This window comes from Pseudophryne corroboree, chromosome 5 (genome assembly GCF_028390025.1).
Source record: "Pseudophryne corroboree isolate aPseCor3 chromosome 5, aPseCor3.hap2, whole genome shotgun sequence".
In the NCBI taxonomy this organism is placed as follows: Eukaryota; Metazoa; Chordata; class Amphibia; order Anura; family Myobatrachidae; genus Pseudophryne; species Pseudophryne corroboree.
This window is the reverse complement of record NC_086448.1, coordinates 607,277,040-607,349,128: the sequence shown is the minus strand read 5'-3', so window position 1 is coordinate 607,349,128 and position 72,089 is coordinate 607,277,040. Positions and strand designations below refer to the sequence as shown.

The 72,089-nt window shown below is 47.0% G+C and overlaps 2 pseudogenes; both read right to left on the bottom strand.

The window, feature by feature from the left end:
* Window positions 1-33,901: 33,901 nt before the first annotated feature.
* LOC134929259 (spindlin-Z-like) lies at window positions 33,902-34,674 on the bottom strand (annotated as a pseudogene).
* Window positions 34,675-41,956: 7,282 nt separating this feature from the next.
* Window positions 41,957-42,729, bottom strand: LOC134929257 (spindlin-Z-like; annotated as a pseudogene).
* Between the last annotated feature and the right edge of the window lie 29,360 nt (window positions 42,730-72,089).

The following is a 72,089-nucleotide window of genomic DNA, read 5'->3' as shown; positions in this document are numbered from 1 at the left end:
CACCTGTGGACCTTTTAAAATGTGTTAGTGAGTAATTAATACACCTGTGCACTTGCTGGGTAACCTGCAAAACATGCACTGTGTGGGGTCCTGAGGACCGAATTTGAGAACCACTGCCTTAAGGAATAGGTGTTGTCCTTTCATAATTAACCAGCTGCTGGAGAAGTGTTTAAGGGAGTGCACGGTTAGAACAAAAACACTTTTGCCAGTCCAGTACCAGTTACCAGCAGTTTGGACCAGCACATGCCACATATCCACCACCAACAACCTCATCATTAACCCCCCCACTAATGATCGGAGTTAGTCGTTCCAAATATTTTTTGGGGGCGCAAACTAACCAAGCACTTCAGCCACAAAAGTGTCAGTCCCTGTTGCTAAAGGGCTTGGTTTGTTAAACAGTGCATGTCCTTTTTAATATATAACATAAGAGTGAGTGGGAGGGCCTAAGAACAATTTCATCTTGCACCACTTTTCTTTTCGTAATGGGCTGTACTTGGGGCAGGGGTGGGGGCACTGCGGATGGTCTTTTTTTATAGATTAACTTTTTATTGGGCATTGTTCTAATATAGTACTAATTTGCAATACATGTTTAATCAGAAATTAATATAATGTTAATACAATAGCCAAGGATTCCTGACAAGGGTTGAAGAGCAATGTTAATAGCCAAGGATTCATGACAAGAGTTGCAGAACAACATTAATAGCCAAGCATTTCTAACAAGGGTTGAAGAGAAGCCTAGAAAATGAATGGTTGCAGCAATGCTGCAAACTCCAAATCAGCCTATCCCTATATTAAATATTAGGAATAAGAACACATTTAAATTAACCAATCAATCCTTTACCTGCCTTTCACTACAAACAGTATGTTCTCCACCTCGGTGTTGAAGGGGCACAGTCCAGACAATGCAGGTGTGTCCAGATCATTTGTAGGGCGAACCGCAGTGGCTGTATTACATCTCACGTATCCGCTGCAACTTAAAACATGGTTGGTTGCAGACGGCCTTAGCAGCTAGGCCGCATAGGCAGAGGGCAAAATTAAACATTCGAGGGCATCGCCGTTGTGTGATGCACTTGCAAGTGAGGCGGCCTTGCCCTGTGTTGGGCGTCCCCCTGCATGTCAGTGTAATGGGATGTACAGTAGATGTGCGATTTTTCGCACATCTATGACCCATGCTGAATTAGGCCCCTTACGAATAGTCTCAAACCATAATAAAAGACAAAACAAAAGGAGCCTGGCACTTATAGACAGCAATCAACCCTATATACCGCAGCTGTTCACCAAGGGAAATACCCAGATAGTGATACAGACACAAACATACAAGTGGAACAGCACTTTTTTTAAAATCTGTTTTTATTGAAATTTTATCAATAGAAAAAAAATTAGTCACAGAAAGACAATCTGTGCCAAAATACAAGACTGCAAGGTCAAAGAATACAATATTCCTGCACAGTACAGTAGAATATTTGTATGAAACAATAAATCCATGCAGAGTTATCAGTCAAAAAACATAAACTGAAGTCGAGAAAAGATGAACCAGTCACCCCTTTCTCAATAATCAAATATAAATTAGAAAAATAACAAAATGCACACAGAAGAAAGACAGGACAAAGAAGTGGAAGACACAAGAGGAGAGAGGTAGGGGGGAAATCACAAAAACAATCAAACAATCATCTACAACAGTTAGGAACATGATGAGATCTATCTGAGAAGGAACCATTCAGTCTTCTCAAAAACTTTGAATATTTGAGATTGAGTGAATATCGGAAGTGAGTTAATATATAGTTCCCAAGGCTTAAAAAATTTTATTACACCAGTTTCAATATCCGTCAAAGCAGTTTTGCAGTGATAATATAAAATTTGCAGCAGTTTCCTATGGACTTCCAACAATGAGGGTTTAGATTTGGAAATCCAATATGTGAGGAGCACCTTTCTGGACACAGTGACCAGAATAGTCAAGAACGGTATAATATCATTTTTACATGTACCCAGGTCCCAATGAGAGAAATTTACACAAAGACACGCCAAAGGATCAGGGGAGACATGGGTATGTAGGAGGGTATTAATAAATTCTAGGACTTTGTACCAAAATTTCCGAATGTGTCCTCATTCCAAAAAATTGTGGTAAAAAGTTGTGGAACAATAATGGCATTTAGGGCATTCACCTGTGATTGAGGGGTTGTAACGGGCATGCTGAATTTGGGGGACATATGCCCTCTGTAGAGTACGGAGATGTACTTCCTGCAGATAGGCTGAGGATAAAATTTTCATAGTGGAGTAGTAATGTTTACTGAAGACTGAGGGGTCTGCGAGGGTGGGAATATCTCTGCCATTGCAACAACAATTTGCACCATCTAGAATCTGAGGGAAGTTTAGTAAGGAGAGTATAAATTAATCTGGTGCGAAATGGCATGCGCTCACATAGCAAAATCACTGATTGCAAAGGGTCAGAGACCCCGGATGTGGTGGAGGTTAAAGAAAGGGGAAATTAACTGTGGAGAGGTAATTATGAACTTCTAAGTACATATAAAAATGTTCTGTGAAATATCATATTTATCTCTAAGATCAGAGAATTGGAGAATCTTCCCTCCAGGGTCAAAAACCTTGGACGAGTGAGACAAGCCTTTGTGTCTCCAAATTTTGAAGTTGGAATTGGCAAGAGAGGGGAGGAACGCAGGATTACCCCAGAGAGAAATGCGTAATGTAAACATGTGGTTTATGTAAAGTTTCTTATTCAGCTTAAGCGAAGAATAATAAATGTCATGAAATAATGGGGAATGCAAAATATGTGGAGGGATACTTTTTGGGTGGGAGTGCAAGAGTGTTGGGAGAGAAAGGGTAAAATAACGCGCTATCTAAAGCAGGGTCCGTGTAGGAGTGTCCATCAGTCAGTCAATCACCAGCACAATGAAAGAGAACCGATAGGGAATACAAGGAAAAATCAGGCAAACCGATTCCACCAGCAGTGCATGGTGCAGCTAATTTATCAAAAGCAATAAGAGGTTTCTTCCCCTTCCAAAGAAATTTGGTTAAGATTTTATGAAAATAAAGTAGATCTTTTCTAGAGAGAGCAATGGGTAACATCTGCATAAGGTAATACAACCACGGAAATATAACACTTTGTAGTACAGCCACATGACCCAAAATTGAGAGGGGCAACAACTTCCAAGATTCCAATGAAGCAGTGAGTTTGGCCAACATAGGGGTAAAATTAATGTCATAGAGAGTGGAGAGGTCCGACGGGATTTGAGTCCCAAGTTAGTAAGTTAATTGGACACTATCTTAAAAGGACATGCAGAGGTTATACGGGGTTCCCAAGGGCAGGTGTGAGGATCCCAAGGGCAATTATTTAGATTTGGAGATGTCGACACAATAACCTGCCATAGCTCCAAACGAGGAGATCAAGCGTGGGATCTCCGAGATAGAGGCATCAGGGTCAGATATGAAGAGAAGCATATCATCAGCAAACAAGGCCACCTTGAGTTCAACGTTACCAATTCGAATCCCATTAAACCCTGTGGATGCATGCAATGCTATCACAGGGGCTCTAGGGCTATGGCAAATAATAGTGTGGATAGTGGGCAACCCTGCTGGGTCCCCTTACCAATAGTAAAAGGAGCAGACAGGAAGCTATTACAGGATACCTGAGTTTGTGGATTGAAATACAATAACCTAATCAAGTCAATAAAAACAGTTGGAAATTCAAAATGAGTGGGGGATCGAAACAAATGGGACCATTCAACCAGGTCAAATGCTTTCTCAGCATCAAGAGAAAGAACAAAAGCTGCCTGTTGTGAAGTAGAGGAGGCATGAACAGCAGAAAGGACACGTCGGACATTGACCTCGGAGTGTCTACCCCAGATGAAGCCAGTCTGATCTGGGTGTATAATATCACACGGTCAGCTAGTATTTTGGTCAACAATTTATAGTCTAGGTTCAGTAGGGAAATGGGACGATAGGAACCCGGGAGGGAGAGGTCTCTGCCTGGCTTCGGGAGAACCTTGATAATTGCCGTATTGAAATGTAAAGGGAGGGTCCCAGATGAAAGCAAAAAATTATGAGCATTCATCAGGGAAGTCTCAATTTTGGGTAAAACCAACTTATAAAAATCATCAGTATATACATCCGGTCCCGGGGCCTTATCACGCTTAAAATGTTTTAACAGTACGAATTTCCTCCAAAGTAATTGGGGCCGTAAGGGGGTGGGAAAGATCTGGGGAGAGAGTATGATTAGTTAAGGTGTCCCAAGAGCTTGGAGAGTGAGATGAAGTGAGAAGATCATGTGGGGGATGGGTCGGAACAGCGGAAGTATAAAGGTCCAAATAAAAAGAAAGCATGACTTCAGAAATTTCAGCGTTAGTCTGAGTTAGTACGCCTGTAGAGGTCCTTAATGGTTGTGTAGTCATGGGAGGGTGAGAACCCTTGAGTAAGTTGGACAACAGTTTGCCAGTTTTGTTACCGATTTTATGAAATCGATAACTGACATTGAACATATACTTATCCCCATAGTCTGTAAAAATTCATCAAAATGTGTTTTCGCCATAAGGTAATCATGCTTAGTCTGATCATCAGGATTAGACTTGAACTGCTGAAAGGAGGGCGTCAGGGCAGATTTAAACTCCAGATAACGGGCTGCATATTTTTGGGGGAATAGAGAATGAGAAACAAATATATAGTCAATTCTAGACATGGTATGATGAGCTGAAGATAGACAGGTGTATTCCCTGTCACTGGAGTGGAGAGCCCTCCCCACATCAATTAATAAAAGTTTGTCAGCTAATAAGGGTATACCAAGTTTGGGAAGGGACACACCTCTAGGGGGTGTAGAATATTTATCTAAGAGTAGAGAGGATACTAAATTGAAGTCTCCACACATGATAATAGAGGATGAGAGATGCGGGCTTAGCAAGGCTATTAACGATTGCAGGAAATGTCTAGTGTATGTAGTCAGGGCATAAACATTACATAATACCAAAGCATGGCCAGAAACCGTAAGGGATATTAAAACAGCTCGACCTGTCGGGTCGGAGTGGACAGTTAAATTCTCATAGGGAATGTGGCGTTTAATTAAGATTACTACACCCCTGGAATTGGAATTATAGGAACTAGAACCTAAAACAGACCAATTGAGGGTATTCAATTTAGCTATTTCCTCAGGGATTAAATGGGATTCCTGAAGAAATGCTACATCAACATTCTGCTTGATGATATAAATAAGTATCTTCCTATGCTTTGCTGGTGAATTAAACCCATGCACATTCCACGAGCCAATAGTTAGCTTAGGCATTTCTCAGCAATAAGGGAGACAGGCATAGTGTAGATGAAGATGTCATATACAGTAAGAGCAAAATACTTTGATATGGAGAAAGGGGAAAGTAAAGACCAGGAGGAAAAAGGGGGGGGGGGAGACAAACAAAGAACACATAGCATCAAGTGAGTAACAAGAGTCCAGTACATCAATGGCTGGTATAGTGTAAAATTAACAAGATAATAGGACTCAAGACTTCCCAAAAATAGGTAAAGCGCCTCCAACCACACAACTACAGTAACGCACAAAACCAGTAGTGGAGTGTGAAGGAGGAGCTCTGCCCATTCCCACCCGAACCTAGAACAAAGTTCAGATATAACATTACCCTGTATCAAATGATAGGATGGGGAAACCTTAGCACATAAGAAAACGGCATCTGATAAAGAATTGAGTGAACAATGCCTAAAGTCACAATGACAATAAAACAAAATGGAGACCCCACAACTAAACCATATATGTGTTAGCAGTTGCAGCAGCAGGTATAGGAGAACACGGGGCTGTAGATAATAACAGTAACTTTAAAGAGAAAACCACAATGCACCATTGTACAGTATTCGAGCATGCAGAAAAAGGCAAAAAAAATGAACACAGAGCCTAGATGGGGAGAGGCAGGTGAACACTAGTGACAGTCGGCAGACCAAAAGGAAAACCTTCAGGTAGCAGAGGAAGCTGTAGGGTTGCTGATGTTGGAGTCCGAGAGCTTAGGAAGATCTCTCAGATAAGCCAGGGCGTCCGCAGGAGATAGAAAGTCTTTAAAGGAGGTGCCATCATACACACATAAACGGGTTGGGTATAACAAGCCAAACTTGCGGCCCTCTACAACTAGTTGGGAGCAAACCGGTGAAAAAGGCTTTCCGGGCCCTGGTTAATTCCAATCCAAACAGCGTAACCCTCAGGTGAGTTTTGTAGGGGGTAGTGGCAGGGCCTACCCGATGTACCCTCTCAATCACCAAATTGCAACATTCTTGTTCAATCCCCAATAGGTTAGTCAGTGTGTTACGGACAAAATGGGCAAGCGCAGGTCCTTTGACTGATTCAAGAAGCTGCACCAACCTGATATTGTTTCTGCGCTATCTATTCTCGTTGTCCTCGAGTTTGTATAATATATGGTAGTTGTCAGAAGTCACTGTTTTCACAGACTGATGCAGCCCTTCAATATCATGCATGGCAGCTCCCAACTAATGTTCATTGCAAGATACTATCTGTTGCAGGTGTTGCAGATGCTGTGTAATGTCTTTATAGGAGACTGGAGCATCAGGTGAGTGCTCCGGGGAAGGCAGGGCTTCAGCAGCTGCCTTTTTAGGAGCTGGGGAGGCAGGGTCAGGCCCTACCTCCGGCGCCATTGTCACCGCCATGGCATTTCTCCTGGCGCTGCGGCTGTGCGCCAGATGCGGCAGCGGGTGTGACAAAGCAATCCATGCTGGTCATGGGAGCGGGAGGCAGTGGTGCAGGGTAATTGGAAGCCAGGCAGGTCCTTGAAAAGGTGATTGTCAGGAGGGTCGTGGCGGAGCTCTGGGACCAGTTACCTCATGCCATCAACCCAGAACCGGAAGTCGGAACAGCACTATTTAAAGAGTTTTTTAGTTTTAATACTCTCAAATTAAAATATAACAATATAAAGTTCATAACATACCATGCGGCATGATCACAAAATACATACATATAAAAGTCACAATCAATAAATTTATTTAAAAAATTATGATAAAAAGTCCATACACCTATTAAGTGTGGTGATTCATATCACAATTGCCCTATTCAGGTTGCAGGGTTCTCAATCAATATTGTCATCTGTATTACTGATCTAACGTAATCACTTTGCAATGCTATGGTGTTTATGGCTCCTCAGATCAGACTTTTCTCAAAAAAGCAGTATAGAGCAAAAAGAGTATCCAGATTCCTAGCCAGGAAAGAAAAAAGAAACCATACTGAAGGAGTTCACCTCCAATATTTTCAACTCACATACAGGGATCATTTGCTGCATCTCTCGGCTCCTGGGGCTTCACCTTTCAATGGTTGCCTTGTCTGGAGTATTGACCATTGAGTGTCCCTTCTGTGTAACATACAGTGATCTACTGGTAGGGTTGATATGAACCAGTAACTTATGCATTTCTGCACCTTTGGGTAAACTCATCGCCTTCCTCAGAGGTCATAGGTTGTTATCCCTAGCCAGAAATCTTTATACCCGCATTACGTAGTACGCACATGCGCAGTCTTCCTGCGCTCCAAGCCTCCTTCTGGATTGCGTCTTTTGAACATGCGTGGATGACAGTTTTTCGATCTTCATTAAACCGAAACTTGGAAAATGCAAATGTGCACTGATGCTCTATGTGTTCCATTCATATCATGAGCGTGTCACTGACTTCACTTGTCCGGAAATGGTATATTTTTCAGCATCTTCAGCTTCTTTGTTTTATTTAGATATGGACATATCGCCTGTTTAACTCTTTGTATTCCACTCGTACCATAAGTGTATCACAGGTTCCACTTATCCGAAGATATTATAGTTTACACTATTCATCTTCAATATCTTTACTTTCAAACCATAATATATAATATACAATATGAATTTGAAATTCACTTTGGTCAAAATGAAAGGAAGATAGAATATATTGACATTCAATTATAAACAATTGAAAATTAATGCTTTTACAGTCTTCAAAAAGACTTATACTGCTATATCCTATACAATATTACTTGTCCTCCGGGACAATCAGAGTCGAGCAGCCGGCAGCGCTGTACTGACACCGGGGGATAGCGCGACCTTCAGAATCGCTGCACCCCGTAATCAGAGTATTTGGGTATTCCTAGGGCACAGCTGCTCCCACTTATCCCCCTGGTATTATTGCAGCATTAATCTGCCTCCATCTTGAAATCCGGTGATTGAAAATATGCCGTTTTCCTGGATGTATTATAGTTTTAAACAACTTAATGTAAAATAAACATTTTCAATGTGGAGGACAATAGGTACCTCCATAAGTTGTTTCTGGTTAAACACCCCTCCTGGTACATGGGTCTGACATCATATGCTGTCACTATCAAAACTAAGGTGCAAGCTACCGGAAGTGTACAGGCTCCCGGAAGTGTCTTCCTAGAAGTGATGTACATAGTTCAACATTAGGATATTCTATATACAGCCCAATATTTAGAAGATAAAATGCTGGAATAAGGTAAGATAAGGGTCACAATTGATTTGTAGCCCATAGAGAAATTTCTTATAATTATTCTAAAAGATTCAGTATGCTATCCTGGCTGACGGGATACCAGCGGTTAGAATACTGACACCAGCATCCCGATAGTGTAAATCCCAACAGGGGGAGGTAAGACTGTTTCCCCCTCCCCCCCCCCTACAACCTAACCCTACTTTTCCACAGACTCACCCTAACCCTCCCCTTTGGTGCCTAAACCTAACCCCCCCCCCCCCCCCGTGTTGCTCCTAACCAACCCTCACGCAGCCTAATCATTTGGTTGGCTGAAATGACCATCAGGCATGGAATGTTTCTGCTATACTGAACCAGATGCTGTAATAAATTTCAGTATACTTTAACTACTGAGTGCTAAGAATTTCCTCATCCTGATGGATTTTGTATGTACTGTATGCTTTACATTAATGCTGTTTTGACCTGACACTGGATTTCCTAAATGTTACAGTGCTGCTTAAAATTCACTATACTGTGTATGTTTGTGTGTGTGTGTGTGTATATGTGTGTATATATATATATATACATGAGAGACTGCGGCACTCCAAGTGACGTTGCAGAAAAAAATCCTTTAGTGGTTGAAATGCATCATGTAAAACATGCATTTGTGGCTCACAGAGTAGGAGATAGGAGATACAGTAGACTCTGTGAGCCACAAACACACGGCTGGTCTGCATACTGGGATTTTCAGTCATTTGCGATTTGATTTGAGCCTAGACAGTCAACCCTCTTGCTACTCCCTAATTCCAATGTTATGAAATTGTGGTGGCCCAGAGCAATCACTGCTTAATTACTGAGCACAGCTTGTTTTAATTAGTTGAGGATCATTGACCCTCTCTTATATTTTGGTACAAACTTCTATTGGTCCTTTGGGTGGTAATATTCACCAGCTGCATTAAAGGAACAAATAGAAGTATTGCTGTCATTGTAGGCTTACAAAGCCATAGTCATAGTCATTTTTGAGTGAAACCTATGGATTTTATCACCTCTTAGAAGCCACTTACCCCTGAAGAAGTCCATCTGGACGAAACGCGTAGGATTTACCAATATTCTTTTACCACCCAATTGCTCAGATATCCACCCTAAAGCTCACGTCTTTTAGGTGAGAGTGGCATCACTCTGTCAACTGCTCTTTTGTAATTGATGTAACTAATACTGTTACATTTTATATCTATGTGAATCTGTTGCATATTCAGAGAAATTCTGATTTGTTGATCATCTCTGAAAATGTAAATTAAATTGTTTACTAATCAATTGTCTCAAATGTTTTGGATGACTTATTCTGCATATAGTGCATATAGTAGACACGGACTACTCAGCCTCCCCACCTCATCCTGGTAAGTTAACCAAAACTGTTTATCTTAGGAATACCATTCACACTTGAATAAGGTTTTTTTTCCTCTGCAGCTGCTGTACATCAGCGTAGAGCTCCACAGAAAAGGCAGCAGCAAGAGACAGACACAGAGAATTCAAGTGTCTTTTAAAAAACCATACACACAAATTACACACATTAGAGTCATTACATGGTTCTGTGCCCATATGTATGGAAAGTAGATACCCACTTACCCTTCTTAAAAATACAATGGTGGCATATTAAGGTCTGCAACCACAACATTAATCATGGTGGACACAACCACATCTGGATTTAAAAGAATATGTCCTACCTTAAATTGATAAGTGAAGTAATGTTTTTGTTAAAAAAGGGCCCCTGAAAAGAAATTTCACAATCCATGTATACATTGTAAAGTTAATGTAATTCAGTCAGCTAGCATGTGTTTGTTTGTTTTTAAGCACGTACATTGGTAGGTATTTCAGATTAGTGTATGTGTTTTTTAGTCCCCATTACAAGTGTATTCAAGTCATCTTTTTGATTCCTTTGCAGGACCTTCTCATGTGCTCCTGGCACCACTACTCCCCCCTTCACTAGCTGCTCTGGGCCTGACACTTCCAGGGCTCATGGCTTACTCAACAGGGGAAGATGAGGAGGATAAGACCACCATCATCCTCACTCCCATGAAATATACGCCCCATGTGCCACCGCCACAGCAGCCGCAATCACCACAGCCCAACATTCACAATGTAGAGGAGATCACCATCTCCCTCCACTAATTGTGTGAACACTATATGGCATATATGGAGCACCAGACCAGCTAGCTGGACTACATTGGGTGACAAATTCGGCGGATGAATAGAACTGCAGCTGTGGCACAGGGCACCCGCACCCAGATGGCATTGCAGATCAATAATCGCCTGCAGGAATTGACCGAGGCCACGCAGGAATGGATGAAAGTGGCCCGAGATCAACTGCAGGCAACCTGGGAGTACACGCAGGCCATCCGGGAGCAAACCCAGATGTTTGCGGCCCTGCAGAGAGAGCTGTCTCTTCCTAATAGAGAATAAATGATGTATTTTTACTAGTAAATACACAATTTGTTAGGGGTAACATTCCATCATTTGCTCACACCAAGAGCTACTTAGTAGTAGGCACCAGCTCTAACCTCTGACAGGTGTGTTCTCCTACCTTCCCAAGACAGACAGACACACACACACACACACACACACACACACACACACACACACACAATTTCCCCTCTCTGTCTCTCTCAACTGTCTCCTTCCTCTGCTGCTCCCCCTGCTTGGCTTTATTTTTCAGCCTCTGTCCCCTTTGCTCTCGTTCACTCCTCTCTTTATTTATCTCTGTCCCTCTTCCACATCTCTCTTTCATCTCTGTCCCCCTCAATCCTCTCTCATTGGGGAGAGGTAATTCTAGACACAACTGCACTGGACCCCAAGACTTGGCGCTACACTCTTGGCCCACAAGATCCTCAAACATTACACCCTGCAACATTTATTTGTGGGGATATGTCAAAGGCCATGTTTTTGTGATACCATTAAGCGACTAATCTGAATGACCTCAAAAAAACAAAACCACGGCAGCGGTGGCTTCAGTAGAAGATACTCTGAGAGGTATTTAGGATGACTTCAACTATTGTCTTGATGTCCGTAGAGCAGGTGCAGGACACATAGAGCATTTATAAAATGTGCTGAAAAATTTGATAACTCATTAAACTGTTTATAACTTTTTGGATAATTGTAACATGTTGCCATCGTGAAATACAGTATTTTGCTATGAAATGGGTCCATCTTTTTGACATACTCTACCTTAATAATTTACATGGTACAAAATACAACCTTTGATACTAGGGATACATTTAAATGATATGTCAATATAGTCAGTCAACTGCTGCACCTCAAACACAAAACACATACAATCAATTGTGGTACAAACCAGAGCCGGATTAAGGGGGGGGGGCTCCGGGGGTAAGTACCCCGGGCCCCCCAATTTGAAAGGGCCCCCCACCGCCAGCCACAGATCGGATCTCTGTTACAGATCCGATCCGCAGCGCTGAGCTCCCCACAGCTGCTGGCGTCACAGAGCTCAGCTGTCCAATGGTACGTTCAGCTCGCTCTCAGGCTCAGCGGGCATCATCCACACAGCCCTGATGATGCCCGACATGATTGGCTAGGTCGATTGCATTGGCCACGCCCCCTCCGCCCGCGGACCCCGGAAGCAGCATCTGACACAGCGGGAAACAGGCACCCGCTCCCTACGGAACCCTTCGTTCTGCCAGCTCCTGCGTCCTCCGCTCCACCTGCAAGCAGCCTCAGACTGGGGCTATCCTCACCTGTGAATCTTCTGGCATAGCGTCAGACTGTCCTCCCTCCCACCTGACTGCGGACTTTCTCTTCCCGCCTCTATGCTGGGACTGGGAAAACAGATGCGGAGCGCCCAATGAGAGACCTGTGTCATTGTAAGTACTTACTTGACCCTGGGGGGGGGGACGACTTGCTGTCACTTGTACCCCATGTACTTGCTCTCACTTGTACCCCATGCACCTCACTTTATCAGCCTGGCCTGGACATTCTGTCCCTGACCCCAAGTATCTCCAAGTTCTCATAATAGCACCCCAGTGGCACCTTTGGAGTACCCCCAGGACATGGGGTCTGCACTTTATTTCTACACCATTCTTCCCTTGTCAAAGCTCTGAAATGCTATCTTCAAAAGAAATGTCTCCCGAGTGCCACAGTTTATTTCCTAGGAGTGTGTGTGTATGTGCGTATATATATATATATATATATATATATATATATATACAGTGTGTGCATATAAAGTTGTAAAAAAACTGTCACTGAATTCCCCACTGATAGTAATATTATGTTTTTCATTTTAGACCTGAGGGCCCCCCTGCCTTAAGTACCCCAGGCCCCCCGAAGTCTTAATCCAGCTCTGGTACAAACTATGGTTTGTAGTTGGTGTATTCTGTCCTTTTATTGTATTTTCTACTCTGAATAACCTAGTTATCACAAGGATGGCTCACTACACATGAGAAGGCTCAAACTTCAAGCTGCAGGCTAATGTTTTGTGGGTTTCCTGACAAAGTGTGGAAATGTCTGGTTTCAGTGTGAAGTACAGGACATTGACACGTTTGGCAGAAGCGTATTCTTTAAATTAAATCTCCGTGAACACCTTTCACAACAGAAATTTTGTTGGCTCTTTGTAAGAGATTACCTGTGTAAAATTAACTGGTTATAATCTGCATTTTGTGAATGAAATAAATGGTGTAACTGAGAATGTTTAAACAGATTGCTGAAACTACTTCCGCAAAATAGATATTATTTCCTTGATCCAATTTAATGCTCTGGTTTAGTTTTTTTTATAAGAAGCTGTATGATATTTAAAGCAAATAGGTGGCCTTAGACAAGAGTGGGAAGAAAGAGTGGGAACTAAAGTCTTTTGATTGTTTACAGAGAAAAGAAAAGCCTGAGAAACAATACAAGACAGATGCAACTAGTATAGCAAATCATCCAAACTATTCATTTTTATCCAACAGTAATATTATAATTAGGGATGTGCGGCGGACACTTTTCGTGTTTTGTTTTGGATTTGGATCTGGATCTCCGCTCGTGTTTTGGATCTGGATTGGTTTTGCCAAAACCACCTGTGACAGGACGGTACCGTACGGAAGCACTCGCCGCTTGCCGCGTCCCGTTGACTGCGCACAGAATGGAAGGTCAAGCCGCACGAGGCCTGACCACATAGGGGATTCCCGCTTACCGTCAGTAACCGCCTGTTACTGACTCCACCCACTGCGCTGTGGGCGGGTTCTCGCTGCCACCACCAAACTCCTAACCTGCCGTGGCGTTTGGAACCACGGTTCTGCTCTGTATGTGCCGACGCACTGCTTTACCACACCTGTGCGGTGTCGACGAATCCCCACTAGCCACTTGCTAGGCCTCTACCGGTAGCTGGCGGAAGGCGGAGCTTGGAGACGTCAGGTGCTTCCCTGGACAGCCGGAGAACGGGGCTAGGTTTGGCCTAACCCTGTTGGTCACAAGATGAAGCAGTCTTCTTGAGGCAAAGGTGTTTATTGCTCAAAAACCTTTAAAAAGGCTCCTCCCTATTGCTAGGGGCAACAGCATACAATTAAGATGTTTCAGCAGAAGAAGATGTTACAATACACAATCCTATGGGCCAACTGCCCTTCTTTTATCCCTCTCCAAGACCCCTTACCACAGGGGGTAAGCCCGCCCTGTGGTGTACAACCAATCAATGTTTACCCATGAGCTGTGCATGCTCTGGTCTCATGCACACCTAACATTGTCCCCAATGGACAGTGGGGAGTGGCCGGTCTCCTTTGTCTCTCCCATCTGGGAGAGCAGGCTACTCCCACGGTGCCGTTCAGTCTGGCTGGGGGGAAGTTTTCCCTCCTAAACTGACTTCCAGAAACCTGCCCGGGACCCCTCTCACTGCCTGCAGCCTGGATTTGGGCTCCAGAGCTGGGCAGCCTGACTCCCCGGTCCAGGTCTCTGGTTCACTACGGCTGATCTCCATGGAGCTCCAAGAAACCCCTCAGCTTGTTCTATAGCTAAGCTGCTTCTCTTTCTCCCTGTCCCCATTGGAACTGTGAGGCTGGATGGGAAAGCATTCCGTTTTTAGGGAAAAGGTCTGGGAGAATCCATCAGCCTGCACAGCTATGGATTCCCCCCTCCTGGGACACACAATCAAGTAAGTGCATTTTATCTTTAAATACATTACATTTTTAAATCACACTGTACATTTCTCTTTAAATATACACTGAGCCTGTGCCCTGCACAGACTCTACATATTCAGGCACTGCAGTGCCTTCCCTAGCCCTGCAGCCTGGCTGCTAGGGCTCTCCCTCTCAGTGCTGGAGGCATGGGGCTGGCTTCCCCCATCCTTCAGCCTGCCTTCCTGCCTCTGGGGTTCCAGGGAGCTGGCTCTCCCTGTCCCCCCAGGGTGGCACTACTTTGGTGGCCTCGCCGCACGCAGCGGCGCACCCCCCTGTACCTAAGCCCGGCGGCCCGGGACTCTTGTCCCGGCCGCCGTGACTCTGGCTTTGTTGTGGTGCTGGGGCGCCGGGAGCGTAGCTCCCGGACCCCAGCGCTCATCATCTTGCTTGGCCGCCTAATGTGCCCACGCCGCTAGGGAGCCGGCTAGCCCGGTCCCCCATGAGCGGCGCCTGTCTGTTAGCCTCGCTGCAGCGTCCGGCGGGGAGCCGGGCTGCAGCGCACCCCCCTCGCCGACTAGCAGCCCGGGACGTCCGTCCCGGCTGCTGCGGCTGGCCACCCGTGCTGGGCTGAGGCGCTGGGAGCAGAGCTCCCGGCCCCTCAGCGGCGGCTCTCACATAGAGCACTGCAGCGGGAGCCGAGCTCCCAGCCGCAGCGCTCACCCTTCTCCCCGGCGCGCACACTCCAGTGCGCCCGGGGCTACACTGACCGCTGCCGGGAGCGGAGCTCCCGGACTCCGGCGGTCAGCGGCAGCCTCCTCTCCCCCGGCGCGCACACTCTGCTGAGCGCGCCGGGGGCTGTCCTCCCTGCCGTGGTCTCCGGAGGGGTCCGGGACCACGGCACAGTTAAAAATACAGTTTTATGCATTTAATACAGCCCGGCGCCTAGCGCCCATTACTTTTTAAATATGGCGCCAAGCGCCCATTGTCCTGTAGAATGGCGCCGGGCACTAGGGGTTAACCCCTTCAGTGCCGCCGGCGGCCATTCTCCTCGTGGCTGGGGCTCTCCGGCCACACTCCTCCCCCCCATTCAAGCGGGTCAACCAGGGACCCATGTCCCAACGATTTGGGTCCTGGTCCCGCAGTCCGTTGGGGTGAAGGGGACGCTACCTGGGGGGTGTAGGCTCTGGCCTAGACAGTTCATCCATAGTGTAGTGGGCCTCTCTTCGTGGGTGCACAATGTTCAAATAGTCCACCTGAAGTCCAAGTTCAAGGCTCCACCACAAAAGTCTGTCCAATTTCCCCAAGGTAAGTTGCAGCCACCTAACCGGTAGGTGGTAAGTCACCACGGTGGGGGGCTGGTTACAAACAAGTGCCACCCACGGTGTCCCAACTGGGGCATACCCCACCTCCCACAATAGCAGTTTCCTGCTCAAACAGGCCACAGGGTGCTCCTGCCCATATGGCTCTTTCTGGCTCGGTACTGCTCCCAGTCCGTGCAGTGGCGCAATAGTTCGTAACACACAGTCCTGGTCAAGAATGTGCGCCATCAGCACTGGAGCGGGTACCCGAGCCTCCTTCAATGACTGGAATGCCAACTCGCAAGCGGGTGCAAAGTCCACTGACTTGGGAATGCCCTTCCTAGCCATCTCTGTCAAGGGGTTCACTACAGGACTAAAGTCAATGACAACATGTCCGTAGGGCCTTACAGGTTCTAAGGTCAGTACCGGTCTGGGTGATGTGGGTCGGGGACAGCCTCTGGTTGCCTCCACCCCCTCTGGGTTGGGCCTACCCCTGTCTCCTCCCACATGGTGCCCCAGGCACTGCACCTCCGTCATACCTATCTGGCAACTGTCTGCCCTAACTGTCAGACCTGCCCTCCAATCCTCCTCTGTCGACCTATGACTCGGGAAACCTACCCTGTCATCTAGGCCTACTCCTTCCTCCTCGTCCGCTACCTGTGCCACAGTGATGGCGGCCAGACCACCAGCCTCTGGATCCTGTGTGGCATCCACTACAGGGAGGCTGTGTGTCTTCCCCGATCTACGGTGCACAGGTAGGGGACCTGCTATGTCCACAGCAACTTGCTGCAAGGGTTCTCCTATGGGCAGAGGCCCAGAGACAACACAACCGCTGGAGTGCCCCGGCTGCCAACGCATGGCACCAGCCTTACAGTTGGTCTGGGCGTCATCCGACATTCCAGACCAGGGTAAGCTCTGTGTCAGGCACTTCAGGGTACGGTCTATCTCCGGGTTGCTGTCCAAAGGGGTTTCGCTGGCAACCGACACCGGTTGCGCAGGAACGTTCCCTGAGGGGACCAGTTGGACACATTCCCTATCTGGTCTATCCCCTCCCACTTTCCTGGCTACCCTGTACCTTAACCCTTCCCGCCCGGCCAAACTTCCTGCCCCAACCCTGTCAAGGCCGCTGCCAGAGTGGCGCCTCATGTCTTTCGGGGATGGGTCAGAGAGTTGAGCCTCCCTAAACTCCTGCCTGTGGCCCTCAATCTCTCCTAAATTGGGACACTCTACAGGGGGATCTAGGTGGGGACTACTAGGGTCAGTCTGGTAGGGGTCAGTCATGGAAAAGTCAATGTGGTTTCTCATACTCACCGCCGGAGTTGGCAAACCACTTGGGTCAGGAACATCATTGGGCACCCCCACAGGATCAAACGAGCTGGAACCGACATCCTCTGCGTTGCTAGGGGACGTGGGCATACCAGAGGCAAAAGGCATGCGGGGTCGATGTGCTGATCTAGCCGCTGTAATCTTTTCCTCTGGGCTGGTTGATGCTGTGGTTGGCTGTGCTGGCAGTTGTCTAGCAGCTGTAGTCTTTTCCTCTGGGCTGGGCGGTGCTGGAGTAGCTGATGTCAATGGTGGTTTTGGAACTTGACTCCGGGGAATGGCGCCAACAAACATAGTGACGATCCCACCACCCAGATCATTTCCTAGGACCACATCAGTTGGGAGACCATCCATGACGGCAACTTCTCGCAACTCGGGTCCAGCTCCCCAGTCCAGGTAGACTCTTGCCATGGGAACCGCTTTTTCTGTTCCTTCTGCCAGGGTGATCGTGGCAGTGCGACCCTGCAATACTGCAGCAGGATCTATAAGGTGGGGGCTCACCACAGTGATTGAGGCCCCAGAGTCTCTTAGGCCTTCCCCCTGCAGGGGTCCCACGTGGACCGGCTGCAGGTGCCTCCACATGTTGTGTAGGGGCTGTTTGGCCATGCAGGTGACTCTCTCCGCAGAGTGCACCTGTCTCTCGCCACACTCCATCGGACTGACTGGAGGGGGAACAGTCTCTGTAGGCTCATCTCCTCTCGTCAAACAAGCGATCCGGGCTCCAGCACTCGGATTTGGGGCACGAGTCTGGGGTGCTTGGGATGCAGGACAGTTCATCCTCAGATGTCCGATTTTCCCACAGCCGTAGCACTTCTTCTCCAGTCGTGGCACCGATGATCTCTGATCAGTTGCAGGGACGCTGCGGTGCGGTTGCTGGCCAAGAGCACCCGGGTTGGAAGATGCTTGTCTTTGGGGGTGATGAGTTGAAGAGGGGGGTCCCCCTGGTGGTACAGTCTTTTGGAGCTGGCTGCTCGCTGGGCGCTTCTGGCCCCGTGGCCGAATTGCCACATATTTGTCGGCTAATTGGGCAGCCATTTTTAAGCTGGGTGGCTCCCGATCTAGCACCCACTCCTTCTCTTCTTGGGCGCACCTGCGGTAGAACTGCTCCCTGCAGATCAGGTCGATCAGTGCGTCCCATGTAGTGGCTTCCGAATCCTTCACCCACTTCACCACGTACTGCCGCAGCTGGGTGGCGAACTGCTCATGGGTGCTGCTAGGATTCTTAGGCAAGTCTCTGAATTTCTTCCTGTAAGACTCGGGAGTGATGAAGAATCGCTGGAGGAGGGCCTTCTCGACTTCGTCGTAGTTCCCACAGTCCTCCGTCGCCACTCCTCGATAGGCCTCCAAGGCCTCTCCATGCAGAGTGGGCACAAGGTGTCTCACCCACTCTGACTTGGGTAGATCGTGTAGTTTACAAGTCCTTTCAAAAACTTGCAAATGTCCATCAATGTCCCCATCACTGTCTGCAAACTTGGCAAACTGAACTCGTCCTGATCTGTGCACAACAGCTGACAACGGCTCCCGGGGTACCACGGCCTGTGGTGCCCGCTCCGCATGCCACATCCGAATGACAAGCATGCGTTCTTGCTCCGTTGCCCTTTCCCCCAATTCCGCTAGCCGATCTGCTAGGGTATCCGGGTCGCCCCCCCTGGGACGTTGGGATCCTGGCCCTGCTAGGGATTGCTGGGAAACATGGCTGTTGTGAGAGAGGGCGGGGCTTGTGGATCTCACCGGTCCTGTGCGAAGGTCCACTGTTGGGTCGTCCTCTGCGATGCTGACGCCATCAGTGTTTTCCACCTCTACCCGATGAGACTCCTCCCAGCTCCTGAGCGCCGCCTTCATGACGCTTCTGGACGCGTTGGAAGGGATATCCACACCCTTCTCCTGGCATACGATCTCCAGATCATCCTTGGACATTCCGCTGAATTCCGCCATCTTGTGCGTCCTCCTGCGCTGCAGTTACTCCTCTCCTGAGTAACTCGGCTTCTCCAATCGGGTGATGAAAAGCCGCCTGGGAATATCCCACCACTATGCCACCAATTTCTGTGACAGGACGGTACCGTACGGAAGCACTCGCCGCTTGCCGCGTCCCGTTGACTGCGCACAGAATGGAAGGTCAAGCCGCACGAGGCCTGACCACATAGGGGATTCCCGCTTACCGTCAGTAACCGCCTGTTACTGACTCCACCCACTGCGCTGTGGGCGGGTTCTCGCTGCCACCACCAAACTCCTAACCTGCCGTGGCGTTTGGAACCACGGTTCTGCTCTGTATGTGCCGACGCACTGCTTTACCACACCTGTGCGGTGTCGACGAATCCCCACTAGCCACTTGCTAGGCCTCTACCGGTAGCTGGCGGAAGGCGGAGCTTGGAGACGTCAGGTGCTTCCCTGGACAGCCGGAGAACGGGGCTAGGTTTGGCCTAACCCTGTTGGTCACAAGATGAAGCAGTCTTCTTGAGGCAAAGGTGTTTATTGCTCAAAAACCTTTAAAAAGGCTCCTCCCTATTGCTAGGGGCAACAGCATACAATTAAGATGTTTCAGCAGAAGAAGATGTTACAATACACAATCCTATGGGCCAACTGCCCTTCTTTTATCCCTCTCCAAGACCCCTTACCACAGGGGGTAAGCCCGCCCTGTGGTGTACAACCAATCAATGTTTACCCATGAGCTGTGCATGCTCTGGTCTCATGCACACCTAACATTGTCCCCAATGGACAGTGGGGAGTGGCCGGTCTCCTTTGTCTCTCCCATCTGGGAGAGCAGGCTACTCCCACGGTGCCGTTCAGTCTGGCTGGGGGGAAGTTTTCCCTCCTAAACTGACTTCCAGAAACCTGCCCGGGACCCCTCTCACTGCCTGCAGCCTGGATTTGGGCTCCAGAGCTGGGCAGCCTGACTCCCCGGTCCAGGTCTCTGGTTCACTACGGCTGATCTCCATGGAGCTCCAAGAAACCCCTCAGCTTGTTCTATAGCTAAGCTGCTTCTCTTTCTCCCTGTCCCCATTGGAACTGTGAGGCTGGATGGGAAAGCATTCCGTTTTTAGGGAAAAGGTCTGGGAGAATCCATCAGCCTGCACAGCTATGGATTCCCCCCTCCTGGGACACACAATCAAGTAAGTGCATTTTATCTTTAAATACATTACATTTTTAAATCACACTGTACATTTCTCTTTAAATATACACTGAGCCTGTGCCCTGCACAGACTCTACATATTCAGGCACTGCGGTGCCTTCCCTAGCCCTGCAGCCTGGCTGCTAGGGCTCTCCCTCTCAGTGCTGGAGGCATGGGGCTGGCTTCCCCCATCCTTCAGCCTGCCTTCCTGCCTCTGGGGTTCCAGGGAGCTGGCTCTCCCTGTCCCCCCAGGGTGGCACTACTTTGGTGGCCTCGCCGCACGCAGCGGCGCACCCCCCTGTACCTAAGCCCGGCGGCCCGGGACTCTTGTCCCGGCCGCCGTGACTCTGGCTTTGTTGTGGTGCTGGGGCGCCGGGAGCGTAGCTCCCGGACCCCAGCGCTCATCATCTTGCTTGGCCGCCTAATGTGCCCACGCCGCTAGGGAGCCGGCTAGCCCGGTCCCCCATGAGCGGCGCCTGTCTGTTAGCCTCGCTGCAGCGTCCGGCGGGGAGCCGGGCTGCAGCGCACCCCCCTCGCCGACTAGCAGCCCGGGACGTCCGTCCCGGCTGCTGCGGCTGGCCACCCGTGCTGGGCTGAGGCGCTGGGAGCAGAGCTCCCGGCCCCCAGCGGCGGCTCTCACATAGAGCACTGCAGCGGGAGCCGAGCTCCCAGCCGCAGCGCTCACCCTTCTCCCCGGCGCGCACACTCCAGTGCGCCCGGGGCTACACTGACCGCTGCCGGGAGCGGAGCTCCCGGACTCCGGCGGTCAGCGGCTGCCTCCTCTCCCCCGGCGCGCACACTCTGCTGAGCGCGCCGGGGGCTGTCCTCCCTGCCGTGGTCTCCGGAGGGGTCCGGGACCACGGCACAGTTAAAAATACAGTTTTATGCATTTAATACAGCCCGGCGCCTAGCGCCCATTACTTTTTAAATATGGCGCCAAGCGCCCATTGTCCTGTAGAATGGCGCCGGGCACTAGGGGTTAACCCCTTCAGTGCCGCCGGCGGCCATTCTCCTCGTGGCTGGGGCTCTCCGGCCACACTCCCTTTCTGGTTTTGCTTTTGGTTTTGGATCTGGATGTATTTTGGGAAAAAAACATAAAAACAGCTAAAATCACAGAATATGGGGATAATTTTGATCCTACGGTATTATTAACCTCAATAACATTAATTTCCACTCATTTCCAGTCTATTCTAAACACCTCACAATATTGTTTTTAGGCCAAAAGGTTGCACCAAGGTCGCTGGATGACTAAGCTAAGTGACACAAGTGTGCGGCACAAACACCTGGCCCATCTAGGAGTGGCACTGCAGTGTCAGGCAGGATGGCAATTTTAAAAACTAGGCCACAAAGAGTACATAATGCAAAGAAAAAAAAGAGGTGCAAGATGGAATTGTCCTTGGGCCCCTCCCACCCACCCTTATGTTGTATAAACAGGACATGCACACTTTAACAAACCAATCATTTCAGCGACAGGGTCTGCCACACGACTGTGGCTGAACTGATTGGTTTGTTTGGGCCCCACAAAAAAAGAAGCAATTAATCCCCCCCACCTAAAAAGAAGCAATCAATCTCTCCTTGCACAAACTGGCTCTACAGAGGCAAGATGTCGTCCTCATCCTCCGATTCCTAACATAGTAACATAGTAACATAGTATCTGAGGTTGAAAAAAGACAATTGTCCATCGAGTTCAACCTATTTGTGGTCTCCTATGCATGATGATTTGACTAAAATTTCTGACTGATGCTGCTGTCAGCCGTTGCATTTTATCCCTATTTATAGTACCGTATATACTCGAGTATAAGTCGACCCGAATATAAGCCGAGGCACCTAATTCTACCACAAAAACCTGGGAAAACTTATTGACTCGAGTATAAGCCTAGGGTGGGAAATGCAGCTCTAGCCGTACACCCACACATATATTGGACATAGATGGATTGGCTATATACCTTCCTGATATTTATATAATCTTAGGTCTAAATATGAATTATACCTTAGCTAAATTTAACATTGAAGCTGAGATTCAGAATATGTTCGAAATAATAACTCTCTGTTCTCCTAAAATTTGCCTCTTCCCTTCCCCCCCCCCCCCCCCACTCCCTCCCCTTTATTTGTCCCTTGAGAAGAAGTAACTTTGGTTGAACTTGGGCTCTGTACAATTATAATGGAATATTTGCACCTTAATTTCCTCATGGAGTACTATATTTCTTCTATCTATCTATTTATAAAACTAATGAGATATATATATAAAAATATACAGCTTGTAAATTTGATTCCTCGTCTCTGGTTTTGAACCGGGGACCCTATGGTCGTGGTCCATGTCTCTATCCGCTGTGCTATTGCAGCTGGGGGAATCAGTGCGGGCTGTTGGTCTATACCAAATCCTCTGGGATGCCATACCCATATCTATGCTAATGGCCGCTGTTGCTATAAGAATGGCGAAACAATGCTGATTAATATATAATAAAAATAAAAATAACAATAAAAATAAAAATAACAATATTCTAATTAATTTTAATAATGACATATTGAATGTGGCCAAATATGAAAGATATATTATGCTTGATGCTAAATTTGTTATAATCTACACTACAGGTGATTTAAACTCATTTTTGAGCTGGATCTCACTATGCAGTATAGACTCTTATATATACCATCATAAATTATGAGATTATCTATATCTATCTATCTGGCATTGTTTCTGCCGAGTGCGGCAATATAATGTGTTTGATATTTTATTATTCTTTACATTTTTATATGTGTATTTATTTGTAACTTATGTAATTTAAACACCTGATTAAAGATTACAAACAAGTGAAGGAAACACGAGCAAAGGACCCAGCATAGTGTGAAACCCAATTATAACTCTCAGGTGTGAAGAAAGAGTCTTTACAGCTGATTGGCTGTTGTTCATTTAAATACACCTACACCTGCCAAAATGGGTATTCACACTTCCTGAAGAAACCGCCGGTGCTGTGGGCGGAGAAACGCGTAGAGGGTCAGCATACGAATCTGTCCACTGCTGGAGACTTTATGGATCTTCCGTTGCTGGTATCTAGCAATTGAGATACTTTCTCACCACCTTCACTAAACCGGACCTACCGTAACTACATCTCCACTGCTGTGCTTGAAAAGCCCCGTTCTGCTGAGGTGCTAAGCAATAACTACGATCCTGCTGCCGGAAAAACCTGATATAGCCGCCGACGGCTACCGTGAGTCACCTCCGCTAAATGCTACAGACGGGAATCAGCATTATTACTACGGATGAGAACGGTCCTGAACGAGAGGGGTGAGACATAGCAAATACAAATAATATCTCATTGCCTACAAAAATCAATAACAGCTTTTTATCTGCTGAGACAATTTTTTCAAATCGCTTTATCAGTACGGATGCCACCAGCCTAATATATTACTGTGGACTTTTATATATAATTGGCGCCTAGATCGATCACAGTTAACCTACTGCCAATTTTTTACATGTGATTATATTTGCATTGTGTGTTTTCTCAAATCTATTTTTATTATTTAGGTGGTTTTTCCACCATATTTACCAATAAATGATTTTTATTTGTAAACAGCGCTCCTTTAATGTTTTGTTTAGAACATTAATTAGTATAATTTCATAACTGGCATCCAGGTGCCCTCTAGGAGCTGCTATTATATCTTACTAATTAATTGCTAATCAGGTGTGTTTTTTAAACCTTGCTAAATTTTAGCGCCCGATATATGGGAATACATATTCCTTTTATATATATATTTTTTCTTGTTTTCCCTATTATCTAACCAGTTTTTGACCCAAGTGCATATTGTGCTTCCTAGCCCTGATTCTTGTAGCTTGTAGATAAGTCTCATGTGTGGTACAGTATCGAACGCTTTGGCAAAGTCTAAAAAGATTACATCCACGTCTTTACCCTGATCTAGGTTTGACAGGATCTGTCCTTCATAAACCCATGTTGATTCCTTTTAATGACCTTATTGACTTCAAGGAACTTCTGAATACTATCTCTTAGAATACCTTCCAATACTTTCCCCACTATAGATGTAAGACTAACTGGTCTATAATTACCTGGTTCAGCTTTACTTCCCTTTTTGAATATAGGCACTACTTCCGCTATACGCCAGTCTTTGGGAACCATACCTGATATAACTGAATCCTTAAAGATCAAAGATAGCGGTTTTGCCAGTTCAGAGTGAAGCTCCATTAGAACCCTTGGGTGAATACCATCGGGCCCTGGTGATTTATTAATCTTTAAATGTTTTAATCGGTCACAGACTACTTCCTCGCTTAAATAAGTACCTATCAGTGGGATATTCTCATTATTGAGATTGTGTGTCAGTCCCTGAATTGGGTCCTCTCTAGTGAATACTGTTGAAAAAAACTAATTTAATGTGTCCGCTATGTCATTATCATTTTTGCTTAAGACTCCCAACTTTTCTTTTAAAGGGCCTATACTCTCCTTCTTTAATCTCTTGCTATTAATGTATTTAAAGAATTTTTTGGGATTCGCTTTGCTTTCCTTTGCTACTAGTTTTTCAGTTTCTACTTTAGCCGCTTTTATTTCCTTTTTGCAAATTTTGTTACATTCCTTATAGTGCTGAAATGACTCTGCTTCCCCGTCAGATTTGTATTTTTTAAATGCTCGCCTTTTCTTGCCCATAAGTTCCTTAATCTTTTTGTTAAGCCACATCGGTTTATGATTTTTATTCCTTTTTTTGCTGCTCATAGGAATAAATTTGAGTGTATTTTTAGCTAGCAGGAATTTTAGTACCTCCCATTTCTCCGTAGTATTTTTTCCTAAAAACAAACCTTCCCATTCAATATCCCTGAAAAATACCCTCATCTTTTCAAAATTTGCTTTGCTAAAGTTTAGAGTCCTAGTTGAGCCAGTATAGGGCTGTTTATGGAAACTGATATTGAATGTGACCATATTGTGGTCGCTGTTTCCTATGGGTTCCCCTACTATAATACCTGATACCAAATCCCCATTGTTTGTTATTACCAGGTCTAAGATTGCATTGTACCTAGTGGGTTCCTCAATTAGTTGGACTATTAGTTATCATTAAGTGTGTTTAAAAACATATTGCCCCTAGCAGTATCACATGAATCAGGCGGCCTATAGCATACACCCAATACTAACTTTTTTATTCCTTTTTCCCCGCATGCAATTTCAACCCATAATGTCTCGACAGTGTCTACAGTCCCCTCCTGAATATCTTCCCGTATATCAGGTTTTAAAAACGGCTTTACGTAAAGACACACCCCTCAACCCTTTTTATTTAGTCTGTCTCTCCTAAACAGTGTATAGCCCTCTAGATTGACTGTCCAATCATGAGATTCATCCCACCAAGTTTCAGTAATGCCTATAATATCATACTGTTTGCTTGCTGCAAGTATTTCTAGTTCACCCTTTTTACCATAATGCTTCTGGCGTTTACATACATACAACTAAGATAAGTATTTTCCCTTGCGTTAGGGACACCTTTCATCTTATGTAGCAATGATGACCTGTAATCGTCATTGGTTAGTGCTTTGGTAAAATCTCTTTTAGTACCCATGTTAGTAACCTTACCGCCTGCTCTTACCCCCCAACTTCTCCCCCATTTCGTTTTCTACCGCCATCCCCACTATTCTCACTGCATGACCCGTAGTTTCTAGCTAAACCCTCCCCCCAGGATCCTAGTTTAAAATCTCCTCCAACCTTCTAACCATCCTTCCCCCCAGCACCGCTGCCCCCTCCTCAGTCAGGTGCAATCCGTCACGACAAAAGAGATGGCGCCTGACTGAGAAGTCCGCCCAGTGTTCCAGCAACACAAACCCCTCTTTCCTGCACCAATCCCTAAGCCACACATTTACCTCCCTAATCTCCCTCTGCCTCCCTGGACTAGCACGTGGCATGGGTAATAATTCCGAGAATATTACCTTAGATGTCCTTGCCTTCAGTTTCTTTCCTAAGTCCCTATAGTCTTTCTAAAGGACATCCCACCTTCCGCTAACTTTGTCATTGGTGCCACATCCTCATCCTCACAGAGTATTAATTCGTCCCCACTGGAATCCACCATCACAGGTCCCTGTGTACTCTCTGGAGGCAATTGCTAGTTAAGGTCTTTTTGGAGGAATTTATAATTAATTTTGATGAACATCATCTTCTCCACATTTTGTGGAAGTAACCTCCTACGCCAATCGCTGACAAGTTTACCGGCTGCACTAAACACTCTTTCGGAGTACACACTGGAGGGGAAGAGGGGAGCAACTAAGGTAAAATAAAACCAGTTTGTGCAAGGGCCTCCAAATTGCCTTTTTCCTGCCAGTATACAGTCTGACATGCCTACTTAGATGCTGTCACCCATATAATCCTCCATCATTCTTTCAACGGTGACAGCATCATATGCAGTGACCGTAAACATGTCAGTAATTGTTGGCACTGACTGCCCTGCATCACTGCCAGCGGTAGGGGTAGGAAATTTTATCCTCTTTCCTCGCAGCCCCAGTTGCTGAGTTGACAATTTTCTCACCAGCAGGTCTTTAAACTTCTGCAGACTTGTGTCTGCCGGAAAGAGAGATACAACGTAGGCTTTAAACCTAGGATCAAGTATGGTGGCCAAAATGTAGGGCTCTGATTTCAACAGATTGACCACCCTTGAATCCTGGCAAAGTGAATGAAGGGCTCCATCCATTAATCCCACATACTTAGTGGAATCGCTCTGTATTAGATCCTCCAATTTCTCCAGCTGCTTCTGCAAAAGCCTGATGAGGGGAATGACCTGACTCAAGCTGGCAGTGTCTGAACTGACTTCACGTGTGTCAAGTTCGAAGGGTTGGAGAACCTTGCACAACATGGAAATCATTCTCCACTGCGCTTGAGTCAGATGCAGTCCCCCTCCTTTGCCTATATCGTAGGTGGATATATAGGCTTGAATGACCTTTTGCTGCTCCTCCATCCTCTGAAGCATACAGATGTGTTGAATTCCACCTCGTTACCACCTCTTGCTTCAGGTGATGGCAGGGCAGGTTCAGGAGTGTTTGCTGGCAATCCAGTCTTCAGCATGCAGTCGCTGAATGATGAAAGTGGCCCGCAATTTTTCGGGCCACCGACAGCATCTCCTTCACGCCCCTGTCATTTTTCAAAAAATTCTGCACCACCAAATTAATTGTATGTGCAAAACATGGGATGTGCTGCAGTGGGCTGTCACAGTCATGTAGTCCTTAGTTTGCCCTGCTCACTTGTCCATATGTCCGTGGTTAAGTGGACAGTGGGTACAACCGCATTTTTCAGGACACTGAGGAAACTTTTCTTAATATCCCTGTACAGTCCAGGAATCGCTTGCCTAGTGAAGTGGAATATAGATGGGATTTGGTACCGGGGACACAGTACGTCCATCAACTGTCTAAATCCCATTGCACTAATGGCGGATACCGGATGTACGTCTAACACCAGCATAGTTGTTATGGCCTCAGTAATTTGCTTTGCAACAGGGTGACTGCTGTCATATTTCATCTTCCTTGCAAAGGACTGTTGGACAGTCAATTGCTTAGTTGAAGTAGTACAAGTGGTCTTCCGACTTCCTCTCTGGGATGACGATTGACTCCCAGCAGAAACCACAGCATCAGCAGTAGGCGTACCACTCAAGGATTCTCCGGAGGAATCCCGGTTAGGAGAGGACTCGTCAGTCATGCCAGTGACATTGGCCTGCAGGACTACTTATGCTCCTGACTGATGAGGAAATTAACGTTGAGGGAGTTGGTGGTGTAGCTTGCAGGAGCTTGGGTACAACAGGAAGAAGGGGTTTAGGTGTCAGTGGACTGCTTATGCTCTTTCCCAAAGTTTCTGAACTTGACAATGACTTCTGATGAATGCGCTGCAGGTGACGTATAAGGGAGGATGTTCCTAGGTGGTTAACGTCATTACCCCTACTTATTATGGATTGACAAAGACAACACATGGCTTGACACCTGTGGTCCGGATTTGTGTAGAAATAATTCCACACCGAAGAGGTGGCTTTTTTTGGTATTTTGCCCAGGCATGACAATGGGCTTTCTAATCCCATGGATAACAACTGTCTCCACTGGGGCCTTATTCAAACAAACCACATCACCATCAGAATCCTCATCGTCAACTTACTCCTCAGCGCCAGCTACACCAATATCCTCTTCATCCTGGTGTACGTCTACAGTGACATCCTCAATCTCAATATCAGCAACTGGACTGGCAGTGCTCCTTCCAGCACTTGCAGGGGGCAGGGGGCATGCAAATGGTGGTAGGAGCCTCCTCTTTCCATACAGTCTTGGGAGGGTCAGGCCTAGACATCGCAATCGCGGACACACTTGGACTCTCCTTGGGGATTTGTGATATCTCTGAACGCACAGTTGTTTTTTCCTGTGCTTTAACAAGCTTAATTTTTTTCATTTTTCGTGAGGGAGGAGGGCTTCCATCCTCATGAGAAGCTGAGCCACCAGTCATGAACATAGGCCAAGGCCTTAGCCTTTCCTTGCCACTTGATGTCGTGAATGGCATATTGCCAATTTTACGTTTCTCATCAGATAATTATTTTTTTCTGAGTATTAATTTTTGCTTCTTGGATTTTACATGCCCTCTATGACATTGGGCATAGGCCTTAGCAGACAACGTTGATGGAATTGCATCGTCAGTGTCATGACTGGTGGCAAGAGCACCTTCAGCACTAGCACTAGGAAGTGGTTCCTGATCTTCCACTATTTTTTCATCCAAATTGTTGTTCTCCATTTCACAGGACAGCACCCCTTTATTATTACAGCACACAGTACAGTGCCCCTTTATTTTCACAGCACCCCTGTATTCTTACAGCATACAGGACCAGTGTACTTTTATTTTAACAGCAGCACCCCTGTATTTTTACAGCATACAGGACCAATGTGCTTTTATTGTAACAACAGCACCCATTGAATTTTTACAGCATACAGGACCAGTTTACTTTTATAGTAACAGCAACACCCCTGTATTTTTACAGCATACAGGACCAGTGTGCATTTATTGTAACAATAGCACCCCTGAATTTTTACAGCATACAGGGCCAGTGTAATATTATTTTAACAACAGCACTCCTGAATTTTTACAGCATACAGGGCCAGTTTAATATTATTTTAATGGCAGCACCCCTGTACTTTTACAGCATACAGGACCAGTGTGCTTTTTTTTAACAGCACCTCTGTATTTTTACAGCACACAGGACCAGTGTGCTTTTATTTTAACAACAGCATTCCTGAATTTTTACAGCATACAGGGCCAGTGTAGTATTTTAACAGCAGCACCCCTGAAGTTTTACAGCAAACAGGACCAGTGTGCTTTCATTTTAACAACAGCACCCCTGATTTTTTACAGCATACAGGGCCAGTGTAATATTATTTTAGCAGCAGCACCCCTGAATTTTTACAGCATACAGACCAGTCTGCTTTTATTTTACCAGCATTCCTGAATTTTTACAGCATACAGGGCCAGTGTAGTATTATTTTAACAGCAGCACCCCTGAAGTTATACAGGATACAGGACCAGTGGGCTTTCATTTTAACAACAGAACCCCTGATTTTTTACAGCATACAAGGCCAGTGTAATATTAATTTAACAGCAGCACCCCTGATTTTTTACAGTATACAGACCAGTGTGCTTTTATTTTAACAGCACCCCTGAATGTTTACAGCATACAGGGCCAGTGTAAAATTATTTCAACAGCAGCACCCCTGTATTTTTACAGCATACAGGACCAGTGTGCTAACAACAGCACCCCTGAATTTTTACAGGACCAGTGTAATAATCTTGTAATAGCAGCACCCCTGAATTTTTACAGCATACAGGACCAGTGTGCTTTTATTTTATCAACAGCACCCCTGAATTTTTATAGCATACATGGCCAGTGTAATATTATTTTAACAGCAGCACCCCTATATTTTTACAGCATACAGGACCAGTGTGCTAACAACACCCCTGTTTTTTTTTACAGCATACAGGGCCAGTGTGCTTTTATTTTAACAGCACCCGTGAATTTCTACAGCATACAAGACAGGGCCAGCACCCCTGTATTTTCACAGCATACAGGAGGACAGTTCCCCTGTACAACACAGTGACAGCCAGGACAGCAACACCCATGTACAACTGCAGCACCCCTAACAGCTCATGAAACACCAGTGACAGCCAGAACAGAACAGGTACACCACAGTGACAAGTACAGCACCCATACAGAGCACACAGTGACCGCACCCAATACTACCTTCCACAGAGAGACAGAGGTCTGTTTCCATCACTCTTCAAGTCCCGAGTGAAAATGCCGGCAACATGCAGCTTTTTATATGGAGTCCAAAACCTGCGAGATTCCGACAGCGGGATGATGATGTTTTGCCCCGTTTTGGTTTCCGAATTTGGTGGGAAGTCCCGAGCCAGACTCTGATCCGGGCTCGGAACGGGATGTTCGGGGGGGGGGGGGGGGGGGGGGTTCATCTCTAATATTAATACTGCACCACAAAAATCAGTAATTTAAAATAGATTTCAGAACTAACATTTTACATAAACTACTAAATGAAGAATTAGATTCTGTAAAGGAAATCTATATATATATTTTTTTCTTTGTTCTTTATTTCTCTAGTGTAAACATTAAAAGTACAACTGAAAAGATATTCTTGCTCCAGGAATTTACTTTCTATGATGGTGTCAGTAATCCTGGTGGCAGAGCTCATTATTCAGTACAATGTCTTGTTTGCATTCTCTTTATCATAATCATGTGATCTTCTAGCAGAATTTACTGATGATTGAGGTGCTTGATATAATTTTCCAAGGTATAACATGACTAGGGATATGCCCAGGTTGGGATGGCAAGAGGATATCAGGCAAGAGCAGACAAAAAAGTCTCAGTACAATTTAAGCTTGCCCAGGGGAAAAATATAAAACTTTTTCTAGTGTATACATTTTCCCAGAGCTGTAATTATGGCAATGTGACATGTGTCACCAAGTGGAAGTGCACTGTCTTTTCAGTCAGGATTTCGTTTTCAGAGAGGAGCCTTCTTATTGGCTAATCTTGCCCACACTAACTATTATATTCCACTTTACGGTGTCTGTAACAAACCTGCCCTCAACTCCTGGCCTGACTCTGATACAGTATAGCCTATGAATGAGGTTTTGCCCATGGCCTGCACACTTGTTTTCCTCCTTCCTTCTAATAAATAGCACTTAAATGTTAGGAATATATAATTTGTCAGGGAATGGTTGTGAGTTATGGGTAGCAGAGATAGGCTGCCCACAGGGTGGTTGCAAATACTTACCTCTGTGTTCAGAGACAGCTGGCCTTCACGGGGAGCTTGTTTGTGTTCTCTGCTCTAACAGATCCAAAACTCGGTTGGTCTGACATGTTTCACTGTCATGAGTTCCTAATATTGGGGGTAATTCAGACCTGATTGTAGCAGCAAATTTGTTAGTGGTTGGGCAAAACCATGTGCACTGCAGGGTGGGCAGATATAACATGTGCAGAGAGAGTTAGATTTGGGTGGGGTGTGTTCAAACTGAAATCTAAATTGCAGTGTAAAAATAAAGCAGCCAGTATTTACTAGAGATGAGCTGGTTCGGTTCTCCGAGATCCGAACCCCCCAGAACTTCACATATTTTACACGGGTCCGAGGCAGCCTCGGATCTTCCCGCCTTGCTCGGTTAACCTGAACGCGCCCGAACGTCATCATCCTGCTGTCGGATTCTCACGAGATTCGTATTCTATATAAAGAGCCGCGCGTCGCCGCCATTTTCACTCGTGCATTGGAGATTGAACGGAGAGGACGTGGCTGCGTTCTCTCCCTGAAAAGCTCTGTATCTGTGCTCAGTGTGCTGCAAATATCTGTGCTCAGTGTGCTGCAAATATCTGTGCTCAGTGTGCTGCAAATATCTACGTTCTCTGCCTGAAAACGCTCCATATCTGTGCTCAGTGTGCTGCAAATATCTGTGCTCAGTGTGCTGCATTGTGGGGACCACCAGTATATAATTATAGTAGTACAGTACAGTAGGCCATTGCTGTATCTTGCAGCTCTGTGTCAAGTATACTATTCATATTTGTGCTGCATTATTGTGAGCAGTATATAGTAGGACAGTGCAGCATTTTGGTGACAGCAGTATACATATAGTACAGTACAGTAGGCCATTGCTGTATCTTGCAGCTCTGTGTCACTTTTAGTATCCTGATCAGTGCTCAATATCTGCTGCATTGTTGTAACCAGTATGTATACTGTACTGTGAGACGTGTGTTATACACCTGGTGATTTTATACATCCTGTAATCTGTACTGAGCAATGTGTGAGATACACCTGGGGATTATACACCCTGTATACTGTACTGTGCAACGTTTGTGATACACCTGGTGATTATACACCCTGTATACTGTACTGAGCGATGTGTGAGATACACCTTGTGATTATACACCCTATATACTGTACTGTGTGATGTGTGAGATACACCTGGGGATTATACACCCTATATACTGTACTGTGCGATGTGTGTGATACACCTGGTAATTAATTATATACCCTGTATACTGTACCGTGCGACGTATGTTATACACCTGGTGATTATACATCCTGTAATCTGTACTGAGCGATGTGTGAGATACACCTGGGGATTATACACCCAATATACTGTACTGAGTGATGTGTGAGATACACCTGGGGATTATACACCCTATATTATTATTATAATAATTATTATTATCCTTTATTTATATGGCACCACAAGGGTTCCGCAGCGCCCAATTACAGAGTACATAAATAATCAAACAGGAAAACAGCAATTTACAGTTGATGACAGTATAGGACAAGTACAGGGTAAATAAACATAGTTACATCAGCAGATGACACTGGAATAAGTATCAGGTGGCAGAAGACTGCTGGATGTGGCACAGTTGAAGATTATTAAAGTAAGACAAAGGATCAGCACATGAGGGAAGAGGGCCCTGCTCGTGAGAGTTTACAATCTAAAGGGGAGGGGTAGACAGACAGTGGTGACACAGATGGGGTACATAGAGAAAGTAGAACAGAGGGTTAGGATGAGATTTGGCTGGGTTTGGTGAAGAAGTGGACCCCCAGAAGGCACAAGTCAATACTTAAAATTGCAACATTTTACTGGGCTATGCAGGAGAAAATTAAAAATAGGGGAAAATAAAAATAAAAAAAAAGAATCGATAACTTCTACCACTTTCAAAAAGGTCAATGAAGCTGAAATAATGGACAACTACCTCATGGAAGCCAGATACAGTATACCAAACAGTACTTAGCAGAGTTAGGAATGAGTGCTTATGAAATACAGTAACATTTTGTCATAATATTTCCGAAACTGCATGGCTGGTCTCTTGCACTCTTTTGCTCTAATACACCACCTGCTTTAGGATTTATATTCAAAAACATTATGTCTCCATAATCTCAAAAACGTCAGTCTTCTTGGAAAGTGGTTTGTTCCTTTGTAAGGGAAAGAGAACAAACATTCTCTAACAACGGTTTCTCAATTTCTTTTTCCTCTGGGAAGGGATTGTGGATTTGCAGGAATATCTGAGCATTTCTGTAATCAGAAAGCAGCGACTTTCTGCAAATGTTTACATTAGATTACGTTTGGCAAAAAATAAAATAAAAAAGTACAGAATCCCATTTAGGATGTCTTCACCAAATCGTAAACATAAATATGGAAATCGTCATCAAACTTAATGAAGTACACAGATGGTTTAGCTTCAACTTGATGAATAACCATGCCAGTCCTTTTTTAGCCATCTTTCTTGGCATATTCCACTTGCTTGCCCACCAGGCTGTCCACAACCTCCCCTGGTTCTCTTTCAGCTGGAGGGGAATCATTTGAGTCTGGCATGATCCGAAGATCTTCTTTATAGTCATCTAAAAGTTGATACATACATAGGTTATAGAATAATAAAACCATGTGTTCATAATAGGTGCTCTTGCTAATACCATCCCTCGCCACTCATCCTTGGAACCATCCTCTGTTTCAAACATATGCTCCACTGCTTTACCAATCATTGTGTCAGCCAAATGGACATCGCTGATTCGGGATGAGGCAACTCTGTCTGGTAGAACTTCAAGAGCAGACACCCTTTCATCCTTGTGAAGCTCAAGTCCATAGACACAATCAAATCCATCATACTTTATAAGATAGAGGGAGGGATTCACTGGTACTTGATCCAGAACTGTTCCTTTCCATTGGGTTATTGGCCCAGTGCCCTCTTTCCACCCATGCTGTATTCTACAGCCTACAATATTTCGCCTTGGCTGGGAGATTGGTTTACTTGGTCCCATATTGTTTCAATGTTTCTTATGAGATGTTCTTTTCTTCATCATATTTGCAGAAACACCTGCATGTGCTGCATCAGCTCTTGATCGCTGAGCGGCTGCCTTTCCAACTGGAGTCTTCATTCATCTGTGTATTAAAGGGCAGCAGGGCTGCAGAACAAGGGTGAAAAGTGTAGTCACTCCAAGTTTGTTGTAGTCCTTCCAGTCTACATGAAAAAGAACCCCTTCCTTTCCACCTTTCAGAAAAACTCCGACCCTCAATTGCTCTGATCAGAAGTCACTTATCTGGTGCAGATAGGATGTGTTTCCCTCTACTCCCCCTGCAGGTGATGGCTGCGGCACAGTGCTCCCCTGCGGCCAGTTGCCCCAATCCTCCTCCTCCCTCCTTTGTCAGACTCCGTCACCACCACTGTGCACTGCTATGGAAGAGCAGCTCCCGACTCACTCCCCCTGAACTTCCAAGCCCTCCGCTCAGACACTCCAGCGCTCGTTCCCTTCCCTCACCCCCTCCCTCTCCACACACTGCCAGATTTGGAGCTGGCTGCTACTATATGGCCGCCTGTCACTCTGCTGCCAGGACCAGGCCTCGCCTTCCTGCCAAATACTGATCCTCCCTCCAGAGCTGCATACTGTATACTGTACTGTGCGACGTGTGTTATACTCCTGGTGATTATACCTCCTGTAATCTGTACTGAGCGATGTGTGAGATACACCTGGTAATATATGTGCTCAGTGTGCTGCATTGTGGGGACCACCAGTGTCTCCTATATGTTAGCCCAACTCTGTGATTCAGTGCCTGGCCGTAACACTGGGCGGAGTCACAGGCACAGATCTACCAGAAGTCCTCTCCCTCTGACCGCCCATCCCCGCCCAGTCCCCTCCCCGTCTCCGCCCTGTCTCCCTCCTCTCCGTACACTCCCTGGTGACACTGCAGCCGCTGACTGTGAGCGGAACTCACACTACCCGCCTCACAGACTAGCGGCTGCTGCAGAGTTCAGGGGACAACACTGACACTGACAGCCACACTCGCTCCCCCTCCCACCCGCGGCAACCAACCGCATCCACCCAGTACCCGCGCCACTCCCACCCTCTCCCCCACCCGTAGCTCCAACATCCACGGCCGCCCACCCGCGGCATCCACCCGCGGCACTCCTGTCCCCGCCCGTAGCACCGACACCCGCCCCCCCATCCGCGGCACCCAACGCATCCCCCCACATCCACTCCCACCCGCAGCACTCCCGCCCCCACACCTGCAGCAAACCCCGCCCCTCCCCCACCCGTGGCACCCCCGCCCCTCCCCCACCCCCATACCCACCTCTCCCCCCGCTACACTCCTGCACCCTCCACCCCACCCGCACCTGTCCCCCCACCCATGGCACCACGCCTTCACCCCAGCATCCTCCCATCCCCCACCCACAGCACTCCCACACCAGCTTCTCCCACAGCCCCCCACCCCTCCCACACCCACATCACCCCAGCTCCCAAACCCCCACCCATGGCACCCCCTCCCCTTCACACACCACCCCTGCTCCCGCACCCCCACCCCTCCGCTACCTGCAGCACCCCCACCCCACCCGCCCCCGCAACCGTGGCACCCTCACACCCACCCAACTGCACCACCCCGGCAAACGGCCCCCTCCCCCACCCGTGGCACCCCCACCCCACCCCCATACCCACCTCTCCCCCGCTACACCCCTGCACTCTCCACCCCACCTGCACCACCACCGCATCTGCCCCTCCTACACCCACCCCTCCCCCATCCGCAACACCCCTGCTCCCGCAACCCCCTCCCCCCCAACCCTCGGAAACCCCCGCAGCTGCCTCCCACCCCCCAACCACAGCACCCCTGCACCCACGCGCCTGTCCCCCCACCCATGGCACCAGCCCACCACCCACAGCACCCCCCCCTCCTCCACCCACTGCACTCCCACACCTGCTTCTCCCACAGCCCCCCCACCCCTCCCAAACCCACATCACCCCTGCTCCCAACCCATGGCACCCCCGCCCCTCCCCTTCGCACACCACCCCTGCTCCCACACCCCCACCCCTCCGCTACCTGCAGCACCCCCACCCCACCTGCAACCGTGGCACCCTCACACCCACCCAACTGCACCACCCCGGCAAACGGCCCCCTCCCCCACCCGCGGCACCCCCACCCCACCCCCATACCCACCTCTCCCCCGCTACACCCCTGCACTCTCCACCCCACCTGCACCACCACCGCATCTGCCCCTCCTGCACCCACCCCTCCCCCATCCGCAACACCCCTGCTCCCGCAACCCCCTCCCTCCCAACCCTCGGAAACCCCCGCAGCTTCCTCCCACCCCCCAACCGCAGCACCCCTGCACCCACGCGCCTGTCCCCCCACCCATGGCACCAGCCCACCACCCACAGCACCCCCCCCCTCCTCCTCCACCCACTGCACTCCCACACCAGCTACTCCCACAGCCCCCCCACCCCTCCCACACCCACATCACCCCTGCTCCCAACCCATGGCACCCCCGCCCCTCCCCTACGCACAGCACCCCTGCTCCAGCACCCCCACCCCTCCCCTACCTGCAGCACCACCCGCCCCCGCAACCATGGCACCCTCAAACCCACCTCCCACCCACCCAACCAAACCACCCCAGCAAACGGGCCCCTCCCCCACACACAGCACCTGCCCCTCCCCTCCCCCCCAACACCCACGCACCTGCCCCTCCACCACCCGCAACACCACCACAGCTGGCCCACCCCAACTGCATTAACCCCACAACAGCCCCTCACCCACCCACAGCGCCCTCTGATCCCCGCACCCGCCCCTCCCCTACCCGCCGCGCATCAGGACCCCCACCACACCCCCACAGCTGCCACTCCCCCACCCACAGCACCTCCGGCCCCTCCCCCACCACCATCATCTATAGACACCTTCCCTCATTCGCACACCTACCACACCTCCCCTCCACCACCCCCCGCACCTCTGGACCACCACCCACAGCACCTCAGGACCCCCTCCCCCATCCACGGCTCCCCTGCAGCCACCCGCAGCATCTACATACCCCATCCCGCACCCACACCTCCCCCACCCGCAGCACTTCTACAACCCATCACCTAACCCCCACACCCCTGCAACCCCACCTTCCCCTACATCACCCCTCCCCCACGCACAGCACCTCCAGACCCCTCCTTCATCCACAGCCTCCCGCACCTGCCACTCCACCACCAGCAGCATCTACAATTCCCCATCCACACCCCCTCACGCCCCCCCTGGCACCCCACCCACAGCATCCCCATACCCGCCTCTTCCCCACCCACCACAGCTGCACCCCCACCCTACCCCAACCTCGGTATCCCTGCACCGGCACCCTCCCCCACCCAGCAGCACACCCGGGCCGCCACAACCGCCGTAACCGCCGTAACCCACCCCTCACTCATCCACAGCACCCACTGACCCACTCCCCCATCCGTGTCATCCCCACACCCGCCCCTCCCCTGGCTACTGCACATCCAGATCACCTACCCCATCCAGATCACCTACCCCACCCGCAACACCCCAGCACCCGCCACAACCACAGCACCTACCCACCCGCATTATCTACAGACACCCTCCCCATCTGCGGACCTCCCACACCTGCCCCTACCCCACCCGCAACACCTCTGGACCACCACCCGAACCCCCTCCGGACTCCCTCCCCCATTCACAGCTCCCCCGCATCAACCCCTCCCCCATCCACAACATCTACTTCCCCCATCCGTGCCGTCCCACACCCACACCTCCCCCACCCACAGCACTTCTGAAACCCATCCCCTAAGCTCACCCCCCCTGCACCTCCAAACGCACACCCCTACATCACCCCTCCCACACACACATCACCTCCATACCCCCTCCTTCATCCACAGTCCCCCGCACCCACCCCTCCCCCACCAACAGCATTTACACTCCCCATCCGCACCCCCTCTACACCTACCCCTCCCCCACCCACAGCACCTCTGCACCCTTTCCGCCATCCGTGCCCCTGCACCCACCCCTCCGCCACCCACAACACCTCTGGACCCCCTCCCACACCCACCATTCCACCACACGTAGCACCTCGGACACCATTCGCAGCCGCTACAAGTGATGCCCTGAATCGGGCTGATCAGCCGCACGGATAGGCACCTCACTGAACCAACCCCCTTTCCAAACCCCCCAAACTTTTGTGAGTATACTAATTCTGTGGCCATTATTTATTTATTTATTTATTATTATAGCCATTATGTGTATAAGCGACACTGCTACCTGTGGCCATTGTGTATAAGTGGTGCTGCTACCTGTGGGCACTATGTGTATAAGCGGCTCTGCAACCTGTGGCCATTGTGTGTAGAACCAACTCTGCTACCTGTGGCCACTGTGTCTATACGCGGCTCTGCTACCTGTGGGTATTGTGTGTATACGTTGCTCTGCTACCTGTGCCCATTGTGTGTATAAGCGCCTCTGCTACCTGTGCCCATTGTGTGTATAAGCGCCTCTGCTACCTGTGGCCACTGTGTGTATAAGCGCCTCTGCAACCTGTGGGTATTGTGTGTATAAGCGGCTCTGCTACCTGTGGCCACAGCACTTTGGTGTCTTATCTACAGTGCATTGCTGTTAGTCATCTGGTGCTTCATGATGCAGACACTAGCAGTATATACTACACTATGTTATTCATTGTGCCCTGCGGCCACTCTGCATGCCCTCACAAAGGGCTACGCCCCCTTGACAATCGCATGCCCTCCCCCCTTACAATATTTACCCACTGCCATAAAAAAAAATTCAGGTAATACTCCATATAATAACAATTATAGCACAGTTGAAGCCCGTGCAGGTGTTAACCGGTCATAGCCTCTTGCAACGGTATTTTCTCTCTAACACCTTCCCTCTCTTTATCCTCTCCCTACCACCCTGCCTCTCCCTATCCTTTACTGATCGCACAGCGTTTCTCTACATCCCCCCCCCACGCCTCTCTATCGTTTCTCAACCGGACACCATTTCTGTATGCCCTCTATACTGCCCTGCGTTTCTGATTCTGTTATCTACCAGCCTGCGTATGTTCAAAGGCGTGCAGGGGTTAACGGGGCATAGCCCCAACCGACGGTGTGAAGAGCGCCCGTAGGGCGCGATGAATCACCTAGTATAATTATAGTAGTACAGTACAGTAGGCCATTGCTGTATCTTGCAGCTCTGTGTCACTGCAAGTATCCATTCCATATCTGTGCTGCATTGTTGTGAGCAGTATATAGTAGGACAGTGCAGCATTTTGGTGACCAGCAGTATACATATAGTACAGTACAGTAGGCCATTGCTGTATCTTGCAGCTCCGTGTCAGACTCAGTTCTAGTATCCTGATCAGTGCTCAATATCTGCTGCATTGTTGTGACCAGTATATAGTAGTACAGTGCAACATTGTGGTGATCACCAGTATATAGTAGTACAGTACAGTAAGCCATTGCTGTATCTTGCAGCTCTGTGTCACTTCTAGTATCCTGATCAGTTCTTAATATCTGTGCTCAGTGTCAGTGCTGCATTGTGGTGACCAGTATACTACAGTACAATAGTCCAGTGCTGTTCTCGCTGCTCAGTGTCAGTTCTCCGTAGTATCATCAGTTATCAGTATAATCAGTTCTCAGTATAATCCGTGCGCTGTTAGACGTGTGCCCGTTTTCCGCCATTAGTGCAGTGGGATTTAGACAATTCATTAAGTTATTGTGTCCCCGGTACAAAATCCCATCTAGATTCCACTTCACTAGCAGGCGGTAGCGAGATTTTACCAATTAATATCAGTGATTTATAATTATTAATTACAGTGATCTTGCCAAATAATTCCAGTGATTTTGTAATTTTCTTAAAGTGATTTGGACCAATAATACCATTGATTAGAATGAATAATTCCAGTGATTTTGTCATTTTCTTCCAGTGATTTGGACCAATAATTCCATTGATTAGAATGAATAATTCCAGTGATTTTGTCATTTTCTTCCAGTGATTTGGACCAGTAATACCATTGATTAGAACAAATAATTCCTGTGATATTGAGGTGTTTGTGTCGCTTAGCTTAGCCGTCCAGCGACCACAGTGCACCTCTTTTTCTCTTTTCTTTGCATCATGTGCTGTTTGAGGCTAATTTTTTAAAGTGCCATCCTGTCTGACACTGCAGTGTCATTCCTAGATGGGCCAGGTGTTTGTGCCGCCCTCTTGGGTCGCTTAGCTTAGTCATCCAGTGGATGATGGGGATTATACACCCTATATACTGTACTGTGCGATGTGTGTGATACACCTGGTAATTACTTATACACCCTGTATACTGTACCGTGCGACGTATGTTATACACCTGGTGATTATACATCCTGTAATCTGTACTGAGCGATGTGTGAGATACACCTGGGGATTATACACCCTATATACTGTACTGAGTGATGTGTGAGATACACCTTGGGATTATACACCCTATATTATTATTATTATTATAATTATTATTATCCTTTATTTATATGGCGCCACAAGGGTTCCGCAGCGCCCAATTACAGAGTACATAAATAATCAAACAGGAAAACAGCAACTTACAGTTGATGACAGTATAGGACAAGTACAGGGTAAATAAACATAGTTACATCAGCAGATGACACTGGAATAAGTATCAGGTGGCAGAAGACTGCTGGATGTGGCACAGTTGAAGATTATTAAAGTAAGACAAAGGATAAGCACATGAGGGAAGAGGGCCCTGCTCGTGAGAGTTTACAATCTAAAGGGGAGGGGTAGACAGACAGGGGTGACACAGATGGGGTACATAGAGAACGTGGAACAGAGGGTTAGGATGAGATTTGGCTGGGTTTGGTGAAGAAGTGGACACCCAGAAGGCACAAGTCAATACTTAACATTGCAACATTTTACTGGGCTATGCAGGAGAAAATTAAAAATAGGGGAAAATAAAAATAAAAAAAAAGAATCGATAACTTCTACCACTTTCAAAAAGGTCAATGAAGCTGAAATAATGGACAACTACCTCATGGAAGCCAGATACAGTATACCAAACAGTACTTAGCAGAGTTAGGAATGAGTGCTTATGAAATACAGTAACATTTTGTCATAATATTTCCGAAACTGCATGGCTGGCCTCTTGCACTCTTTTGCTCTAATACACCACCTGCTTTAGGATTTATATTCAAAAACATTATGTCTCCATAATCTCAAAAACGTCAGTCTTCTTGGAAAGTGGTTTGTTCCTTTGTAAGGGAAAGAGAACAAACATTCTCTAACAACGGTTTCTCAATTTCTTTTTCCTCTGGGAAGGGATTGTGGATTCGCAGGAATATCTGAGCATTTCTGTAATCAGAAAGCAGCGACTTTCTACAAATGTTTACATTAGATTACGTTTGACAAAAAATAAAATAAAAAAGTACAGAATCCCATTTAGGATGTCTTCACCAAATCGTAGACATAAATATGGAAATCGTCATCAAACTTAATGAAGTACACAGATGGTTTAGCTTCAACTTGATGAATAACCATGCCAGTCCTTTTTTAGCCATCTTCCTTGGCATATTCCACTTGCTTGCCCACCAGGCTGTCCACAACCTCCCCTGGTTCTCTTTCAGCTGGAGGGGAATCATTTGAGTCTGGCATGATCCGAAGATCTTCTTTATAGTCATCTAAAAGTTGATACATACATAGGTTATAGAATAATAAAACCATGTGTTCATAATAGGTGCTCTTGCTAATACCATCCCTCGCCACTCATCCTTGGAACCATCCTCTGTTTCAAACATATGCTCCACTGCTTTACCAATCATTGTGTCAGCCAAATGGACATCGCTGATTCGGGATGAGGCAACTCTGTCTGGTAGAACTTCAAGAGCAGACACCCTTTCATCCTTGTGAAGCTCAAGTCCATAGACACAATCAAATCCATCATACTTTATAAGATAGAGGGAGGGATTCACTGGTACTTGATCCAGAACTGTTCCTTTCCATTGGGTTATTGGCCCACTGCCCTCTTTCCACCCATGCTGTATTCTACAGCCTACAATATTTCGCCTTGGCTGGGAGATTGGTTTACTTGGTCCCATATTGTTTCAATGTTTCTTATGAGATGTTCTTTTCTTCATCATATTTGCAGAAACACCTGCATGTGCTGCATCAGCTCTTGATCGCTGAGCGGCTGCATTTCCAAATGGAGTCTTCATTCATCTGTGTATTAAAGGGCAGCAGGGCTGCCGAACAAGGGTGAAAAGTGTAGTCACTCCAAGTTTGTTGTAGTCCTTCCAGTCTACAGGAAAAAGAACCCCTTCCTTTCCACCTTTCAGAAAAACTCCGACCCTCAATTGCTCTAATCAGAAGTCACTTATCTGGTGCAGATAGGATGTGTTTCCCTCTACTCCCCCTGCAGGTGATGGCTGCGGCACAGTGCTCCCCTGCGGCCAGTTGCCCCAATCCTCCTCCTCCCTCCTTTGTCAGACTCCGTCACCACCACTGTGCACTGCTATGGAAGAGCAGCTCCCGACTCACTCCCCCTGAACTTCCAAGCCCTCCGCTCAGACACTCCAGCGCTCGTTCCCTTCCCTCACCCCCTCCCTCTCCACACACTGCCAGATTTGGAGCTGGCTGCTACTATATGGCCGCCTGTCACTCTGCTGCCAGGACCAGGCCTCGCCTTCCTGCCAAATACTGATCCTCCCTCCAGAGCTGCATACTGTATACTGTACTGTGCGACGTGTGTTATACACCTGGTGATTATACATCCTGTAATCTGTACTGAGCGATGTGTGAGATACACCTGGTAATATATGTGCTCAGTGTGCTGCATTGTGGGGACCACCAGTATCTCCTATATATTTGCCCAACTCTTTGATTCTGTGCCTGGCCGTAACACTGGGCGAAATCACAGGCACAGATCTACCAGAAGTCCTCTCCCTCTGACCGCCCACCCCCGCCCAGTCCCCTCTCCGTCTCCGTCCTGTCCCCTGTCTCCCTCCTCCCCGTACACTCGCTGGTGACACTGCAGCCGCTGACTGTGAGCGGTACTCACACTACCCGCCTCACAGACTAGCGGCTGCTGCAGAGTTCAGGGGACAATGCTGACACTGACAGCGCACTCGCTCCCCCTCCCACCCGCGGCAACCAACCGCATCCACCCAGTACCCGCGCCACTCCCGCCCTCTCCCTCACCCGTAGCACCAACATCCGCGGCCGCCCACCCGCGGCATCCACCCGTGGCACTCCCGTCCCCGCCCATAGCACCGACACCCGCCCCCCCATCCGCGGCACCCAACGCATCCCCCCACATCCACTCCCACCCTCAGCACTCCCGCCCCCACACCTGCAGCAAACCCCGCCCCTCCCCCACCCGCGGCACCCCCGCCCCTCCCCCACCCCCATACCCACCTCTCCCCCCGCTACACCCCATGCACCCTCCACCCCACCCGCACCTGTCCCCCTACCCATGGCACCACGCCTTCACCCCCAGCATCCCCCCTCCCCCACCCACAGCACTCCCACACCAGCTTCTCCCACAGCCCCCCACCCCTCCGACACCAACATCACCCCAGCTCCCAAACCCCCACCCATGGCACCCCCTCCCCTTCGCACACCAGCCCTGCTCCCACACCCCCACCCCTCCGCTACCTGCAGCACCCCCACCCCACCCGCCCCCGCAACCGTGGCACCCTCACACCCACCCAACTGCACCACCCTGGCAAACGGCCCCCTCCCCCACCCGCGGCACCCCCACCCCACCCCCATACCCACCTCTCCCCCGCTACACCCCTGCACTCTCCACCCCACCCGCACCACCACCGCATCTGCCCCTCCTGCACCCACCCCTCCCCCATCCGCAACACCCCTGCTCCCGCAACCCACTCCCCCCCAACCCTCGGAAACCCCCGCAGCTGCCTCCCACCCCCCAACCGCAGCACCCCTGCACCCACGCGCCTGACCCCCACCCATGGCACCAGCCCACCACCCACAGCACCCCCCCCCCTCCTCCACCCACTGCACTCCCACACCAGCTTCTCCCACAGCACCCCCACCCCTCCCACACCCACATCACCCCTGCTACCAACCCATGGCACCCCCACCCCTCCCCTACGCACAGCACCCCTGCTCCAGCACCCCCACCCCTCCCCTACCTGCAGCACCACCCGCCCCCGCAACCGTGGCACCCTCACACCCACCACCCACCCACCCAACCAAACCACCCCAGCAAACGGCCCCCTCCCCCACACACAGCACCTGCCCCTCCCCTCCCCCCCAACACCCACGCACCTGCCCCTCCACCACCCGCAACACCACCACAGCTGGCCCACCCCAACTGCATTAACCCCACACCAGCCCCTCACCCACCCACAGCGCCCTCTGATCCCCGCACCCGCCCCTCCCCTACCCGCCGCGCATCAGGACCCCCACAACACCCCCACAGCCGCCACTCCCCCACCCACAGCACCTCCGGCCCCTCCCCCACCACCATCATCTATAGACACCTTCCCTCATTCGCACACCTACCACACCTCCCCTCCACCACCCCCCGCACCTCTGGACCACCACCCACAGCACCTCAGGACCCCCTCCCCCATCCACGGCTCCCCTGCAGCCACCCGCAGCATCTACATACCACATCCCGCACCCACACCTCCCCCACCCGCAGCACTTCTACAACCCATCACCTAACCCCCACACCCCTGCAACCCCACCTTCCCCTACATCACCCCTCCCCCACGCACAGCACCTCCAGACCCCTCCTTCATCCACAGCCTCCCGCACCTGCCACTCCACCACCAGCAGCATCTACAGACCCCATCCACACACCCTCACGCCCCCCCTGGCACCCCACCCACAGCATCCCCATACCCGCCTCTTCCCCACCCCCACCCCTCCCCCACCCACCACAGCTGCACCCCCACCCTACCCCAACCTCGGTATCCCTGCACCGGCACCCTCCTCCACCCAGCAGCACACCCGGGCCACCACAACCGCCGTAACCCACCCCTCACTCATCCACAGCACCCACGGACCCACTCCCCCATCTGTGTCATCCCCGCACCCGCCCCTCCCCTGGCTACCGCACATCCAGATCACCTACCCCATCCAGATCACCTACCCCACCCGCAACACCCCCGCACCCGCCACTCCCACAACCACAGCACCTACCCACCCGCATTATCTACAGACACCCTCCCCATCTGCGGACCTCCCACACCTGCCCCTCCCCCACCCGCAACACCTCTGGACCACCACCCGAACCCCCTCCGGACTCCCTCCCCATCCACAGCTCCCCCGCATCAACCCCTCCCCCATCCACAACATCTACATCCCCCATCCGTGCCATCCCACACCCACACCTCCCCCACCCACAGCACTTCTGAAACCCATCCCTTAAGCTCACCCCCCCTGCACCTCCAAACGCACACCCCTACATCACCCCTCCCACACACACATCTCCTCCATACCCCCTCCTTCATCCACAGTCCCCCGCACCCACCCCTCCCCACCAACAGCATTTACACTCCCCATCCGCGCCCCCTTTACACCTACCCCTCCCCCACCCACAGCACCTCTGCACCCTTTACGCCATCCGTGCCCCTGCACCCACCCCTCCGCCACCCACAACACCTCTGGACCCCCTCCCACACCCACCCCTCCACCACACGTAGCACCTCGGACACCATCCGCAGCCGCACGGATAGGCACCTCACTGAACCCACCCCCTTTCCAAACCCCCCAAACTTTTGTGAGTATACTAATACTGTGGCCATTATGTGTATAAGCGACACTGCTACCTGTGGCCATTGTGTATAAGTGGTGCTGCTACCTGTGGGCACTATGTGTATAAGCGGCTCTGCTACCTGTGGCCATTGTGTGTAGAACCAACTCTGCTACCTGTGGCCACTGTGTCTATACGCGGCTCAGCTACCTGTGGGTATTGTGTGTATACGTGGCTCTGCTACCTGTGCCCATTGTGTGTATAAGCGCCTCTGCTACCTGTGCCCATTGTGTGTATAAGCGCCTCTGCTACCTGTGGCCACTGTGTGTATAAGTGCCTCTGCAACCTGTGGGTATTGTGTGTATAAGCGGCTCTGCTACCTTTGGCCACTGTGTGTATAAGCGGCTCTGCTACCTGTGGGCACTGTGTGTATAAGCAGCTCTGCTACCTGTGGGTATTGTGTGTATACGCGGCTCTGCTACCTGTGGGTATTGTGTGTATACGTGGCTCTGCTACCTGTGCCCATTGTGTGTATAAGCACCTCTGCTACCTGTGGGCACTGTGTGTATAAGCACCTCTGTTACCTGTAGGTATTGTGTGTATAAGCGTCTCTGCTACCTGTGGGCACTGCGTGTATAAGCGCCTTTGCTACCTGTGGGTATTGTGTGTATAAGCGCCTCTGCTACCTGTGGGCACTGTGTGTATAAGCTGCCCTGCTACCTGTGGGCACTGTGTGTATAAGCGACACTTTTACCTGTTGGGTATTGTGTGTATAAGCGGTTCTGCTACCTGGGGGTATTGTGTGTATAAGCGGCTCTGCTACCTGTGGCCATTGTGTGTATAAGCGGCTCTGCTACCTGTGGCCACAGCACTTTGGTGTCTTATCTACACTGCATTGCTGTTAGTCATCTGGTACTTCATGATGCAGACACTAGCAGTATATACTACACTATGTTATTCATTGTGCCCTGCAGCCACTCTGCATGCCCTCACAAAGGGCTACGCCCCCTTGACAATCGCACGCCCTCCCCCTTACAATATTTACCCACTGCCATAAAAAAAAATTCAGGTAATACTCCATATAATAACAATTATAGCACAGCTGAAGCCCGTGCAGGTGTTAACCGGTCATAGCCTCTTGCAACGGTATTTTCTCTCTAACACCTTCCCTCTCTTTATCCTCTCCCTACCACCCTGCCTCTCCCTATCCTTTACTGATCGCACAGCGTTTCTCTACATTCCCCCCCCCCCCACGCCTCTCTATCGTTTCTCAACCGGACACCATTTCTGTATGCCCTCTATACTGCCCTGCGTTTCTGATTCTGTTATCTACCAGCCTGCGTATGTTCAAAGGCGTGCAGGGGTTAACGGGGCGTAGCCCCAACCGACGGTGTGAAGAGCGCCCATAGGGCGCGATGAATCACCTAGTATAATTATAGTAGTACAGTACAGTAGGCCATTGCTGTATCTTGCAGCTCTGTGTCACTGCAAGTATCCATTCCATATCTGTGCTGCATTGTTGTGAGCAGTATATAGTAGGACAGTGCAGCATTTTGGTGACCAGTAGTATACATATAGTACAGTACAGTAGGCCATTGCTGTATCTTGCAGCTCCGTGTCAGACTCAGTTCTAGTCAGAGCCGGTGCTTCCACTAGGCAGCTTTAGGCAGCTGCCTATAAGCGGTGGGACCTGAGGGGGTGGCACGCTGTTGCTGCCTGTGTGGAATGAAGGATGGGAGAATGGCCTGCAAAGATAGCGGATGCAGGTCTCACCATCTCCACCGTCTTCTGTCTTGATCTGGGGCGCTGAACGGTTGTTCCTCCAGCTGCGGTACACCCGCCTACCCTCCGTCGCCGCCTCTGCATGCCGCCGCCACTTCTGTGCTGTGAGGTAAAGCCTCCTGTTGATCCCCTGTCAGCTGCACCTTTCGCCGGTAACGGAGCTCCACTCACCGCAGCCTGCACCATCTAGAAGTCCCTGCCCGCCAGCTGTCTATCCCGCTGGTGACATCAACGGAGTTCTGTGGGGGCGATCAAGCTCAGCTCCTGGCCGATCCTGGTCTGTTAAGTTTGCGGGTGGCTACAGTGCAGACTGTGGGCGGCCCCCATGCTTCACTGGGACTCCATCCTCTGCAGCAATAAAGGTGCCCTTATAATGCAAGATAGATAGATATAGATATATATATATATATATACACATACACCACACACACACACATATATATATGTCACTCCTCAGCTCCATATATAGATCTATATATCCATCCATCCGTCCTCCGCCCCTGGCCCCCCAGTCCACCCCCTGCACACACACACACACACACACACACACACACATTTATTTTTATTTATTTATTTGGGGGGGGGGGGGGTTTGCAGTAGGCATTTTGCCTAGGGTGCCAAGAAACCTTGCACCGGCCCTGGTTCTAGTATCCTGATCAGTGCTCAATATCTGCTGCATTGTTGTGACCAGTATATAGTAGTATAGTGCAACATTGTGGTGACCACCAGTATATAGTAGTACAGTACAGTAGGCCATTGTTGTATCTTGCAGCTCTGTGTCACTTCTAGTATCCTGATCAGTTCTTAATATCTGTGCTCAGTGTCAGTGCTGCATTGTGGTGACCAGTATACTACAGTACAATAGTCCAGTGCTGTTCTCGCTGCTCAGTGTCAGTTCTCCGTAGTATCATCAGTTATCAGTATAATCAGTTCTCAGTATAATCAGTGCGCTGTTAGACGTGTGCCAGTTTTCCGCCATTAGTGCAGTGGGATTTAGACAATTCATTAAGTTATTGTGTCCCCGGTACAAAATCCCATCTAGATTCCACTTCACTAGGCAGGCGGTAGCGAGATTTTACCAATTAATATCAGTGATTTATAATTATTAATTACAGTGATCTTACCAAATAATTCCAGTGATTTTGTAATTTTCTTCCAGTGATTTGGACCAATAATACCACTGATTAGAATGAATAATTCCAGTGATTTTGTCATTTTCTTCCAGTGATTTGGACCAATAATACCATTGATTAGAATGAATAATTCCAGTGATTTTGTCATTTTCTTCCAGTGATTTGGACCAGTAATACCATTGATTAGAACAAATAATTCCTGTGATATTCAGGTGTTTGTATCGCTTAGCTTAGCCGTCCAGCGACCACAGTGCACCTCTTTTTCTCTTTTCTTTGCATCATGTGCTGTTTGGGGACAATTTTTTAAAGTGCCATCCTGTCTGACACTGCAGTGCCACTCCTAGATGGGCCAGGTGTTTGGGCCGCCCTCTTGGGTCGCTTAGCTTAGTCATCCAGCGACCTCGGTGCAAATTTTAGGACTAAAAATAGTATTGTGAGGTGTGAGGTGTTCAGAATAGACTGGAAATGAGTGGAAATTGTGGTTATTGAGGTTAATAATACTATAGGATCAAAATTACCCCCAAATTCTATGATTTAAGCTGTTTTTGAGGGGTTTTTGAAAAAAAACACCCGAATCCAAAACACACCCGAATCCGACAAAAAAAATTCGGTGAGGTTTTGCCAAAACGCGGTCGAACCCAAAACACGGCCGCGGAACCGAACCCAAAACCAAAACACAAAACCCGAAAAATTTCAAGTGCACATCTCTACTGGAAACCCCCCCCCCTGATGAGCCAACATATACATTTTTGAGACGGAGACAGCAGTCTCCGTCTCAGTAAAAGCCGCGATCGCGTACGCGACCGAGATGCGGGAGCTGCTGCAGCAGAGAGCTACGTAGCTCTCTGTAGAGTGTCCCGGGGGAGCTGCTGGCTGCGCATGCTCAGACATAGCAGCTCCCTCCGTCCAGACAGTGCCAACAGTCTGCTTCCACCTCCCAGCCCCTGATGGACGGTACAGTACTGCACAGTATATTTAAATAAGTAGTGTATACACTATACAGCATGGGAAGCTTGTATGAATGTATATATGTATGTATGTGTGTTTCTGTGTGTGCTTGTGTATGTATGTTTGCATGTATACATAATTTCCACTCATTTTCAGTCTATTCTGAAGACCTCACACCTCACAATATTATTTTTAGTCCTAAAATTTGCACCGAGGTCGCTGGATGACTAAGCTAAGCGACCCTAGTGGCCGACACAAACACCTGGCCCATCTAGGAGTGTCACTGCAGTGTCACGCAGGATGGCCCTTCCAAAAAACACTCCCCAAACAGCACATGACGCAAAGAAGAAAAAAAGAGGCGCAATGAGGTAGCTGTGTGAGTAAGCTAAGCGACCCTAGTGGCCGACACAAATACCTGGCCCATCTAGGAGTGGCACTGCAGTGTCACGCAGGATGGCCCTTCCAAAAAACACTCCCCAAACAGCACATGACGCAAAGAAGAAAAAAAGAGGCGCAATGAGGTAGCTGTGTGAGTAAGCTAAGCAACCCTAGTGGCCGACACAAACACCTGGCCCATCTAGGAGTGGCACTGCAGTGTCACGCAGGATGGCCCTTCCAAAAAACACTCCCCAAACAGCACATGACGCAAAGAAGAAAAAAAGAGGCGCAATGAGGTAGCTGTGTGAGTAAGCTAAGCGACCCTAGTGGCCGACACAAACACCTGGCCCATCTAGGAGTGGCACTGCAGTGTCACGCAGGATGGCCCTTCCAAAAAACACTCCCCAAACAGCACATGACGCAAAGAAGAAAAAAAGAGGCGCAATGAGGTAGCTGTGTGAGTAAGCTAAGCGACCCTAGTGGCCGACACAAACACCTGGCCCATCTAGGAGTGGCACTGCAGTGTCACGCAGGATGGCCCTTCCAAAAAACACTCCCCAAACAGCACATGATGCAAAGAAGAAAAAAAGAGGCGCAATGAGGTAGCTGTGTGAGTAAGCTAAGCGACCCTAGTGGCCGACACAAACACCTGGCCCATCTAGGAGTGGCACTGCAGTGTCACGCAGGATGGCCCTTCCAAAAAACACTCCCCAAACAGCACATGACGCAAAGAAGAAAAAAAGAGGCGCAATGAGGTAGCTGTGTGAGTAAGCTAAGCGACCCTAGTGGCCGACACAAACACCTGGCCCATCTAGGAGTGGCAATGCAGTGTCACGCAGGATGGCCCTTCCAAAAAACACTCCCCAAACAGCACATGACGCAAAGAAGAAAAAAAGAGGCGCAATGAGGTAGCTGTGTGAGTAAGCTAAGCGACCCTAGTGGCCGATACAAACACCTGGCCCATCTAGGAGTGGCACTGCAGTGTCACGCAGGATGGCCCTTCCAAAAAACACTCCCCAAACAGCACATGACGCAAAGAAAAATGAAAGAAAAAAGAGGTGCAAGATGGAATTGTCCTTGGGCCCTCCCACTCACCCTTATGTTGTATAAACAGGACATGCACACTTTAACCAACCCATCATTTCAGTGACAGGGTCTGCCACACGACTGTGACTGAAATGACGGGTTGGTTTGGACCCCCACCGAAAAAGAAGCAATTAATCTCTCCTTGCACAAACTGGCTCTACAGAGGCAAGATGTCCACCTCATCATCATCCTCCGATATATCACCGTGTACATCCCGCTCCTCACAGATTATCAATTCGTCCCCACTGGAATCCACCATCTCAGCTCCCTGTGTACTTTGTGGAGGCAATTGCTGCCGGTCAATGTCTCCACGGAGGAATTGATTATAATTCATTTTAATGAACATCATCTTCTCCACATTTTCTGGAAGTAACCTCGTACGCCGATTGCTGACAAGGTGAGCGGCGGCACTAAACACTCTTTCGGAGTACACACTTGTGGGAGGGCAACTTAGGTAGAATAAAGCCAGTTTGTGCAAGGGCCTCCAAATTGCCTCTTTTTCCTGCCAGTATAAGTACGGACTGTCTGACGTGCCTACTTGGATGCGGTCACTCATAAAATCCTCCACCATTCTTTCAATGTGGAGAGAATCATATGCAGTGACAGTAGACGACATGTCCGTAATCGTTGTCAGGTCCTTCAGTCCGGACCAGATGTCAGCATCAGCAGTCGCTCCAGACTGCCCTGCATCACCGCCAGCGGGTGGGCTCGGAATTCTGAGCCTTTTCCTCGCACCCCCAGTTGCGGGAGAATGTGAAGGAGGAGATGTTGACAGGTCGCGTTCCGCTTGACTTGACAATTTTCTCACCAGCAGTTCTTTGAACCCCAGCAGACTTGTGTCTGCCGGAAAGAGAGATCCAAGGTAGGTTTTAAATCTAGGATCGAGCACGGTGGCCAAAATGTAGTGCTCTGATTTCAACAGATTGACCACCCGTGAATCCTTGTTAAGCGAATTAAGGGCTCCATCCACAAGTCCCACATGCCTAGCGGAATCGCTCCCTTTTAGCTCCTCCTTCAATGCCTCCAGCTTCTTCTGCAAAAGCCTGATGAGGGGAATGACCTGACTCAGGCTGGCAGTGTCTGAACTGACTTCACGTGTGGCAAGTTCAAAAGGTTGCAGAACCTTGCACAACGTTGAAATCATTCTCCACTGCGCTTGAGACAGGTACATTCCACCTCCTATATCGTGCTCAATTGTATAGGCTTGAATGGCCTTTTGCTGCTCCTCCAACCTCTGAAGCATATATAGGGTTGAATTCCACCTCGTTACCACTTCTTGCTTCAGATGATGGCAGGGCAGGTTCAGGCGTTTTTGGTGGTGCTCCAGTCTTCTGTACGTGGTGCCTGTACGCCGAAAGTGTCCCGCAATTCTTCTGGCCACCGACAGCATCTCTTGCACGCCCCTGTCGTTTTTTAAAAAATTCTGCACCACCAAATTCAAGGTATGTGCAAAACATGGGACGTGCTGGAATTTGCCCATATTTAATGCACACACAATATTGCTGGCGTTGTCCGATGCCACAAATCCACAGGAGAGTCCAATTGGGGTAAGCCATTCCGCGATGATCTTCCTCAGTTGCCGTAAGAGGTTTTCAGCTGTGTGCGTATTCTGGAAACCGGTGATACAAAGCGTAGCCTGCCTAGGAAAGAGTTGGCGTTTGCGAGATGCTGCTACTGGTGCCGCCGCTGCTGTTCTTGCGGCGGGAGTCCATACATCTACCCAGTGGGCTTTCACAGTCATATAGTCCTGACCCTGCCCTGCTCCACTTGTCCACATGTCCGTGGTTAAGTGGACATTGGGTACAGCTGCATTTTTTAGGACACTGGTGAGTCTTTTTCTGACGTCCGTGTACATTCTCGGTATCGCCTGCCTACAGAAGTGGAACCTAGATGGTATTTGGTAACGGGGGCACACTACCTCAAGAAATTGTCTAGTTCCCTGTGAACTAACGGCGGATACCGGACGCACGTCTAACACCAACATAGTTGTCAAGGCCTCAGTTATCCGCTTTGCAACAGGATGACTGCTGTGATATTTCATCTTCCTCGCAAAGGACTGTTGGACAGTCAATTGCTTGGTGGAAGTAGTAAAAGTGGGCTTACGACTTCCCCTCTGGGATGACCATCGACTCCCAGCAGCAACAACAGCAGCGCCAGCAGCAGTAGGCGTTACACGCAAGGATGCATCGGAGGAATCCCAGGCAGGAGAGGACTCGTCAGAAATGCCAGTGGCAGTGACATGGCCTGCAGGACTATTGGCATTCCTGGGGAAGGAGGAAATTGACACTGAGGGAGTTGGTGGGGTGGTTTGCGTGAGCTTGGTTACAAGAGGAAGGGATTTACTGGTCAGTGGACTGCTTCCGCTGTCGCCCAAAGTTTTTGAACTTGTCACTGACTTATGATGAATGCGCTGCAGGTGACGTATAAGGGAGGATGTTCCGAGGTGGTTAACGTCCTTACCCCTACTTATTACAGCTTGACAAAGGCAACACACGGCTTGACAAATGTTGTCCGCATTTCTGTTGAAATACTTCCACACCGAAGAGCTGATTTTTTTGGTATTTTCACCAGGCATGTCAACGGCCATATACCTCCCACGGACAACAGGTGTCTCCCCGGGTGCCTGACTTAAACAAACCACCTCACCATCAGAATCCTCCTTGTCAATTTCCTCCCCAGCGCCAGCAACACCCATATCCTCCTCATCCTGGTGTACTTCAACACTGACATCTTCAATCTGACTATCAGGAACTGGACTGCGGGTGCTCCTTCCAGCACTTGCAGGGGGCGTGCAAATGGTGGAAGGCGCATGCTCTTCACGTCCAGTGTTGGGAAGGTCAGGCATCGCAACCGACACAATTGGACTCTCCTTGTGGATTTGGGATTTCGAAGAACGCACAGTTCTTTGCGGTGCTTTTGCCAGCTTGAGTCTTTTCATTTTTCTAGCGAGAGGCTGAGTGCTTCCATCCTCATGTGAAGCTGAACCACTAGCCATGAACATAGGCCAGGGCCTCAGCCGTTCCTTACCACTCCGTGTGGTAAATGGCATATTGGCAAGTTTACGCTTCTCCTCCGACAATTTTATTTTAGATTTTGGAGTCCTTTTTTTACTGATATTTGGTGTTTTGGATTTTACATGCTCTGTACTATGACATTGGGCATCGGCCTTGGCAGACGACGTTGCTGGCATTTCATCGTCTCGGCCATGACTAGTGGCAGCAGCTTCAGCACGAGGTGGAAGTCGATCTTGATCTTTCCCTAATTTTGGAACCTCAACATTTTTGTTCTCCATATTTTAATAGGCACAACTAAAAGGCACCTCAGGTAAACAATGGAGATGGATGGATACTAGTATACTTATGGATGGACGAGCGACTGCCGACACAGAGGTAGCTACAGCCGTGGACTACCGTACTGTGTCTGCTGCTAATATAGACTGGATGATAATGAGATAAAATTAAAATATATATATATATCACACTAGTACTGCAGCCGGACAGGTATATATTATGTAATGATGGACCTGCTGGACACTGTCTGTCAGCACTGCAGACTCCTAAAGTAAGCTACTAGTATCAAGAAGATAGAAAAAAAAAATAAACATCGGGTAGGTGGTATACAATTATGGATGGACGAGCGACTGCCGACACAGAGGTAGCTACAGCCGTGGACTACCGTACTGTGTCTGCTGCTAATATAGACTGGATGATAATGAGATAAAATTAAAATATATATATATATCACACTAGTACTGCAGCCGGACAGGTATATATTATGTAATGACGGACCTGCTGGACACTGTCTGTCAGCACTGCAGACTCCTAAAGTAAGCTACTAGTATCAAGAAGATAGGAAAAAAAAATAAACCACGGGTAGGTGGTATACAATTATGGATGGACGAGCGACTGCCGACACAGAGGTAGCTACAGCCGTGGACTACCGTACTGTGTCTGCTGCTAATATAGACTGGATGATAATGAGATAAAATTAAAATATATATATATCACACTAGTACTGCAGCCGGACAGGTATATATTATGTAATGACGGACCTGCTGGACACTGTCTGTCAGCACTGCAGACTCCTAAAGTAAGCTACTAGTATCAAGAAGATAGAAAAAAAAATAAACCACGGGTAGGTGGTATACAATTATGGATGGACGAGCGACTGCCGACACAGAGGTAGCTACAGCCGTGGACTACCGTACTGTGTCTGCTGCTAATATAGACTGGATGATAATGAGATAAAATTTAAATATATATAATATCACACTAGTACTGCAGCCGGACAGGTATATATTATGTAATGACGGACCTGCTGGACACTGTCTGTCAGACTCAGCACTGCAGACTCCTAAAGTAAGCTACTAGTATCAAGAAGATAGAAAAAATAAATAAACCACGGGTAGGTGGTATACAATTATGGATGGACGAGCGACTGCCGACACAGAGGTAACTACAGCCGTGGACTACCGTACTGTGTCTGCTGCTAATATAGACTGGATGATAATGAGATAAAATTAAAATATATATATATATATCACACTAGTACTGCAGCCGGACAGGTATATATTATGTAATGACGGACCTGCTGGACACTGTCTGTCAGAGTCAGCACTGCAGACTCCTAAAGTAAGCTACTAGTATCAAGAAGATAGAAAAAAAAAATAAACCACGGGTAGGTGGTATACAATTATGGATGGACGAGCGACTGCCGACACAGAGGTAGCTACAGCCGTGGACTACCGTACTGTGTCTGCTGCTAATATAGACTGGATGATAATGAGATAAAATTTAAATATATATATATATATCACACTAGTACTGCAGCCGGACAGGTATATATTATGTAATGACGGACCTGCTGGACACTGTCTGTCAGAATCAGCACTGCAGACTCCTAAAGTAAGCTACTAGTATCAAGAAGATAGAAAAAAAAAAAACCATGGGTAGGTGGTATACAATTATGGATGGACGAGCGACTGCCGACACAGAGGTAGCTACAGCCGTGGACTACCGTACTGTGTCTGCTGCTAATATAGACTGGATGATAATGAGATAAAATTTAAATATATATATATATCACACTAGTACTGCAGCCGGACAGGTATATATTATGTAATGACGGACCTGCTGGACACTGTCTGTCAGACTCAGCACTGCAGACTCCTAAAGTAAGCTACTAGTATCAAGAAGATAGAAAAAAAAATAAACCACGGGTAGGTGGTATACAATTATGGATGGACGAGCGACTGCCGACACAGAGGTAGCTACAGCCGTGGACTACCGTACTGTGTCTGCTGCTAATATAGACTGGATGATAATGAGATAAAATTAAAATATATATATATATCACACTAGTACTGCAGCCGGACAGGTATATATTATGTAATGACGGACCTGCTGGACACTGTCTGTCAGCACTGCAGACTCCTAAAGTAAGCTACTAGTATCAAGAAGATAGGAAAAAAAAATAAACCACGGGTAGGTGGTATACAATTATGGATGGACGAGCGACTGCCGACACAGAGGTAGCTACAGCCGTGGACTACCGTACTGTGTCTGCTGCTAATATAGACTGGATGATAATGAGATAAAATTAAAATATATATATATCACACTAGTACTGCAGCCGGACAGGTATATATTATGTAATGACGGACCTGCTGGACACTGTCTGTCAGCACTGCAGACTCCTAAAGTAAGCTACTAGTATCAAGAAGATAGAAAAAAAAATAAACCACGGGTAGGTGGTATACAATTATGGATGGACGAGCGACTGCCGACACAGAGGTAGCTACAGCCGTGGACTACCGTACTGTGTCTGCTGCTAATATAGACTGGATGATAATGAGATAAAATTTAAATATATATAATATCACACTAGTACTGCAGCCGGACAGGTATATATTATGTAATGACGGACCTGCTGGACACTGTCTGTCAGACTCAGCACTGCAGACTCCTAAAGTAAGCTACTAGTATCAAGAAGATAGAAAAAATAAATAAACCACGGGTAGGTGGTATACAATTATGGATGGACGAGCGACTGCCGACACAGAGGTAACTACAGCCGTGGACTACCGTACTGTGTCTGCTGCTAATATAGACTGGATGATAATGAGATAAAATTAAAATATATATATATATATATCACACTAGTACTGCAGCCGGACAGGTATATATTATGTAATGACGGACCTGCTGGACACTGTCTGTCAGAGTCAGCACTGCAGACTCCTAAAGTAAGCTACTAGTATCAAGAAGATAGAAAAAAAAAATAAACCACGGGTAGGTGGTATACAATTATGGATGGACGAGCGACTGCCGACACAGAGGTAGCTACAGCCGTGGACTACCGTACTGTGTCTGCTGCTAATATAGACTGGATGATAATGAGATAAAATTTAAATATATATATATCACACTAGTACTGCAGCCGGACAGGTATATATTATGTAATGACGGACCTGCTGGACACTGTCTGTCAGACTCAGCACTGCAGACTCCTAAAGTAAGCTACTAGTATCAAGAAGATAGAAAAAAAAAACCATGGGTAGGTGGTATACAATTATGGATGGACGAGCGACTGCCGACACAGAGGTAGCTACAGCCGTGGACTACCGTACTGTGTCTGCTGCTAATATAGACTGGATGATAATGAGATAAAATTTAAATATATATATATATCACACTAGTACTGCAGCCGGACAGGTATATATTATGTAATGACGGACCTGCTGGACACTGTCTGTCAGACTCAGCACTGCAGACTCCTAAAGTAAGCTACTAGTATCAAGAAGATAGAAAAAAAAAATAAACCACGGGTAGGTGGTATACAATTATGGATGGACGAGCGACTGCCGACACAGAGGTAGCTACAGCCGTGGACTACCGTACTGTGTCTGCTGCTAATATAGACTGGATGATAATGAGATAAAATTAAAATATATATATATATATCACACTAGTACTGCAGCCGGACAGGTATATATTATGTAATGACGGACCTGCTGGACACTGTCTGTCAGAATCAGCACTGCAGACTCCTAAAGTAAGCTACTAGTATCAAGAAGATAGAAAAAAAAAAAACCATGGGTAGGTGGTATACAATTATGGATGGACGAGCGACTGCCGACACAGAGGTAGCTACAGCCGTGGACTACCGTACTGTGTCTGCTGCTAATATAGACTGGATGATAATGAGATAAAATTTAAATATATATATATATCACACTAGTACTGCAGCCGGACAGGTATATATTATGTAATGACGGACCTGCTGGACACTGTCTGTCAGACTCAGCACTGCAGACTCCTAAAGTAAGCTACTAGTATCAAGAAGATAGAAAAAAAAAATAAACCACGGGTAGGTGGTATACAATTATGGATGGACGAGCGACTGCCGACACAGAGGTAGCTACAGCCGTGGACTACCGTACTGTGTCTGCTGCTAATATAGACTGGATGATAATGAGATAAAATTAAAATATATATATATCACACTAGTACTGCAGCCGGACAGGTATATATTATGTAATGAAGGACCTGCTGGACACTGTCTGCAGAATGCATTTATAAAAACACCACACGACGAGTGTTTAACTTTTTCAGGCAGACAATCACAATATACTGGTGGTCAGCAGACAATCACAATACTGGTGGTCAGTGGTCACTGGTCAGTCACACTGGCAGTGGCACTCTGGCAGCAAAAGTGTGCACTGTACTTAAAATATGTACTCCTGCTATAACTGCTCCCCAGTCTCCCCCACAATTAAGCTGTGTGAGCAGTGAGCACTCAGCACAGTCAGATAATGATATACAGTATATGATGCAGCACACTGGGCTGAGCACAGATATGGTATGTGTGACTGTGTCACACTGTGTATCGTTTTTTTTCAGGCAGAGAACGGATTAATTAAACTGGTGGCACTGGTCACTGGTCACACTATCAGCAGCAAGTAGTACTCCTCCTATATGCTCCCCAAAATTTGTGTCTCTCTCTAGTACTAGTCACTCTAAACGGAGAGGACGCCAGCCACGTCCTCTCCCTATCAATCTCAATGCACGTGTGAAAATGGCGGCGATGCGCGGCTCCTTATATAGAATCCGAGTCTCGCGATAGAATCCGAGTCTCGCGATAGAATCCGAGCCTCGCGAGAATCCGACAGCGGGATGATGACGTTCGGGCGCGCTCGGGTTAACCGAGCAAGGCGGGAAGATCCGAGTCGCTCGGCCCCGTGTAAAAAAACTGAAGTTCGGGCGGGTTCGGATTCCGAGGAACCGAACCCGCTCATCTCTAGTTTCCAGGTACTCGGAACCCCCCCCCTGCTTGCACCACTGGACGCCGCCTACTGGGAGTGAATCTTAGCTTATTAAAATTGCGAACGAAAGATTAGCAAAATTGCGAATAGACACTTCTTAGCAGTTTCTAAGTAGCTCCACACTTACTCGGCAACTGCGATCAGTTCAGTCAGTTTTGTACCTGGTTTGACGTCACAAACACTCCCAGCGTTCGCCCAGACACTCCTCCGTTTCTCCAGCCACTCCCGCGTTTTTCCCAGAAACGGTAGCATTTTTTCGCACACCCCCATAAAACGGCCAGTTTCCGCCCAGAAACACCCACTTCCTGTCAATCACATTACGATCACCAGAACGAAGAAAAAACCTCGTAATGCCGTGAATAAAATACCTAACTGCATAGCAAATTTACTTGGCGCAGTCGCACTGCGGACATTGCGCATGCGCATTAGCGACTAATCGCTCCGTTGCGAGAAAAAAATAACCAGCTAACAACTCGGAATGACCCCCCATGTGCACTGCAGGGTGGGCAGATTATAACATGTGCAGAGAGAGTTAGATTTGGGTGGGGTGTGTTCAAACTGAAATCTAAATTGCAGTGTAAAAATAAAGCAGCCAGTACTTACTCTGCACAGAAACAAAATAACCCACCCAAATCTAACTCTCTCTGCAAATGTTTTATCTTCCACACCTGCAATGCACATGGGGCCTAATTCAATCAACAGTAAATTTGTTAGCAGTTGGGCAAAACCATGGGGGTTCATTCCGAGTTGTTCGCTCGTTATTTTTTTCTCGCAACGGAGCGATTAGTCGCTAATGCGCATGCGCAATGTCCGCAGTGTGACTGCGCCAAGTAAATTTGATATGCAGTTAGGAATTATTTTACTCACGGCATTACGAGGTTTTTTCTTCGTTCTGGTGATCGTAATGTGATTGACAGGAAGTGGGTGTTTCTGGGCGGAAACTGGCCGTTTTATGGGAGTGTGTGAAAAAACGCTACCGTTTCTGGGAAAAACGCGGGAGTGGCTGGAGAAACGGAGGAGTGTCTGAGCGAACGCTGGGTGTGTTTGTGACGTCAAACCAGGAACGACAAGCACTGAACTGATCGCACTGGCAGAGTAAGTCTCGAGCTACTCAGAAACTGCACAGAGAAGTCTTTTCACAATATTGCGAATCTTTCGTTCGCAATTTTGATAAGCTAAGATTCACTCCCAGTAGGCGGCGGCTTAGCGTGTGCAAAGCTGCTAAAAGCAGCTTGTGAGCGAACAACTCGGAATGACCCCCCATGTGCACTGCAGTGGGAGGGTGGGGGGCAGATATAACATTTGCAGAGAGAGTTCTATTTGGGTGGGGTGTGTTCAAACTGAAATCTAAATTGCAGTGTAAAAATAAAGCAGCCAGTATTTACCCTGCACAGAAACAATATAACCCACCCAAATTTAACTCTCTTTGCTATTGTTATATCTGCCACACCTGCAGTGCACATGGTTTTGCCCAACTGCTAACAAATGTGCTGCTACGATCAGGTCTGAATTACCCCCATTGCCCCAAGTATGAAGAGGTGCCAGTGCTTGCTCTCACCTAGGGCAGTAAAATGTCTTGTCAAGACTCTACATTATCCTATTGTGCACAATTACATACAGACATTGTTTGAGATAAAAGCCATATTAAATGGCAATGATAAATGTGAACCTAAGGTGTCGGGGCCCAGAAACAGTTTATTTAAGAGAGGTTCTCTTACATTGTGAAGTGGACGATGGGGTCTATTTACTAAGCCGTGGATGGAGATAAAGTGTACAGAGTACCAACCAACCAGCTTCTGTCATTATTCAACCCCAGCTTTTGACATGACAGTTATGAGCTGATTGGCTGGTACTATCTCGGCCCACTTCATCTCCATCTAACGCTCAGTAAACAGACCCCCCAAATTACAAACTGGCCTACATTTGTCACAAGATGCCCGCCACAACTGAGACACTCCGATGAGAGGAATTGCATACCGTATTTCTCTTTATATTTTTCATCTTAGTTGCACCACAGAAGCATCAAAAAGCCTCTCACAGTGTACCAGGGATGCTAGGCTACGACTTTAATGGCACAGGAATTGGTTTTGCATACGAGAAATGCAAAGTCACAGATTCAGCATAATGAAACTCAATCGGGTGGAAAGCCATGGCTGCTGCATCAAAGCCCATTTTACACAGATTCAGTCTGTCACTATATATTTCACATACCAAATTGATCAGTGTAAGCAAGCAATGTAGTTTTGTCACTTCTTTGTGTTTTAATGATGCAAATAAAATCATATTTTGGGCCAAATAGATGGGTGGCCCAGTCACATGGGTTTCGCAAAGTAGACTCAAGACTTTCCTGTTTACTCAAGCATTTCCATAATGTCCTTTTAGTATCTACATGCTTCTGTATTCTATGAAAAGCTATTCTGTACTTCATTATTTTCTGTACTATATTATGCTATGTATCTGTTAAGCGCCTTGAGTCCTATTGGAGAAAGAGCGCTATAAAAATAAAATTATTATATATAGAATGTGTCCTGCAATATTGCACGTAGTCTCCCCTTAGCTGCAGCATGACTGACATGTTGCGACGTTTTGGGGAGGCAACCGGAACCGATTTACATGCCCTGGTTTTGTAGGTGTACTGGGCCCAGGGCCTGCGTCATTGGACACAGACTTCCTGCACCCAGCTGACCAGTTCCAATTGCCAGTCTGTGCAAGCTTCAGCTTATGCATATCGACCAAGTGCTGCATGTGATAGTAATCCGATCCTGCATCTTTGGACGTAGCACTCGTATCATAGGTGCATGCAGGAAGCCATTAGAAGCCAATAGAGGTTATTCCTAAATACTGTAAATAACAATACATGTTGCCTTGCTCCAGCCTAACAATTATTGCCAAACAATACTTAATTGCAGAAATATTTTACACCTAAGTAAGAATCTGAATAAATCATCTCAAAGAACAATAAACATTTTCAGCAATAAAACATGCTGCTTATATTGTGTAAAGTTCTACAACACATGAAAGGACACATGACATACCCCATATATAAGCAACCTAGAAGAAGTTGATCCGCAGGCCAGGTGCATTTATGTGAAGGATTGATTCTCTCCTTATTTCCATGCAGACAGCAGTTCATTGAATGGAATTGAAGACCTGTTTTTGCTGGTAACAGGCTAGTACTATGAGGAAAAAGTTTCCTAAGCATTGGGACATAGATTCAAGTACATTCTTTCTTCTAATGTTTCTCCATGTAGTGACAGTACAATAGGGACCATAAACCCCCACCAGTACCATCTCAAGTCTCTCTTCCTTCCTCTGGATCAGGGTTTATATTCCTTTCACAGTTCCCATCGTCGATCACTCCAAATAAAGACAAGTTATTTATTTATTAGTATTACCAGTTATTTATATAGCGCACACATATTCCGCAGCACTTTACAGAGACTATTTGGTCATTCACATCAGTTCCTACCCCAGTGGAGCTTACAATCTATATTCCCTATCACATGTACACGCACACACGTTCACACAAGTGTTAATTTTTGTTGGAAGCCAATTAACCTACCAGTATATTTTTGGATTGTGGGAGGAAACCGGAGCACACCCACGCAAGTACGGGGAGAATATACAAACTCCGCACAGTTAGGGCCATGGTGGGAATCGAACCCATGACCTCAGTGCTGTGAGGCAGTAATGCTAACCATTACACCATCCGTACCGTCAGCGTATTTCAATTGGTACCCATTGGGTAGAAGATTTTGAGCTGAGTCTCTGTCCACTTCTTCCCCTAGGCCAACCTGGCTTTACAGTTTCTTGAAAAAAGAGACTCCGACAATGGGTCTAAGGTAGCGAAAAGTTTGCGTCCCTCCTCATATTAGCTCTTTACTGACTTTTAGTATGGGCACAACAGCACACTGGCCAATAGTTTATGATGGGAGGCTAGCCACTTATCTCAACTGACAACACTCTATGGAATAATGAGGCATCTACAGGTGTGGTAGCTCTACAAGTGTAGATGTTGCCCATAGCAACCAATCAACTTTGAGTTAGCATTTATCATGTACATTATATAAAATGGTAGGAAGAAGGTGATTAGTTGATAAGGACAACTTCTCCACTTTTCCACTTCTTTCTTATGAGACTTTATATATATATATGCTCTCTCAAAAAGTGATATCACAGCACTATTTGTAGAAGTTATGGCAATAAACAGCAATGTACATATTGGGTATCAAAGCTTCTAACGAGTAGAGAAATGGACAAGTTGCCAATAGCAAATAATCAGCTCCTACCTATAATTGTATAAACTGTACTAGGTTAATGCTATCTAGAAGCTTGTTGGTTGCTATGGGCAACTTGTCCACTTTTTAGACATATAGATATAGTATACCTCCCACATAGTCCATTGTAAATCATCATTCGATATCCACTGTGAACACTTTTTGTTTCTCCCTGTGAGATCAATACCATAGTGCAGTTGTACCAACAAGTGATTAGAAAATGTAAAGGCTGTTTACTTGCAGAGACAGTAACACAAAATGGAGTGTGACGAGAGAAAGGGCAGGCTAGACAGTCCCATGGCTGCACAGTACTTTTTGTTGCCTACAGTAACCAAGCTAAACAATATTATTTCACTGTGATAAAAAAATTCTCATAAATTTGCAAAGTGAAAATTTCTATTTTCACAAATATTTACTAAAAAGCTCTTGCCACGAAGTGGGCTCCAATAAGAGCCTGTCCTGGCGAAGAGCTGGAAGCAGTGTGATAGCATAACGCTATCACACTGCTTCCTGGGTTGGGCCCCCGGCAGCCAATGCACATGCACACTGCACAGCCATCCGATGCGTCACTGGAGGCCGATGGAGAAGGAGGTTCCCTCTCCGGAAGAATTTGCAATATACAGTAGTAGAACATAGTACACTATTGGGTATCACTATCTGGAGATGGAGTTATCCTATCAGGGCCAAGCTCTGGAATGCAAAGCATGCAAAGTACTGTTAATATGACAGCTTCACAACCCCCATTGAAACATATGGAAACTGCGGCTGCTGTTGAAAATGAAAAGACAGCAGCAGTAAAGCATATTACTAGTCATACAGCATATGCTGTGGGCAATGTATGCAAAGCGTATTACTAGTCATACAGTATGGGTAATGTACAGTATGTCCACGCATAATACCAGACATACATTATATGCTAAGGTCAATCCAGACAAATATGAGAATGATTTAGTAGGCATCCATGAAACATCTTTACTTCTGAACCTAAACAAAGAAAGACTTAAGTTAGGGATAGGAGCTTTCAAGATCCTGGAGCATCCACCACTGGACGTGATTCAACAACAGCTGCAAAGAAGAAGGCCTATCCCTGCTGTAAGTTAAGAGCACATGGCAGGATGCTGGAAATATTTTGGCATATTAAGCTGTATTTGATAAGGTGCTTTAAATTTCTTAACACATAATGCATCTAACATCTTTTCTTTCTAGTTCAAAAACACATTGTAGCCAATATCGGCCTGTACAGCTTCTATCGCAACTCATAAAGCAGAATAGAAAATGTTGTAGAGTCTACTTTACCAAATAAAATGGATATCTGAAATGAAAACCGTTGCCGCAGTGGCTCTAGTACTGTAATAAAAATCAAGTCCCCTTAACAGAACTTAAACATGCCCGCAGAGCTCATAAGAAAATGCAAAACACATTTCACACATTTTTAATTAAACCTGTATGGAAAACACATTAGAAAAAGAATACATCGCAATGTCCGATAAGCTATTCTGTTTCTGTCTTTGCAGACAGAATTCTTGCTTCTGTGACTTATTATAAAAAATAATATAGAATAAAAGTAAAAAATATATAAATAGTGTGTTTAAATGAAAGCAGAAAAATAAATACATTATACTACTGTTCACATTGAAACTTGGGCACTGTAATCCATTACATCTTCTATATGTTAAACATTCCTGGAATGGCAATGCTATGCCAACAATTTTTTGCAATAGTGTCCAATGGGATTTCCACTCACCCTCCGAGTCAATACACTCCTTAGACTAAGAACTCTATAGCTGGAGAAACTGTTTACCATCAATGGCCTCCATTCACTATACTCATATTCATTTCTTGGCTAACTTAAAACATATATTTTCATGATGTATCTGTCTCTGTAATTGCTCTACGTTGGTTACTAATTAGAACATACATTTATACTGCACCTATTAATGATTTAGCATTTTTAAGGCCTCGGGTGACCATAATGTGGCTGGCTAAACTCTAGCCTGAATTTCACCTGGTTTTAGCCATCCACAGAACCTGTGTAAATCATATGTGTCCCATATTAAAGGGATATTATGGTCACCCTATTTAAGCAAGCTGTTTAGTATGATTTGTTTTGGAAGAGATCTGATATAAGCGGGATATAAATGAAGATTGATAGGGAAGCCTACCTTTAGACAAAAAGATATGGCAGCCATTGTACCCACTTATTAGTAGTTGCCAAGAATATTACTAAATAGCACTGATATCAAACCCTTGATAAAGTCACAGTGGATAATCCTATATCATATACCTATAGCAATATACCATTCACATCTAAATATTAAAAGAAAAAACAGTGCATAGACATTGCATACAGATCTTATCAAGTTTGATATGATGTCCAGATTAATAATCAATAGGCAAATTATCAGTGCATAGTAAACTCCTACTTCACTTCAAAGTAAAGTCTAGGGGGAAAATTTACTAAGATGGGAGTTCTATTTAAAATGGGATGTTGCCCATAGCAACCAATCAGATTCTACTTCTCATTTGTCTAGCACCTTCTAGAAGATAATACATGGAATCTGATTGGTTGCTACGGGCAACATCCCATGTCAAATAGAACTCCCATCTTAGTAAATTTACCCCTTTTACCCCTAGGTGATGTTATCCCTGAAGTAATAGAACATTTAAAAATATTTTTTTTCATAATTTCAAGCACTGAATATAATAGCAAGTGTCCTACAGAAAGATGTACTAAGCCTTGAATAGTGATACATTTCACAGTGATAAAGTGCCAGACAATCACCTCCTAACTGTCATGTTACAGGCTGTGTTTGAAAAATAACAGTTAGGAGCTGATTGGCTCGTACTTTATCACCGCGCAATTTATCACTTTTCAAGGCTTAGTACATCTCCCCATGTGCTTTACATTTTAGTTGTAGGAACATCAGCAGCTGAGTTTGAGGTTCATTTCACAGCTAAATTCAAGTATTAATCATTCAAAATAATAAAACATTATTCCCAGAAATGCATAAATGAGGCCACATGCCGCACAGTCAGCAAAGACTATTGCTAAACCGTAGAGAAGTGACTGCGTAAAGTTTTTTAAGACTTAACAGGAACCAACTGTGTGTTGTATGAAAAGTGGGATAAGGTTTAAACAATTCCAGACAAATGTAACAAAGAGAGACTCATATTATTTATATCAACAACCACTTTATACGTGGCTAGAAGGTGAAATTCAGAACATCCATGACTAAAGCATTCATTTAAGTGCAATGATAAAGAGCACGTTAAGGTCATGTAACAGTACAGAATAATACACAACTTGCACAGATAACACAAACTTCTAGTGAGCCAGTAATACTGGTGACTTCTTCCTATGGATGACTTAATAGAATCATCTTACTGCTATGTCATGTCTTACAGACATATGTAGGTTAGAGGATACAAAGTGCAGCTAAAGGTCACAGATAGTTCCCAGACAATCACAAATATGTTATAGCATAAGATACCCTCCAGAATGAATGGCTAATAAGAGAACAGAGTGTTTTTCTGTTGGCGGTAAATACTTCTAGCAGCACAGATATGATAGGTAACATATGGGATTTACTTGAGATGTGGCTTACAGAAAAGACAGATTGCAATCTCTGGGGAATGCAAAGAAGGGCATCTATCCACAGAGACTGGACTGGCAGACGCAGGAAAGAACTTTTGTTTCCTGAAGAAAAAAAAAACTATGGGAAGATCTGGAAAGAATTTAATTTCAAAGCTCATCAGTGAAGCCACAGCATTTGTTTCCAATTGCGCAAGGAATGAGAGCATAGCTTGAGAACTCCATTTCAGGCTCCTGGCAGAGAAAATATAACTCATCTCAGCTGTTTGTTTAGAGATCAGATGACAGAGTGTGTGCACTCTGAGTCCAGGGTATCCTTTATTGACTAACACCAACATACATCCTAACAGCACTCATCTATAGCATAAGGCTCAGTGTTGTGTTGAGACAACTTGCTTAAATAATCATTTTGATATTGCTAGATATGGGCTGAATGCCAGCCTGTGATAGAGACCTTTAAATTATTTTTCCCTTTACAGAGTTACAGTTACAACCATTACAGCAATTATAATCAATTTTAAAAACACATTTAGACTGATGAAGAACATAAGTGGCCTGTACATGCTCCCCATTGCATGCATGCTAGATGTATATATTCGCCCACATGCAGAATTATACGCATGTTTGCAGCTGCACTGCCCTCACCTCTACATTTGGTTTTATAGTTGTCAACAGTAGAGATGAGCGGGTTCGGTTTCTCTGAATCCGAACCCGCACGAACTTCATGTTTTTTTCACGGGTCCGAGCAGACTCGGATCTTCCCGCCTTGCTCGGTTAACCCGAGCGCGCCCGAACGTCATCATGACGCTGTCGGATTCTCGCGAGACTCGGATTCTATATAAGGAGCCGCGCGTCGCCGCCATTTTCACACGTGCATTGAGATTGATAGGGAGAGGACGTGGCTGGCGTCCTCTCCATTTAGATTAGGGTTGAGAGAGAGAGAGAGAGATTGACCTGAGCAGTGGCGTAAGTTCATCACAGTTGCCCGGAGGCGAGATAAATATTGGTGCCCCCCTATTTCCTATATTAAGATAAATATATGTATGTACAGTATGTATGTATGTGTGCATATATGTGTGTGTGTGTGTGTGTGTGTAGTGTTCTGAAAAAAATGTATATACTGTATTTATACATTTAATTGTCTTTTATTTTAAACCACACATTTCTTAGCAGTCATACCCAGGATTAGAACCCATGAACTGTTACACTAACAGCAGACACTTTACTGATGGAGTTATTTGCTCCTGTACAGAAAGCATGAGAATTCTAACTATATAAAGTTACGTGTAATTGTCAGAGAAGTATCTTCATATAGTTAAAATTCTCATATTTCCTATACAGGAGCAAACAGCTTCATCAGTAAGGTGTCTGCTTCCAGTGTAATAGGTTGTGGTTTCTAATCCTGGGTGTGACACTTGTAAAATGTGTATATTCAGTATAATAAAGAGGGTGTGATGTGTAAGGTGTAGGGACCAGTGAGGAAGTCGGCCACTGAAAAGACAGCGACAGCTATAAATTAACTTAATTTAATGGTGTCACAGAATGGGAGTAGAGGTGCCCCCCTTCACAGCAAGAGCCCGGCGGCAGATGACTCCGTTGCCTCCCAGAGTTCTGCCTCTGGACCTGAGGCTGTGATACTGTAGAAGAGAGTGCAGAGTTTAGTGACTGACGACCACAGTGACCACCAGACAGTGCAGTTGTTTGTTTTATTTAATATATCCGTTCTCTGCCTGAAAAAAACGATACACACAGTGACTCAGTCACATACCATATCTGTGTGCACTGCTCAGCCCAGTGTGCTGCATCAATGTATATATATATCTGACTGTGCTCAGCTCACACAGCTTATAATTGTGGGGGAGACTGGGGAGCACTGCAGTGCCAGTTATAGGTTATAGCAGGAGCCAGGAGTACATAATATTATATTAAAATTAAACAGTGCACACTTTTGCTGCAGGAGTGCCACTGCCAGTGTGACTAGTGACCAGTGACCTGACCACCAGTATATATAATATTAGTAGTATACTATCTCTTTATCAACCAGTCTATATTAGCAGCAGACACAGTACAGTGCGGTAGTTCACGGCTGTGGCTACCTCTGTGTCGGCACTCGGCAGCCCGTCCATAATTGTATATACCACCTAACCGTGGTTTTTTTTTCTTTCTTTATAGTCATACTAGTTACGAGTATACTATCTCTTTATCAACCAGTCTATATTAGCAGCAGACACAGTACAGTGCGGTAGTTCACGGCTGTGGCTACCTCTGTGTCGGCACTCGGCAGCCCGTCCATAATTGTATATACCACCTAACCGTGGTTTTTTTTTCTTTCTTTATACATACATACTAGTTACGAGTATACTATCTCTTTATCAACCAGTCTATATTAGCAGCAGACACAGTACAGTGCGGTAGTTCACGGCTGTGGCTACCTCTGTGTCGGCACTCGGCAGCCCGTCCATAATTGTATATACCACCTAACCGTGGTTTTTTTTTCTTTCTTTATACATACATACTAGTTACGAGTATACTATCTCTTTATCAACCAGTCTATATATTAGCAGCAGACACAGTACAGTGCGGTAGTTCACGGCTGTGGCTACCTCTGTGTCGGCACTCGGCAGCCCGTCCATAATTGTATATACCACCTAACCGTGGTTTTTTTTTCTTTCTTTATACATACATACTAGTTACGAGTATACTATCTCTTTATCAACCAGTCTATATATTAGCAGCAGACACAGTACAGTGCGGTAGTTCACGGCTGTGGCTACCTCTGTGTCGGCACTCGGCAGCCCGTCCATAATTGTATATACCACCTAACCGTGGTTTTTTTTTCTTTCTTTATACATACATACTAGTTACGAGTATACTATCTCTTTATCAACCAGTCTATATTAGCAGCAGACACAGTACAGTGCGGTAGTTCACGGCTGTGGCTACCTCTGTGTCGGCACTCGGCAGCCCGTCCATAATTGTATATACCACCTAACCGTGGTTTTTTTTTCTTTCTTTATACATACATACTAGTTACGAGTATACTATCTCTTTATCAACCAGTCTATATATTAGCAGCAGACACAGTACAGTGCGGTAGTTCACGGCTGTGGCTACCTCTGTGTCGGCACTCGGCAGCCCGTCCATAATTGTATATACCACCTAACCGTGGTTTTTTTTTCTTTCTTTATACATACATACTAGTTACGAGTATACTATCTCTTTATCAACCAGTCTATATATTAGCAGCAGACACAGTACAGTGCGGTAGTTCACGGCTGTGGCTACCTCTGTGTCGGCACTCGGCAGCCCGTCCATAATTGTATATACCACCTAACCGTGGTTTTTTTTCTTTCTTTATAGTCATACTAGTTACGAGTATACTATCTCTTTATCAACCAGTCTATATTAGCAGCAGACACAGTACAGTGCGGTAGTTCACGGCTGTGGCTACCTCTGTGTCGGCACTCGGCAGCCCGTCCATAATTGTATATACCACCTAACCGTGGTTTTTTTTTCTTTCTTTATAGTCATACTAGTTACGAGTATACTATCTCTTTATCAACCAGTCTATATTAGCAGCAGACACAGTACAGTGCGGTAGTTCACGGCTGTGGCTACCTCTGTGTCGGCACTCGGCAGCCCGTCCATAATTGTATATACCACCTAACCGTGTTTTTTTTTTCTTTCTTTATACATACATACTAGTTACGAGTATACTATCTCTTTATCAACCAGTCTATATATTAGCAGCAGACACAGTACAGTGCGGTAGTTCACGGCTGTGGCTACCTCTGTGTCGGCACTCGGCAGCCCGTCCATAATTGTATATACCACCTAACCGTGGTTTTTTTTTCTTTCTTTATACATACATACTAGTTACGAGTATACTATCTCTTTATCAACCAGTCTATATATTAGCAGCAGACACAGTACAGTTCGGTAGTTCACGGCTGTGGCTACCTCTGTGTCGGCACTCGGCAGCCCGTCCATAATTGTATATACCACCTAACCGTGGTTTTTTTTTCTTTCTTTATACATACATACTAGTTACGAGTATACTATCTCTTTATCAACCAGTCTATATTAGCAGCAGACACAGTACAGTGCGGTAGTTCACGGCTGTGGCTACCTCTGTGTCGGCACTCGGCAGCCCGTCCATAATTGTATATACCACCTAACCGTGGTTTTTTTTTCTTTCTTTATACATACATACTAGTTACGAGTATACTATCTCTTTATCAACCAGTCTATATATTAGCAGCAGACACAGTACAGTGCGGTAGTTCACGGCTGTGGCTACCTCTGTGTCGGCACTCGGCAGCCCGTCCA